This window comes from Phoenix dactylifera, chromosome 17, assembly GCF_009389715.1.
Source record: "Phoenix dactylifera cultivar Barhee BC4 chromosome 17, palm_55x_up_171113_PBpolish2nd_filt_p, whole genome shotgun sequence".
In the NCBI taxonomy this organism is placed as follows: domain Eukaryota; kingdom Viridiplantae; phylum Streptophyta; class Magnoliopsida; order Arecales; family Arecaceae; genus Phoenix; species Phoenix dactylifera.
In genome coordinates, this window is record NC_052408.1 from 860,885 (window position 1) to 913,927 (window position 53,043).

The 53,043-nt window shown below is 39.4% G+C and overlaps 2 protein-coding genes across 2 annotated transcripts; one reads left to right on the plus strand and one right to left on the minus strand.

Annotated features, from left to right (window-relative positions):
* Positions 1-23,350: 23,350 nt before the first annotated feature.
* LOC103717943 (dehydration-responsive element-binding protein 1C-like) lies at positions 23,351-24,568 on the plus strand. The gene has a single exon (XM_008806528.4). The coding sequence runs from the start codon at positions 23,492-23,494 to the stop codon at positions 24,194-24,196; it is 705 nt and encodes a 234-aa protein (XP_008804750.2). The 5' UTR covers positions 23,351-23,491; the 3' UTR covers positions 24,197-24,568.
* Positions 24,569-24,961: 393 nt separating this feature from the next.
* On the minus strand, positions 24,962-49,024 carry LOC103717955 (flap endonuclease GEN-like 1). Its single transcript, XM_039114693.1, is given in 9 exon segments — positions 24,962-25,522; positions 31,769-32,221; positions 32,224-32,241; positions 35,446-35,581; positions 35,870-36,119; positions 36,218-36,399; positions 38,478-38,648; positions 48,412-48,597; positions 48,687-49,024. Coding segments are annotated over 9 exon segments (1,659 nt in total). The 5' UTR covers positions 48,891-49,024; the 3' UTR covers positions 24,962-25,463.
* Positions 49,025-53,043: the final 4,019 nt, after the last annotated feature.

Below are 53,043 nucleotides of genomic sequence, written 5' to 3' on the forward strand. Positions count from 1 at the left end.
TTTTGGATTGTGAGCCCGGAAAACAATCCAACTGTAATCCGTGAGATTATAGTGAATTCCCAAGGGTACGCTTGGGGAGTGGACGTAGGTGCTAAGGAGAGCACCGAACCACTATATATTGGTGTGTTTGCATTGTGTTTGTGCTTTCATTTTCCCTTGCTTTATCTTCTATTCTTGTATTAGCTTAACTCACTCAAATAACCTAAGAAAGCATCCACCGCACTTAATTACGAAAGTTTTTAAAAGCACTAAAATTTAGAAGAAACCAATTCACCCCCCCCCCCCTCTTGGATTGTCACCTTGGGGCAACACCCGTCAAAATTAATAAACTACAAATAAGTACTCAGGTATTAAAACTAGCTCATGGAGCTTGCTTGAAACCATATAAATCTCCAAGATCATGCAACCACTATCAAGTGATGCAGGACTGGTTCCTTACACAGAACAGAGCCGTGGAACAGGGGAGTTGAGCGAGGACATTGCAGCTATGAAGCCTTGATTTCTCTTCTCCGTGGGGGTGTTTGGATCAATCTCACTCAAGGAGAGATCAATCCCACGCTCCAGGAGAGTCGAATCAGATTAGTTGCTTCTGAATTTTGGTTTAATCAAATCCGGTTTACAGTCTTTGTTTTAATTGCTGAAATTTAGTCATGTTTTGGTTCTGAATTTAGTTGGGATTAGGAGTCTTTATTGATTTAGGATTTGCTTTATGTTAGGTCCTATTGTTTAGGTTTAGGGTGAGTTTGTAATCCTATAAATGGATTGCTAGAAGAGTCATACTCTTCTTCTTGTTATTCTGATTTTTTTCAGCCGCCATAGATGAATGAAAACAAGATGGTGAAACTTCAGCATAAATCTCCTGTTTTCGTGCTCTGTTTTCTGGGACATTGAGGTGTTGTTTGGTTCAACAACAACAACCTCTTCCTCAACGTTAATTCCCCTATTTTGAGGCCATGAGTCAGATTCAGTACTGAAGATTCAAGACAAACTTCTCTCCACATCAATTGGTATGAGAGTAGGCTTTTCCTGTGGCAATGACAAACGATAGTGTTGGAAGTGTCCATCCCATAGATGGAGATCATGGGATGTCGGCCCTTTGGGCGATGGTTCACAACCTTAAAGACACTTTGCGGAACATCCAGCAGACGCTCAACGAGTTGCGGATTGACAACATAAGGAAACCTAACTGGAATCGGGTTCAGGCGGGCCAGAACTTCCCTCGTGGCCAACCGGTGCCGGTGCGAGACCCTCCCCATCGGCGTAGGCAGCATGTCTATCCAGAGTCGTCCAATGAAGAAGACGAAGAATTGGCCTTTGGTGAGTTCAACAGGCTGCAACAAAGGCATAATGCAAATCCAGTGGGTTACAGGCCCGAAAGGATGGATCGGAACCAAGTCACCCCCGATTACCATTTGAAGGTTGATCTCCCTGCTTTCAGCAAAAATCTCCACATTGAAGGATTCTTGGACTGGGCGGCCAAGGTAGAAAAATTCTTTGATTACATGGAGATCCCAGACTAGAAGAAGGTGAAGCTTGTTGCATACAAGCTAAGGGGTGGAGCATCTGCATGGTGGGAGCAATTGCAACACAATTGTTTATGACAAAGGAAGACAACGATTACCACTTGGCGCAAAATGAAACACCATCTGCGTTGTCGCTTCCTCCCTCCCGATTACGAACAAACGTTATATCATCAATATTAAAATTGCAGACAGGGCCCCAGGATGGTTGATAAGTGCTAAATAATGCATAAATTAATATCTTATTCATAGCACTTATCATTATTTTAATCCACATATTTTGTAAATTCTATTAAAAAATTGTGTTACCTTCATCATTGCATTTTAATAAATTATTAAAGGTAATTCAAGTTTGATTTAATTATTTATTGATTGAGTCTAATATATGCAGGTTGAGTCAAGTTCATTAGGGATTATTCCTGGACCTAAAAGACATGCACCCCGCAAATCAAGACCCTCTGATTCAGTCACCCAACTCTTTTCCCACATGATCCTATTTTAATAAAATTCCTTCGATCATTTGTCTCATAGATCTCAAAGCACACCATCTATCGTCGCACGAATCCCAAAGCTTAACCTACCTCCTCCATTCATTCCATCTTCCCGTGTCATAGCTTCCGATCCATATTCCTAGATTTCATGGAAACAAACAGAGCAAGGGAGCTTGATCTCTAGCATTCACGGATTAGAACTCCCCATTCTAGATCATCTCCCAGCGTTTGTTACCAGCAACCGCTAGTTCCCAAGCTGGATCCTCTTCTTTCTCCCGTTCGGAACCAAGACCCAACTGCATTGTTCTCTATTCCCAAACCGATTCCCCTGTTTCGAGATCCTCTCAGCCGTGAGTGCCAATCCGAGTCTTCTCTTCACTCCTTCCCAGCCGAAGCAACCACACGAGATCCCCACGTCCACGAACAAACTCCTCTGTTCACACTTCCAGCCGTTCGACCAACGCCTTCCCATATTTGCCTCTCAACCGAATCCAAACCCCCAGCCACGTTCTCCTCTTTAGAACCAAACCAGCACTCATCCATGATCTAAACTCCCAGCTCCCGAATCTAACCTTCCATTATCCACGGAACAGAGCAAAGTCCAGCTCATCTCCTCCACGTTGATTCTCCCATATCCAGCTTCTCTCCCGTCCGCGATTCAAGGACGATCTCCCAGCTCATTTTATCTTCATCCGAATCATCCCAACATCCCATGTTTCTCTGCGACCAGGCTTCTTCCACGTCCACCAGCGAGGGATTCTTCCCAGCCGAAGGAAATCAAATGTCGAACCGAGCCATATCTAAGCATCTTCATTCCGTTTTCCTCCCAGCGTCTGCATATCTATGGGATGAACTCAAATCCTAGCTTCAACCGTTTCATCCACGGATGAGCTCAAATCCCCTGTTCGCATTCATCCCGTTCCATCCCGTCTTCATCGCCAACCAAACTCAGGATCCGTTCGCCTCCCAACCTCCCAACATCCTGCAGCCGTCCGCGTTCGAAGATCCCGCAAGCGTCCGTGCCTCAACCCCCTCAGATCTCTTCCGTCTTCTCCGCTTGTGAAGCCATATTGCATCCACGAGCCCTTCTCCCAGCTTACGTGATCTCAGCGCCAGCGTCTCAGGTTCATCACCCGCGATCTCAAAGCCACGCGTCCCAGCTCCCGTCCGAGCTCATCCGTTCGCATCCCAGAGCCTCCAGCCGTCCGCGTGTTGATCTCCAAAGCCCAACCATCCCGTGATTTCAGCATCGGCGACCAAGCTTCCGCGCGAGCATCTCCGCATTCCAGCCGTCCGCTTCAATCACGTCCGTTTTCATCCTCCCAGCTGCTCGTCCACGCGATTTTCCAACCGTGAACAGCATCCTCAACGTCCCAGCTATCTTCCGTTCCCAACATCTTCATCTCCCCTGTTCCCAACTAAATCAAGTTCATCCTCCCGTATCCACCGTTCCAACGTCCCAACCGCGTCCAAGATATTCAGCCGTGTCGCCTCTGCGTTGAAGCCACATCATCTAAATCCCCTGCAACCTCGGATTACAAGCATATCCCCGGATGCTAACAGAGGAGGAGAGAGGGGGAGCTTGCAACTATAAAAGGGGAGGAGACGTACCCCATGAGGGATCTCTCCTCAGATTCCTCCTCTTCCCCACGAGGGGAGGGGGCTGATCCCATTCCTTCTTCCCCCACCGGGGGGGGGGGGGGGAGGCTATTCCCACTTCTCGGAGGCTGAAATCCAAGTGCATGAGGGAGGAAGAAAGGAAGCTGATCATGATGCAAATGGGAGCCTGCTGCTGTGCTGCTGCTGCCGCCCACAACTTCATGGAAGGCTGATTTCTTCTTTAGGGCTGGATGCAGCCCTAACAAAGGGCCAAGGGTTTTATATTTTTGATTTCTATTCTTGGAGTTGTATAAACCTTATTTTGCTTCTAATGAATATTTTATTTCATCTCATATTTAATTTCTGTGATTTTAAATGTGAAGCTTATACAACTGTTCTTCATGATCACTAGGTAAATATAAGATAGTCCATGCTTAGGGAAGATGCGATGTGCTGCCACCTTAGATTAGGGTAGACATTTCATGCCAACCGAAGATGGATTATGCCCAAATTACTTTTGTGAATTTTTATTTAAATGCTTATTAGGCTTGTAGCCAATTTGCATGTTAACCCAAGAACGAAATAAAATATAAATAATCCTTGTTCCGATGTTAGTGGTGAATTCCTTGCCCTAGGTTCTCCTAAACTGATATCCCTTTAATTGCATTTTTTTATTCAATTGCTTAGTTTAATAGTCTTCACAAATTCATCATTTTAAATATTTTTAAGAAAAATAACTATACCCCAATCCCTGTGGATCGATACCCGTAATCACTATCCTACTAGATACGTGCTATTGCGTGGTCTTTAAAGTTGACTATCAATGGTGACCGAGTGTACGGACAAGTTCAACCGTCTCGACGCCCATAACAATCTGTTGGAAACGAAAAATTAGCAAGTGCAAGGTACATCGGAGGATTGAAACCGGCGATCCGAGATCAGGTGGATCTACATCCGGTATGGAGCCTATCTGAAGCCATAAGTTTAGCTTTAAAACTCGAGGCGCGGGTGACATGGAAGGCATACCAGTTTTAGCCCACAAATCGAGCATCTTACTTGTGCTCTACCATAGCAGAGCAGAAAGCTGTTGATGAGGCGGCCACCTCAAGTCAACCACCACCGACGTTCATCTCAAGAGAAGCCGAAAATTTCAGCAAGCAGCAGACGACCCCAAGAGGTAGTGGCAACTCCTATGAGAAGCCAATGCCTATAAAATGTTATAGGTGTCAGGAGGTTGGGCATCGATCCAACGAATGTCCGAAGCGGCAATCAGTCAATGTGGTCGAGGCTGAGGATGAAGAAGGGGTGCCATATAAGGAGGAAGAGCATGAAGAGGAGCAGACCGACGATGAAGACATTGAGGTGACAGCGCCGGATCAGGAAGTTCTGGCTTCCTTTGTGGTTCAGCGAATTCTGTGCCCCGAAAAATGAAGAGGAATCGCAATGCCACAACATCTTTAAAACCCGCTGCACCATCAACAAAACCGCGTGTAATGTGATTATTGACAGTGGCAGCAACGAAAATATTGTTTCCTCCTCATTGGTTCGTGCGATGGGGTTGAAGACAGAAGGGCATCCATCTTCTTACAAGATTGGATGAATTAAGAAAGGGGCTAAAACAAGAGTAGACAAGGTGTGTCAAGTGCCATTATCCATTGGCCGGTACTACAAGGACGAGGTGGTGTGCGATGTGGTGGATATGGATGCATGCCATATTTTACTCGGATGTTCATGGCAGCATGACACAGATGTTACATTCAAGGGCTGAGACAACACATACTTGTTCCAATGGCATGGTAGAAAAATTCTGTTGGTGCCTATGAAAGAAAAGCCTACCCCCAAAATTTCTCAAGCGGAGGGGAGGTCCTTCCTTGTGGTTTCAGGAGAGCAGTTCATGGCGGACCTTAAGGAGGTTGAAGAGGTCATGGTGCTGGTTGTTAAGGAAGTGGACATGCCTATCATACAGCAGGTGCCCGAGGAGTTCAAGGAGTTGCTGATGGAGTTCAGAGACATCACACCTGCAGAGTTACCAGATGGACTACCTCCCATACGAGATATTCAGCACCATATTGATTTGGTGCCTGGTGCAAGTCTCCTTAATCTGCCTCATTACCGCATGAGTTCTAAGAAGAGCGAAATTCTGCAACAGCAAGTTAAAGATTTGATCAAAAAGGGGCTGATTCGAGAGAGCATGAGTCTGTGCCCAGTGCCTGCACTGTTGACGCCAAAGAAGGATGGAAGTTGGCGCATGTGTGTGGACAGCCGTGCGATCAACAAAATAATGGTAAAATATCGTTTTCTCATACCCCGTTTGAACGATATGCTCGACATGCTAGGGGATCAAAGGTCTTCTCCAAAATTGACCTACGGAGTGGCTACCATCAGATCCAGATTCATCCTGGTGATGAGTGGAAGACGGCGTTCAAGATGAAGGACGGGCTGTATGAGTGGATGATCATGCCTTGTGGCCTATCCAATGCACCGAGCACCTTCATGAGGATAATAAACTAGGTACTAAAATCATTTATTGAAAAGTTCATCGTCATCTACTTTGATGATATTTTGATCTATAGTCGCAATGAGATTGAGCATAAGGAACACTTAAGGGCGGTTTTGCTTGCTTTACAGGAGAATCAGTTGTTTGTTAATCTTAAAAAGTGTCATTTTGTTACAACATGCTTGGTGTTCCTAAGATTTGTCGTTGGGGCTGATGGTATACATGTTGATGAGGATAAAGTGAAGGCAATACGGAAGTGGTCGACTCCTACAAATATCAGCCAAGTCCGCAGCTTTCATGGGTTAGCGACATTTTATTGGCGTTTCATCCGGAACTTCAGCACCATCGTTGCTCCCATCACCGAATGCATGAAGAAGGGCCGATTTCAATGGGGGGAGCAGCAGAAAGCAAGTTTTGAGTTGATAAAAGAGAAGCTGACCTTTGCACTAGTACTAGTATTACCGAGTTTTGAGAAGCTGTTTGAAGTGGAATGTGACGCTTTTGTAATCAGCATGGGGCTGTTTTAACCCAAGAAGGATGGCTCGTGGAATACTTCTATGAGAAACTTAGTGAAGCACAGCAGAAGTGGACGACCTATGAGTTAGAGTTCTATGCCATCATTCGTGCGTTGAAGCATTGGGAACATTACCTTATTCAGAAAGAGTTTGTCCTCAACAGCGACCACCAAGCTTTAAAGTACATCAATAGTCAAAGCAATTTGAACCGAATGCATTTCCGGTGGGTGAGCTTCTTGCAGAAATTTTCTTTTGTGTTGAAACATGGATCCGGGTAACAGAACCGGATGGCTGATGCAATGAGCCGTCGTAGTGCCTTGCTGACTACCATGCGGACAGAGGTTGTAGGGTTTGAATGTTTGAAGGAACTGTATGCGGAGGATGAAGACTTCAAGAATGCATGGGTGAAGTATACAAGTCATCAAGCAATGGAAGATTTCCACATTCAGGATAACTACTTGTTCTGAAGAAATTCTTTATGTATTCCTAGATCATCATTGCGAGAGAAGCTGATTAGAAATCTTCATGGTAGCGGTTTTAGTGGGCATATAGGTTGGGACAAGACCCATATGCTAATCTTATGGAAAGGTATCATTGGCCGCAGCTGCGAAGAGATGTTACAAAGTTTGTTCAGAAGTGCTATACTTGTCAAGCAGCAAAAGGGCAGTCGCAAAATACTGGTCTCTATATGTCTCTACCTGTGCCGAATGCTATTTGGGAGGATTTGTCAATGGATTTTGTGTTGGGTCTTCCTCGAACACAAAGAGGTGTGGAATCAGTCTTTGTGGTTGTGGACAGGTTCTTCAAGATGGCGCATTTCATCCCTTGCAAGAAGATTTCAGATGCATCCCATATCGCGAGGTTGTTCTTCTGAAAAATTGTCCATTTGCATAGAGTACCACAATCCATAACATCAGATCGAGTTTCAAAATTTTTGAGTCATTTCTGGCTTACTCTATGGCGGATGTTTGACACTTCGTTAAAATTCAGCAGCACAGCACATCCTCAAACTGATGGGCAGACGGAAGTGATTAACAGGACACTTAGTAATTTGATTCGTAGTATTTGTGGAAGCAACCTGAAGCATTGGGATCATGCCTTGGCCCAAGCTGAGTTCGCTTACAACAATGTTGTTCATAGTGGAACCAGAAGATCGCCATTCTCCATTATCTATTCAAAGGCACCAAAGCATGCTTTGGATCTAGCGCGTCTACCAAAATTTTCTAGAAAAAGTGTGGTAGTAGAAAATCTGGTAGAGAAAATACAAGCTATATAGCTAGAAGTGAAGAAGCGCCTAGAGGATGTGAATGCTAAGTACAAGGCAAAGGCGGACAAACAACGGAGGCACAAGGAGTTTCGAGAAGGAGACATGGTGATGGTTTTTCTACGCAAGGAGAGGTTTCCGGTGGGAACTTACAACAAATGGAAGCCAAGGAAGTATGGTCCATATAAGATTTTGAAAAAGGTCAAAAACAATGCATATGTAATTGATCTACCATATGATATAACAATTTCGAAGACTTTCAATGTTGTTGATATTCATGAGTACCATAACCCTGAAGAGTAGCTATATCCAGACATGAACTCGAGGGCGAGTTGTTCCCAAGTGGAGGAGACTGATGCAGGACTCTGGTTCCTAACACGGAACAGAACCGTGGAACAAGAGAGTTGAGCGAGGACATTGTAGCCATGAAGCCTTGATTCCTCTTCTCCGTGGGGTTGTTTGGATCAATCTCACTCAAGAAGAGATCAATCCCACGCTCCAGGAGAGTCGAATCAGATTAGTTTGCTTCTGAATTTTGGTTTAATCAAGTCCAGTTTAGTCTTTGTTTTAATTACTAAATTTAGTCATGTTTTGGTTCCGAATTTAGTTGGGATTAGGAGTCCTTGTTGATTTAGGATTTGCTTTATATTGGGTCCCATTGTTTAGTTTTAGGGTGATATTGTAATCCTATAAATGGATTGCTAGAAGAGTCATGCTCTTCTTCTTGTTATTCTGATTTTTTCCGGCCGCCATGGATGAATGAAAACAAGACGGTGAAACTTCAACGTAAATCCCCTGTTTTTGTGCTCTATTTTTTGGGACATTGAGGTGTTGTTTGGTTGAGCAATAGCAACCTCTTCCTCAATGTTGATTCCCCTATTTTGAGTCCGAGTCAGGTTCAACGCAGGAGATTCAAGACACGCTTCCCTCCACATCATCAAGGATTACCAAAGCAAAGTTTTAGGATCGACTGTTGTATATTTCCATCAAGGGATCATCAAAGTATATTCTTAGGATCACTAAAGCATATTTGTAGGATCAATTAAATCCCCAAGAGCATGCAACCACTGATCAAAAAATTACCAAAGCATATTCTTAGAAAATATTATTGTATATTTCTATCTTTGTATCCATTGCTATTGTAAATAATTGTGCAAATATGCTATAAAAAAAAAAAGCATAGACCTCCTTACCAAAGTAGGCTGAGATTTTTTTTTTTAACTTCAGTGCCCTTTCTACATGGTATCAGAGTCACTCTTGCCATTTCTCTAGCTGCCTCTTGCAATTTATGTCATTTTTTAGCTCTGCTCTCATCAAAACTAGCATACTCAATGGGATTGTCTTCAAATTTTACCACCCCTCAATTGCCATCCAACTTAACAAAAAATATTTTATCACTTGGAAGGCTCGCATCCAAACTCTCCTCATGCTACGGGTGGCTTCTTCGAGGACAGCAGAGCGCATCCAAGGATGGTGGCGGATAGAGTTCTACTTCATGCTGCAGAGGTTATTCGATCCATTGTGCCATTGTCTCTCAGGATGGCCAAAAAATTTGGGGCTCCAACTCTGCTCTTGTAGCGTCCTGGACCGTGCCGGTCTCCTAGAAGCCTCCACCCTGTAGCTTTCTCAAGTTGAGCTTCAACGACAGTATTGGTGGAGGAGGGAGCACTGGAGGTGTGGGATTTGTCATCAGAAACCATGATGCCAGACTGATAGCGGCAGGAGGCGGCGGATATTTGACACGATTGTCGTCAGTGTCGAACTCAGAGCCGCATGGGAGGGCATCACCTATGCGAGGCGTGTGCTGAGGGCAGATTGCATCCTCCTCGAGGAAGACTCAGCTACGGTGATCGAGTGAATCCGGAGTCGGGGATGTAGGGATAGCGGTAGGCCGTTGCTCCACGACATCCGCAGACTCCTAGGTAAGTGTGGTTCCTATCAAGCTACACATCTACAGGGAGGCGAATAGTATTGCTGACTCGGTGGCCTCTTACATGGCTCACTACTCTGGAGGTTTCACTTAGAAAGACCACGTATCTGTACCCTATCCTTTGTACTATCTTTTCTTTTCTAATTTTATTGGTTGTACCCATATCCGTCGTGTGTGAGCCGCCGTTGTACCAAAATAAAAAAAACTCTCCTCACTACCAACCAATTGTGCGACCTTGTTGATGGATCAATTTTTCCTCCATCACCAATGATTATTGCTATCGCATCAGGCGATGGAAAGATTGAGAAGACTATATCAAACCATGTATACGAGTCCTGGCTACTTGGCGATCAAATTACTTTGGTATGGCTCTTAAATAACATCTTAGTTACGGTAACGACTCATGCTGTTGGATTGTCTCATGCACGTGATATTCGGGTTGCTTTTGAACAGCTCTATCCCACCCTAGTGAGGCACAATATAGCATGCTCATGGCCGACTTCCATACCCTTAATAAGGGCTCTCTCTCCAAGAAAGATTACAAGAGGATTTGGGTGGTGGTGAGGTCCTTCACAACAAAATTTTTCGCTATGAAATTCAAAAAAAGCATGAGTTATCATGAGCGAACTGAGAGATTGAAAAAAAAAATGGTCATTTGAGGCGCATGCAAAATATTATTAAGCTAAAAAGGAGGAGAAAAGATATGGAAAAGAGAGTGACCAACTGTGTTTATAGACAAATATGAACTGTCTGCTATGGTGACTTGCTTGGGGCCACCGTAATCCACATGAATTTGAAGTTTGGATGGATCTAGGGTCATGTTGTGAAATGCACGAGTTTGTGTACCAAGTGGGTGTAATGTCCGGGCCTAATAAAGACTGGGCCCAATACTGTAGGGCCCAGTTGAAGGGTATTGGGCCAGGGTGAGAGGTTAGTGGGCCACACTGGCCCATGAAGAGCAGGACTGTCATCTCCCGCATGGGGGCTGAAAGGACAGGACCACCAGATGGCCAACGGAGAGACCCCCACAGGCATGCACAACCAGAGCCCGCCACCTCCGCCTCCTCGGCAGCTGAGCCCTGAGCTGGCCTGAAGAGAAGGGACAGCTAGTGGCTCCCGAAACCCTGAGGAAGGAGAGGATGCCACCTCTCCTTGGGGTCAAATCCTAAGCCAAGCTTTTATAACCCTAAAACCTGCTAACTCCTGATCTTTGGTATACCCTCCTAAGCCTCTAACCCTCTGAAATTACTGTACCAGAGAGCTAAGCCCTGGAGCTGGAGGCAGAAGGGACCCTGCAACCTTAGGAGAGGAAGGAGGGAGTGTATCGAGGTGATACTGCATAGCTCCGACCGGCCACAACAAGGTACGGACCCTGGTAGGTAGGTCTTACGCAGGAAAGGGGTGGAGAAACCCCTCTGTGGGGTGTTCTCCTCCCTGTTTCATCAACGAAACAGAGAGGAGGAGACCGGCACAGTGAGGATCAACACTGACAGGGGAGACCGGAGGAGGACCCTCGGGCTGCGGGCCGGACCCACAGGCTGCGGGCCGGACCCACAGGCCGCGGGCTGGCCCGAGGACGGCCAAGCTCAGGCCCATGTCCACCCGGGCCGAGCCCAACCGGACTTGGCCTGCGGGTGACTGGCCCTGGCTGCGGCCGCCCTAGGGCTGAGGGGCAGCCAAGGGCTGCCGGGTCTGGCCGTGCTGGTGACAAACGCGGCCTCAAGGCCACCAGCCTCAGCCGAGCCCCGCCCCTCCGCCGGCCGAGAGGTGGTGGCGCGGCATCCACAAAAAAAAAAAAAAAGAAGAAGGGGAAAAAGGGACCGGCCTCCCGCCGCCGTTGCCCGAGGGAGGAGCACCCCTTCGGCCGGTGGATCGGGGGGCGCTGCATCTCCCCGGTCGCCTGCGGCAGGAGAGAAAAGGGGCGGAGGGCGGAAGGGAACCGAAAGAGAAGGCGGCCGGAGAGAGGCTTCGGCCGGAACGGGGGGGTTTCGGTGGAAAGCGAGGGAGACGAAGAGACCGGAGGAGAGAGAGAGCCACGGGCGGAAAGAGGCTGAAGCCTCTGGAACCTCCGAGAAGAGCCCTTAACGGGCTGCCTAATGGGTCGGATCTAAGTTCAGGTCCGAAACCCGTTAGGCCCAAATAGCCTGAATTGGTTTGGGTAAATCCAATTTTGGGGTTGATCCTAGCTTAATCGAATTAAATGGGTCAACTTAAGTCTAAATAGTGTTGGGTCCGAACCTGACCAAGCCTGAATAAACCCAAATTAAGCAAATTGGGCTAAACCTGAACCAATTAAACTCAATTCAGCTGGGTCCGAACCATGTTCATAACATGTTGACTCCAGCAAGCCCAATTAGCCCTAAATCAGGCCCAACCCTTTCATTAGAGGCCTAATTAGGCCTTGTAGACTCAAATTTACTTCAATTGAACTACAATTTATGACAAATAGAGGATAATGTGAGTCTTCTAATATGGTTTTAAGAATCAAAGACTCGTCGTCCGGACTCAAAGAATTGATAACAACTTATTGTAAGTAACCTGTCATAATCTTCTATGGATCACGCATGTAAGTAACCCGTCTTAATTTTATTGTAGATCATGTATTATAAGAATGAGTGTTATTATGCAATTTAAATTGCATATATGTTTTGTGAAAAATGGAAGCAATCTGTTCTAATCCTGTTATGAATCATGCCATGTTTACTAACATCTCCTAAGCATTTTTTTTAAGTATATATAATTCATGCATAATATGTTATGATGGATAAGTAACTTGCCTGATCTCATAAACTATGGCCATGTATGCACCATGATTATGCTGATATTTTAATCATGCATGTAAGTTAATATAGCGAAATTCTATCTAGCCGAGAGGCACTATAATGGGCTCAAAGATGCTACTGATCGAATGCAACTGAGCTAGTCTTGCCAGTGGCCGAGAATGACTAAGCTGGCCTTGCCAGTGGCCGAGAATGACTAAGCTGGCCTTGCCAGTGGCCGAGAATGACTAAGCTGGCCCCGCTAGTGGCCGAGAATGACTTCGCAGTAGCATCCGAGAGAATGGACCACGGCATGCCGGGGTACGATTTCATATGTATACTTTATGCAAATGTCTGTCTGACTTAAAATACTGCTCTGTTTACCTCGTATACATATTATGCCATGATAAATTGTTAGATAATATGCATGTCAGCTTCTCAAACCCTGATAAACATGTTTAGCCTATTGGTTGATTTGATAAAATTACGCAGGATTACTTACTGAGCCGTGTAGCTCATGCATGTTTGTTTTTCATTTTCTTCCAGATCCTCACCAGTGATCGCCATCAGATATATTTTTCTTTTGTTAAGAGCTTCGTTATTTTTGGAGAAGCCTACATACTTTTGTACATTTGAACAGTATAGAAGTTTTGTATTTTTGTATCAGCCTTCAAGGTTGTACTGCAAATATTCTAATATATGAAAGTTTGAAATCTATTGGCTACCTGCTACCCCTGTATGAGGCTGCGTGCTATTGTGGGCGATAGTCGGCAATGGCACGGCCGTGTGACGGATTCGGGTCCGGGGCGTGACAGTGGGTTCATTTACGGTAGCAAGATTGGCTCGTGGCGGATTGTACTTAGCCTGATATGACTGGTTAAAATGGTGGTAACAATTTAAAGTAGTATGGCCGTACTTTCAGCAGACTTGACTTTGAATTGAGCTTTGGAGTCGGCCACAATTGGTGGTTGAACCAAGTGAGTTAAAGCTCTTCTACCAATAAGAGTTGGTCGAATTATAAAAGCCATGTGAAAAAAAAAGCTGGAGTACCCTAGGTTGCTGCATAGAGGGCCGGCTCAACTCTTATACGACTGAGGCGAAATTCCACCCATAGCAGGAAAAGTTTGTGAATCTAGAGTCTCATTCGTGCATCATGTTGATGTAGTATGCTGTTTAACTCATCACAGCTTGCAACAATACCAATGGTGAGAAGAGTGGAGACAAGGTCATATACACAGGCCCAAGCCCAGAATAGTATCTAATAGCGAAGATCTGCAGGTGCCACTAGTAGATTAGTAGCAGCTAGATTGTCTAAGATTATCTTGGCTTTTTGTAGGTAATTTTCCATGGAGAGCAAGCCCATATTGATAGAATGAAAGTCCGTCATAAATATGCTATATGATGCCTCAATTTGGGTGGCATTGGACCATTCAAGAACAACCTAGATATCACATGCATGACGCAATCTGACAACGAGTCACCGTTGCATCTGAGATATTAATCAAGAGCCATGCCAAAGCAATTTGATCACGAAGTAGCCAGAACTTATATGCAGGGTTCGATGTAGTCTCTTCAGTCTTGCCATCATCCGAAGCAACACCAATCATTGGTGATGGAGGAAAATCTGATCCATCAATAAGATCCCATACTTACTTGGTGGTGAGGAAAGATTGGATGCGTATATTCTAGGTGATATAGTTATCTCGGTTAAGTTGGACAGCAATTGAAGTGTGTTTGACACATGGGTGGTAAAATTTGAAGACAATCTCGTTGAGAAAGCTAGTTTTGATAAGAACGGAGGAAAAAAGGGCTAGAAAAATTGCAAGAGAGGCTCAAATACAATGGAGAAAGGAAATTGGAGTTATGAAAAAAATTCTCCCTCAACCTACTTTAATGAGGAGGTCTATGTATTCTTTTATAGCATATCTATACGGTTATTTACAATAGTAATATATACAAGGATGGAAATATACAACAATAGATTCCAAGAATATATTTTGGTAATCCCTTGATGCAAATATACAACAATAGATCCCAAGAATATGCTTTGGTAGTCTCTTGATAAGTGGCTACATGATTTTGGAGATTTAATAGATCCCACGAATATACTTTAAGCCCTATTTGGCAAAGCATTTGATAGGCCAGAATGCACTTTCTGACCCTCCAAAAGTATTTTTAAATTAAAAAAAAGGGTATTTGATAAAGAAATTAGAAAGTTGTTTTAGCTTTGCTAGGAAGCTAAAAATATCTATTTGGAAAAGAAAAAGCTCCAAAATGGAGCTTTTTTGAAAAAATACTTTTAGCAAGCGTCAGAAAACTATTTTAGATTTATAAAAAAAAAATAGACCAAAATACCTATAATAAAATCATACAATTACAGAAAGTGTCCCTTTATATCATAATGCACGAAGAAAGAAAAATATTAATATATAATGATAATAATTATAATATTTTATACCAAAATATTGTATTATAATATAAATATAATATTATGTTACATTATATCATAATACATTGATATGTTATGTTATATAATATCAAATTATGTTATATTATTATGCTATAATATATAATATTATATTAACTATATCAGAATAACATTATATTATATTATAATAATGTTATACTATGTCATATATTTATGTATTAATACATATTATATTTTATTATACTCTGTTGTATAATAATATGTAATGTTCTTTATAGTTATTTTATCATACTAAAAGTACTTTTTCAATTTGTTTGTCAAATACATATTAAAGTTCTACAGCACTTTAGAAATATAGTTACCAAACAACAAATAACTTTTTTATAAAAGTTCTACTTCAACAAAGCTTTACTTCAAAATGCTTTACTTCTAAAAGTTTTACTGCCAACAGTTCTGCCAAATGGAGCCTCAGTAATCCTAAGAATATGCTTTGGTAATTCCTTAATAAAAATATAAAATAAGAGATTTCAATAATATGCTTTGATAATCTCTTGATAAGTGGTTGCATGACCTTGAAGATTTATATGGTCAACATTGTTAGACTTGAGGCTTATAACTTTAGTGGTGGGCCAATTTTCTTCGATTGATATGTATTGCCAATCCCCGACTACCACTACAAATTATTCATCTTTGGCTCACCTTCCAACAACTCCTTGAAGTCATGCCCTTCACCACCTGGTTGGCACTAGTAGTGTTAATAGGGCAAAGCACTTCTTTTTGTCGTTGATCTTAGTGCTCTGGTCATGGGGCCTAGGGCTGAGCACAATGTCACTACCAAAGCGAAGCAATGTTTGGATTAGGAGCCATAGCAAGCATGATCGATCTTCCTTCAAGGTTAGGGTTTTTTTTTTTTTGGCTTTAAAATAAGGGGAAGAGGGGAGGAAGAGACAAGCCCACCCCCGCGTAGCAGCTCCTACTGGGCCCCCACCCCGCCAGGAGAATATTCGATGCGAGTAGAAATGACCATGTGTTGGGCACCCCGGCCGGTTTTACTCATACCCTCCCCACCCGTGGGCCGGTTCGGTTACCCGACCCGACCCTCCGTGTAAGTACGTCACATCTGGCACCACCCAGGCTACCAGCCAACCAGTAGCGCTTCCAGACCCCGTGTCCAGACGTAGGGCATCCGGTCCCCAAATTTAATCGACGCCCGTGCGTTTCGAACCTGGAACCACTTGGTTGGAAGCAAACGCCCCGTTCCAACTGGGCTACCACCTTGGTGGCTGGTTAGGGTTTTCGGCCATCATTGGAAACCTCATCATGGGTGAGGGTGGGGATAGTGTTACAACCAGTATTCTGCTACTCGATAATGAGGCAACGTGTGAGGTTTTGAAGGAAAACCTTTAGAGCTAGACCAGCTCTATATTTTTCAATATCTATGAGTTTACAATTAGAAGGTTTACTTATCAAAGTCCAAACTTTATTTTTCTTCATTGAATTAATTTCTTCAACTAGCATCGATCTGGAACTTGGAATCTTTATTTTCTATAAGTTGATAAAATTACCAAACTCCATAACAAGTATTTAATGGTTTCTTTAAGACAAACAAATTGGTTTAAAGGATTAGAAAATTTCTTTAGCTCCTTAAGTTATATAAACCTTTAGTAAAAACTTTATATAATATTTATATGGATTAAGCACTAAAAAGTGTTTTCACACCTCCTCACTATAACTCTTAATAATATAGTGCTTAAAATGTTACTATCATGATGCAAAAATATCATTATACATGTAATGCTACTTTTTTATTGATAATATTTTTTAAAATATTAATACTATCAAATCATATATACCATAACACTCTACTATTATAATATATATTGTAAATATTATTCTTTGATATTAATAGTGTATGTGAACTATTATCACATAAACTATAATGTAACAACTGAAGAGTAGTTTTCTTATCTTTACTATATAAAAATATGAGTTTCAAAAACTAAAAATATTCATTCATTATTATATTTTCTATTTTTCTATATTACATATAATTCTGGCTATATGCAAATAAGAAAAACAAAATTAAAATACTGATTTTAACAAAAACAAAGAAATGTCACTTAATTACAATAATAGCAAAAAACAAATATCTAACAACATAAGAAAGATCAATAACAAATATTTAAGGAAATGGTTGTACCAAAAAATTATAATAGAAAATAAATAATAAAAATTTAAAATACCAACTATTTAATATATAATAAAATACTTTTATGAGATTGTACCAAACAATCTTTTCTCTTTGTTATCATCTCACTAGTATTTGTTAGAATAGATAAATAAATAAATTAAAATCATGTTGCAAATAAATAAAAAATATCATAACAGAAAAAATAAGTGAGTAAGAAAATTAAAAAAAAATTAGAAATACTAGTTATAGATGGATGTGGAAATAGTTAATTACAGTATTTGTAAGAATAGATACATATAGAAAAGTCCAGAAAAATGCAAACAAATAAAAAATATAATTATTTATAATATTATTTTTATAATATATATGCTATAATTAGAATTCTACAGTATTGTTTTCTTCAAGCATGCATTGTACATGCTCAGATACTAGTTTTAGAAAATAAATAAATAAATAAATTATTTTTAAAAATTTTGATAACCAAATATAATTTGGTATAAATTCCTAGTATAGCTATGCTGCCTAGTATATCTTTCTTATTCTCATTTTCGTTATCTCCTACCAAGCACCGTCTTGGATTCCAATGCCTAGATATCTAGAAAAACAGATAGGAAAAGTTATTTTAACTACCATTTTTGTAGGGCAAGCCCTTCTTTCCTTGGAGAGGAGATTTGTAAAAATATATTAAACTAATTTTACATGATCGTCATATTGCATGGGTGTAAATATAGGAGATAGGTGGTGACTATTCGTTCTAGGCCTCTAGCACATACTTCAATAATTGGGTATTCTAAAAGAGGAAGGCAAGAGGATAATTAGCCCAAAAAATACAGTTTTATTTTTTTTTCTTTATGCTGAAACAGATAATTCATACTATTTTAATATGAATACATCTAAAAAAACAAAAAATAATATATCTCTTAATGCCTCCGGGGCAAGCAAACTATCCATTCATGATATGTTGTCGGAATAATGAGCAACAAAGAAGGCCACTCGGTCTACGGCTTCAGGTGTTCTGCAGCAAAAGATGGGCATTAACCTTTTTTAGGTTGCCTTTGGATCTAAAAGATTACGGTTTAGGAGAGTCATCCTCCACTCCACGAGATGGAACCAGCCAATCACGAATTAGGTAAGGTAGTGCGACCAAGTAATACTTCGATCGTCACTCATGTCTTTGCCATTCCAGGAGGACCACACGGACTGGCGCCCAACTGTCAGTGAAACGGTGTGGGGCAGGGCATTTTGGATAAGAACGTAATGAGAAGCCAACCTCGTGATCAAATTATTTTATCTTCACAACGTGCATACCACGTGACGCGACGGGATTGGAGCCTCAGACAGCTCGACTTTGAGTGGCACCTCCTGAAAATTAAAAGAAAATTAAAAGAATCAGGTGGGCTTTAATCCCAAAGCTTGAACCTTAAAAACATGTTGCTATGATAAATAAATCACCGAATCTGTATCACCATGATAGTTTTAACTTTTACGGGCTATCTATGAAAGGTCTTATGAGCTCGTTGGATTGGACTACTAGACCAAACTCTATACAAAGGGCTCTCTGAGGCCTAGCCTCATTGGGTCGGAGCGTCGGGCAGGGCCGAAGGCCCTCTTCCAACCCTCCTATATACCTCCCATCTCTCAAAGATTAACCCACCTTTGAGCTCAGTCGAGCCCTCTCCTCTCTCTTTCTTCTACTTCTTCGGTGGCTTCCAATTGTTTTGTTGCTCTGTTCCGAGATCTTCTTCCTATTTCAAGCACCGCTTCCGCTAGTCCACAAGACCGAGCCTCCGTCGACTGAGATTCACCACCTTCGTTGTCCGCTGGTAAGCTTTCTTCCCCAGTTCTTTTGTTCCAACCCTCTATTTCGATCCAAGCCAAGCTGTTTCTTTTTTTCTGCCAGCCACTGTAGCTGCCGTCAGCCGCCACCTGCTGTCAACGACTGCCCATCGACCACCAAGGCTTGGCCATCGCCGAACCTTCTTTCCTCTCCTCTCTTCCTTCTTCTCTACCCTCTCTTCCTTCTCAACATTTCCTTCCTCTTAGTTTTTATTTCTTTCTGTTAAAATCATATGATTGATTAGGATCATAATTGATTTGTGATTGATTGTACCAAACTTAGTTCGCCTTACCAAATTTTACCTTAATTGATTTGTAATTAATTGTGCCAAACTTCGTCAGCCTCTTAATCTATGTAAAGACTGCTCATGTACATTGTAACAGACAGGCAGAAATACAATTCTCTTCTCTCTCGTTCTTAAAATATTTCAATATAGTATCAGAGCAGCCAATCTAATGCCTAACTAGGATATCTATACTGATGACCTCCTAGGGCTACGGGCCCACGACTTCTGCCATGCAGTGCATCACCTAGTGGAACCTCGATTTCACGGAGATGAGAGAGTTAATCTCCCTGTGCACACGCTTCCAATGCTCCTGTTCCTCCGTAGTAGTCCCGGAGCGTTAATTCTCTTCTCTCTTGCTCTTCAAATATTTCAATACTTTCCATACTCAATTTCCTATATTTATTTATTAATCCCTATAAAAACATGGATTCCATTGTTCCTCCCTAGTTACTAATCTATCCCTGGCCCATGGGCCAGATGCTGGATGATTTATGCCTCCATGACGAACCAAACCCAGACCTCTGACTGAACCCAAACTAAGAATCTCTCTCCTCTCCCTCATTCTCTCTATACAGATTTAGGGATCTTAGTGTAAGTTTTACTTTCCTTGTTGCTTGGATCCAAGTTGACCCAGTTTGGAGATTCTAAACCGCCCCGGTATCCAAGCAGGAGATCGGCCTATTACTACAATCCCAGCTAGATCTTTTAAAATTCCCCCGCTTTTGATCTTCATATGACTAGTTAAATTTTCCTTACTTAGACCGACCTAAGCAGTCAGACACAGTCGTCTGACAGACCTGATTTGGAGGCATGAGGTCGTTCTTGAGTAGCGTTTAATTTTAACTTCACTTGACTTCTAGAATGATGATGAAATGTATAATGTTTTAATTAGATTAAAACAACTAGACATGACCCGTCTAACTAGAGTGAGTTTTTGAAGTAATAAAAGGTAAGTAATATAATGCTTCAAAGTGTATTTTTCAAATTTTTGGTAAAATAATAAATATTTGATTTAATATTAATTATGATATATGTTTTATACTTAATTAAATAGGTCAGGAATGTTAATATTATGATTATTTTAAAATATGTTATGTGCTCTATTATGAAATTTAGAAAATGTGACCATATGAAAAATCTATTTTTATAAGTATGCATTCTCAGTACGGTTATGATCTGATATGGCCCCACCAATAGAGATTATTCGTTGGCCCTGTTGACTCATAATATGTAAGAAACTTGTTTCGACACCGCACTACCGGTAATAAAAATAATGGTATTTAGGACACCGTGCCATCAATAGTTAATAATATTGATTTTTGGTACTTTGTGTATTTGGACCCATGCCACTGGGTTACGTGACCATAGCCTGACTTCTGATTTCTGGTATCTCTTTGTGAAAGCAATAGTATATTTAAAAAAAATATGCATTATTCGAGAAATAATTTATTTTTAATCAATATTTTATGCTTTTGATTAGTTATTTAACATGCTTTGATCCTACTTTGGGGTATTATATTGCTTAGTAGGCTAGTATAGCTCATTATTATATTTTTTCTATTTTTCAGATCTGGATGTATAATTGCTCGGAACTTGAGTAGTGCTCTAGTTATTTTGAAGACGCTTTCAGTTATTGGAGTTTTAGTTAGTCTAGTTAGAATTTTTTATGTTAGTAGTTAGTATATGTTGGCTTATGTCACTTTGGAACTATTGTAAGAATAATTTGAATAAATTCTTATTTGAATAATTTTTTAAGAAAATATTATTGATTGATATGATCTATAGCCTTGCATACTTGCATGATCCGTTATAAAGATATGCGGCGTCTGTTCTGCTCTGAATTCGGGACACAACAGGCTTAGATTCAAGCCCTTGACACATACGGGCTATCAGTCTTTTGTTGTTAACCAGAGAAGTCCTACAGGAGAGATTTTTCCTCTCTATTTTTAATTTTTATTTTATTTTCTTTTACATTTTTTTCCAATGATCGAGCCCTTTGAGTCAGATCTCCATGCAACTGTGCCCGTGATAAAAGATTTTTGATTGTGCTAGATTCGTTATCGCCTAAAATCTACAAACCAACAAAATAAAGAGACAATATATCAAGCAAGAGTCTCGTGGCATGTAGATGGAAAAAAAAAATTAAAAAATAATAATAAAAGAAAAACAATGGCATCCATGGACCCACATTGATTCCAGCCTCCAAGCTTCTTTGTGGCCTTTCCTGGAGTGCCTCCAAGGAATCCCTGAGAGTCGAACTATAGAACAAATTTACCAAATTAACGCCAGGTCTCGTCGCCTTCCTCAGACCCCGGCGCGTGCGTGTGTGTGTGTATATATATATATCGCTGCATCTCCGGGTTTCCATGCTTTCCGGTCAAAGATACCACGCAACAACAGGTAGCAGTTCAAAGGTCTGCCACCGCCCACCCCTTTGTCCTTCCCTTGAAACAGGGACGCCTCACCGAAACCCTCAACAGCCATGGCGTCGGCTGCACCCTCCCAAACACCAGCCAGCCTTCTGCCCTAACATGTCGCCATCTCATCGGTCAACAAATGACGGGCCCCACAGTGGAAACAATCATATCCTGACACCTGGAAGAACAGGGCCAGCTGGTGCCCAGAAATGGAGAGCTAATCCATGGGCCCTGCCCTTTGGTTGCGGGAGAAGGGAAGAGGATGAGGTTGGCCGTTGGGAATCAGGGAAGGGGCGGGCTGAAATAGTGGGAGAAGGACGGTGTGGGGTGAGAAGTTGGAGATCCGTCCGGGATTCGGAGCGAAGTTTTCTCAAACCTGTCACCGCCCACGAAGACGCGTAAAGGACGGGGTGGAGGCCAGCTGACTCCAACCGTCAAAAACGCGGCCGAATCGGTCCGGAATTTAGTAAACAAGGAAAGAGCCAAGGCAAGATACGGGGACGGGTCGCTGTCGGGGGAAAGTCGGTTTTTGTCTCTTTGTGACAAGTGGTTCCCCTCGCGGCTTCCCGGCTGCTCCCACTGGAATGGCGATTGCGAGTTTCACGCAAACGTGGCAGTCAAATATGGGCCCCGGAAATGTGAAAAGATCGGCGATGTCAATGAGGCGCGCTTAGGCAAGCATAATTATTTTTTTCAATAGAATAATTTAAATTAATCAAATATAAATATATTTTTTAGAAATTAAAAAATAAAATATTAAAAAATTGAATGGCAAAATACATCAAAAAAAAAACTCATAATATAGATTCCATATGATTTTCACATGAGATGTCATCCGATGGGCCTTTACAAAAAAAAAACTAGCTCTTACATATAGATTCCATATGATTCCCACATGAGTTCAACAAACTAGTTCTTACAAAAAAAAAATAATTTTATAATTTCAATATTAACAGCCGCATATTTTCAGCACTTTCTTTGTGCCCAAGATAATTATCGGAATGACAAATTCAAAAAAAAAAATCAAAATCCTCCTGTAATTATTTCTGTTTTTTCTCTTTCATAAACTGTTGCATAATAGTGAAGCTACGGGCCGGGGTATTGCTTTTGGCTGTTACAGTGGCTTTATGCAATAATTGTTATGTTATTTTGCAGAAACCTAATAATAGAATAACTGAAATAGAGTAGCATCCAAATTAATAGCATCATATTTAAAGAATAAACAAGTATAATTTTATCTAAATTATCAATATTTGTAAAATTTCTACTCATGTCAGGGTGATGAAAAAGATTTGTTCATGTATATGGGTTGTCGCTCGCATACTGTTCTTTCCTCAGCCCCGAAGGCATCGGCTGAAAACACTCCACCCCTTTGTTCCAATTGACGTCAGTACGTGGTCAGAGCCTGACCGAAACCGTCAAACGAAAGCCATTGGCTGGACTCATCCCAGATTCTTTCTGTATCTCAACTGGAAAAATTCGCGACTCGCGACGCGCCACGTCCCAAGAAATTAAAATGAGGGAGGGGGGGTGGACTGCCCGCATCCAGCTGGCCCCGCCGCCCTTCCTCTCTCCACTCCGCGTGCCGCGTTCCACAGTGACCTCGCGCCGCCTTCCGTTACTTATAAATCCCAACCTCGTCCCCTGCAATTCGAACACGAGCTCGTTAGATTCTGCTCTCTCAAAACTCCAACAGTCTTATCTCACTCTCATTTAAGGAATCAATTAGTTCGGAATAATTTTGGAGGCTTCTACCGATGGAGTACTTGGGCAGCGATTCGAGATCGCCATCGACATCGGCGGAGTACGAGTACGCGACGGTGTCGTCGGCGCCGCCGAAGCGGCCGGCGGGGCGCACCAAGTTCCGGGAGACGCGGCATCCCGTGTACAAGGGAGTGCGGCGGCGGGGATCCGCCGGACGGTGGGTGTGCGAGGTCCGCGAGCCGAACAAGAAGTCGCGGATTTGGCTGGGGACGTTCCCCACCGCCGAGATGGCGGCGCGGGCACACGATGTCGCCGCTATCGCGCTTCGCGGCCGATCGGCCTGCCTCAATTTTGCGGACTCTGCCTCGCTGCTTCCGGCGCTTCCCCGGTTCTCCAGCACCAAGGATATCCAGCGGGCGGCCGTCGAAGCCGCCGAGGCGTTCCGGCCATCGCCGGAGCGGGGCAACGTTAGTACTTCCGGCACCGCTGCAGCACAGATGGAGAGCTCATCGGAGGGGGCGGCGACGCCCGTGCAACCGTCGGAGGGGACTATAGGCGGCGGCGACAGCGACCATGGAGTCGATGTCATGTTTTATGACGACATGGGATTGGGGATGCACGGTTTCTACTATACGAGTATGGGGGAGACGTTGCTGGAGGAGCCGCCTCCGGCGGTGGCGGCCGGAGGATGGGAGAATAGTAATTGGGCTGAGGCGGAGACTGGTGCTGACGTGTCGCTGTGGAGCTACTCCATTTAATGATATGATATGGCGCTTCATGTGCATTAGCTTCGTACTTGGGGTAGGAAGGATTGAAATGGTACCTAAATTTTTTTTCTCATGGTACAAGGAACGGGGATTTGGGATCGCTGGTTGTTTGCTTGAGGGAAATAAGTTGGTTAGCAGCATTCAGGCTATTCAGTCGTAAGGCTGCAACCTGATTATTTGATTGATTCATCATAATGGCGGTCATTCTTTATTGATAGATAATTGTTTGGGAAGACCCTTAAAGGTTTTTCTTTCTTTTTTTTATTTTTCTGAGATTTGTGGTTGTTTGATATGTCCCAAAAGCTGAGATGTGAAAATCTGAAAAGGGGGTTTGCCCTATGAAATGAACCTCTTTTCACCGAATCCTGTCAAGGAAAAAAGAAAGAGACTTTGGATCAGTGCAATGCACCTATCAACATAAAAAAGCCTAGCATATCCAATAATTCAAATTTCCGATCCGGGTATAGTAGTGAAAGCACCATCCACATAAATCTAGCTCAATGAATCTATCTCAATTCCACCAAGGCATTAGGGGCACACCCAGAACCAGCATGACCACCCACCTCCCTTCCCCCAATAAATAGTATCATACCAAAGTAGCGAACACAGGCTTTCTAGACCGGGCGAAACATTTCTTTCACTCATCAAAGGATACACCATTGTATCTTAAAATTCCCTTACCAGATTCAGGAATGTTATAAATAACAGCCACTGCGTAAGACGACATTACACCAACCAAACCTTCCAGTGCCCACATGATCACCCCCAAATGAACGAGCACTATTAAAGATGATGAAATAGTCAATTACAAAACCAGACATGGAAATTGAGCAGGTGTTCCAGAAATTTATGACCTGCTGATTCTTAAACTAAATCTCCTTTTCTTTACAAAAGAAGGCCAGAATAATTTACATGTTAGTCTAAGGCTTGGACTTTACATCATTTTTCAGTAAATTACACGCAAGAAAACTAGCCCTACATGATAAAAACCCAGAAGTCGCCGCCTCAAAAAGAAAGGAACAAAAGAAATATTGGTCAGTCAAATAGGAGACGCCGCCTCACAGACTTCGGCAAGTTCTGATCCAAATCAGCTGACTTCTTTCTGTTGTCTCTTGGTGGCTCTTCTCTGTTCAAGTTCTTCTCTGGGTCCTCACCTGTCTTTGCCTGACCCAGTGCTTTCGTTGAACGGTAAAACTCAGTGATGCTAAGCTGAACGCCACTCAATTTGGGAGATTCTGAATTGTCAGCAATTCCAGCTTTATTTTTGCCAGATCTTGAATTGGATTTTCTTTCTTTTGATTTGGATTCCTTTAATCTCTGCAAAAGATTCACAGGACAACCATTAATACATGTTCAGTGTTGTAAATCCTGTTCTCGAGATATTTACAGAACAATAAAACAGAGAGCAGGGAATTTGCATGCAAATGGGTTGTTTCAAAATTCTCATAAACTGACTTCATGCTTGTATAAAATGTAACCATACACCAAAGTAGCAAAATTAGGAAACACCATTAATACTGGGAGAACAGAATGCACAGATAAGACTGAATAGGCCAACCTTCTCATTACCCCTCACATATGCAGTATTAACTTGACAAGGTAATAATGCAAGCTGAGAACCAATACAATTTATAACCCAATTGATTCAAATTGGTGCGAAGACTTAGACTCTTTCTTTTTATGTTTTCCTTTGTGACTAAAGTCTTGAACACGGACAGTTAGACATGGTATATCATCTCCACATCTATTGCTATATTCTTTATAAGCTATAGTTGGTCTTCTCTCAGAGGGATAGCATTATCTTCTCAGCATCATATAATGCTTCAGCCTTCAATAAGGTCCAAATGATCCCTTCCAAAAACTATATCCCTCAGAGACTCCAATGCTTCTGCTATGATCTCGATTATTCACAGAAAATTTTACCAGCTAATAGGTCTCAAGTCTAACATTTTCTGGTTTAACTTTTAGCAGAAGTAAAGAAAGCACTTTAACTTGCATGAGGGTCTGCTTCCCAAAAGAACTAGAAAATGACATGACAGTCTTCTTGATACTCAGCAACATTTTTAAAGAACTGGATAAGTTGTCTGTCAACCCTATCTTTCCTTTCACTAAGGATTATTTTAACACAATCATACTGTATTTTAACCCTTGCAGAGTGCCTACAACAAAGTGTCACCTTCATTATTCTCATGATTTACATGCATACAGGATGATATTGGAAATACTTTAGATCCTGTGAATTACTCACATAAATTGGTAGGTAAGAAATTGAAACTTACACTAATGGTTATACAATTCAAGCTCATGGAACCAGGAGGCAACAATTCAAGTCTTCTCAAGACTTCAAGAGCATAAATGAAGCAGTCAAAGAAGAGTTTGATATGGGTAAAGTATAATTTATCTCCACTGCATAACCTATAGCCCAAGGAGCCTAACTGAAACACATACCTCATTTTAAATATGTTTGATTCTATTTTGGCTTGTAGTTGCATTTCCTGTAACAAGTATTTAGAGGTGGTCAAGTTACCATACAAGACCAAACTCTAGCCAATCTTTCCCATAGCATATTTCCTACCTAAAGAATCCATGATTATGTGCAGTCTGACAGTGCAAGTCGGTGGGAATCTCTTTGGACCGACTTTACTGCATTTCAACTAGTATAAGGATCTACTTATTTAACCTCAAACAGATATGGTTTACCTTTGGTGATACCCCAATGCATCATTCACCTATGTTTTGATTGTCTTAAGTTGTAGTTCTGACATGCTAGAATCCCGTCTGTTCCTCAGCAGCCCGACCGTTCGAGACATTTGGAAATCAAGCTAAATTCTCAATTGAAAAGGCTAAATTCCACAACGGGTATCCATTTGCACAAATATGAATCAGCAATATCTAAAGAAAATTTAAATAGATGTCACACGTACATATATCTTCAATGATACAACACAGCAGCTGTAAATAGGAAAATGATGATTATTGAGAGTACAAATCATGGGCCCCCAATAAAAGATTGCATCATATGTATGGTGTTACTTTAGGAATTGCTCTCGTGTAACTTTAGGTGTTTCTATGGCCAGCTTCTCATAATCCACTGGTTTCAGTTTCAAACATAAGGGTATCCTTCTTTTCCGTCTTCATCCTTGATTATTGCCTATGCACTCGCCAATCCAAAATATTTTATTTTTTTCCAGAAAAATTCACTGTGCCACACAGCCTACATAATGCCATAGTTGTGAGTTGTGACCTTCCTCAAAAGTTAGTACTAATGTTATTCATCCATACAAAGTAAGAAAAGGTAACAGCATGTATAACTTTTATTACTTTAAAGATGGGAGAAAAAGAAAATGCAACATATTTCCAACCACCAGATAGGCATAACTTCATGTTCTTACATAGGCAAAGCATAATGCCACATGTGTCCCATATGTCATAGTCCCACATTGACCAATAAAAAGGGTGCCACATGGGTTTATTAGTTTGGGCCGGTCCTCCTCCAAACAGCTTAAGTTTTTGGCTGAGTCCATGACAGGTGATACCAAAGCCATGGCTAGTGTGGGTCACCAACCTTATTAGTCATGTGGGCCTCTCATTGGAGGATACTAAGTCAAGGAGGACCTAATAGGGTCAAGTAGGTCCCTGACCATGGGTAGACCCCCCGCACGAGTAGGATCAGTCGTGATAGGGTGCCATAAGGTTGGGTGGGCAGATTATCATTAGTCCCACATCGACTAATAAAAGAGGTGGCATGCGATTTATTAGCTTGAGCTAGTCCTCCAATAGTTAAAACTTTTGGTGCCTAAGTCCATGACACAGTTACCCTTGCAATTGCAAAGTATGAGCTTCACTAATATGCAAATTAATCAAAAAAGGTTCAAGTTTTTGTTAGATCTTCACAAACTAAAATCTTTCTTATTATACATGTCGAACCCCATACGTATTCCTCTACAAGCTCCTTGACAATTTTTCTACTATAAATTTGTAGCATAAAGCGTAAATCTCCAAGAATAGGATCTCCCTTCCTCTCATTCAATTACAGCAATTATCCTAACCTCATTTTGCACTTCCTAACAAGCAAAAACATATCCACATCCATAGGATAATGTCCTGTCCTAATACCATGTCCTTGAGGTCAAACATCGAATTCCCTAAGGGATCTCATACCCCTAGTGATATAGGACAGCAAGGGGTAAAACAGTTTAAAGCTAATTGCAACACAGATCTGATTTAATATCCGGTGAAAAATCAATCTACAGTGCCAAAAATCCAATGAAGAAGAACAGCGGTAGACATAAAAGAAAATAATAGATAGTACAAATTAAGGAAGAAATAAAGTGAAGTAACAAGAAGAGAAGAAGAAGAAAGAAAGAGAGAAGAGAAGAGGGATAGAAAGAAAGAAAGCTGAAAAATAACCAACCTGATCTAAAGAAATCATTCCATTCATTCAAAACAAATCATGTACAATACTTTTCATTCAACCCTAAAAGACTTCTTCATGGACTTTCATGACTTGCTTTCTAACAAACTCGGACTCTTGATAAGCAAGTAACTAATCCCCTAAATATTTCCTAAAAGAATCTAGAATAGCACAAACCCTATATAGAAAGACCCATAAAACAACCAAAAACCAAAGCCTAATAATTTCATGACTTGTCCAACCCAACATATGCCACATACAAGACTCTTTATATCAATTTCACTTAAATAAGACTCTAAAACAATTCCAAAAAAAAATATCTAAATAAAATTTTGGAAAAAAATTTGAACTATATTTTTCTTATTTCACCATCATTCATTTCTGCTACACAGATTTCAACCTCAAGATCTTCATGATATCGCTCATAAGCTCAATCCACTATTGAATATCAAGACCTGATATGAGGTGTACATAAAATTTTTCTCGCAATCGAACTATTGATTATTTGGCCTAATGCCCATTGTTGACAATTAACAAGCTACAGTTCATACTTTTGATGGCGATCCTCATTGAATCCAAAGAATCAGTTCAAGAACGGATCTTTCATATTGCTCTATCTCCATTCATTGCCTTTAGGGTTCTCCTCTTGGAGTGCCCTTCGTACAAATCTTTCATCATTGTGATCTTCTACCTTCAAAAATACCTAATAAATCATCATCTGGAGCATCCCCAATCAACAAATCTTCAATTGTAGCATCTGTCTGATCGAACTTTGATCATGTCTTTCACATTGAAGTAAGCTTTGGATAGTCAAGCTACTTCCATGAAGTGTTTATTTAGCTTCTTCCGTTATTTTGACTCTTGATTTATGGTTCACTCTAGAGAGCTTTTCAATGCCTAAAGTCCCTGCAATTTTTTGCAATGTGCAGTCATTAACATCACATCATTGTCCACAGATATCAACCTATCATCCATCTGGCAAATGATCTTCTCATATTTGACATCCTCATGATCATAAATTCCGAAACTCAACTTCTCATTTGATAACATGATGAAAAGAGAAGGAAACAAGAGAATAGAAAGGGATCAAGAAAAAGACCTAAAAAAAAGCAGAACCCTTTAGCTCTAATACCAAATTGATGTAGAACAGCAAGGGATTAAAAAGTCTAATGCTAATTCCAGCACAGATCTGAAATAATATTTCGCAGAAAATCAATCTACAATACCAACAATACAATGAAGAAGAAGAATAGCAGCAGAAATTAGAAAGAATAGTACAAAGTAGGGAGAAATAAAGTGAGTATAAAAGAAGAAGAAGAAGAAAGAAAGAAATAGAGAATAAGGATAGAAAGAGAGAAAGACAAGAAAGTCCAAACGTGACCTAAAAAAATCTTTCATTCATACAAAACAAAATCACATATAATGCTTCATTCAATCCTATAGACCCTTTATAGACTTTACATGACTTACTTTCCAAGAAAACTAGGACTCTTAATAGGAAAAAAACCAATCTCCAAGATATCTCCAAAAGAAATTCGGAATAGCACATGGTCCTATATAGAAAGATGTCTAAAACAATCAAAGATCAAATCCTCAGTGACTTCTTCTTTCGACTGTCCAACCCTGAAAATATATCTAATTTAAGGACTGTTTTGTATACTCAATGTCACTTAAAACAAAACTCTAAAAACAATTTAAAAATTACTTAAATAAAAGTTTCTAAAAATACAAAAAAATAAACTCCAATTTTTACTCCCCATCACATAGTTATTTGGATTTCTCTATCGTAAGGATTGATGTGTCGTAACTGGGGCCCAAACTGGTTGCCGATGGCATGGGTTGGTACAACCCCCGTGTCGGGCCCCGTACTGACACAGTAGAGGGGGGCGGGGAAGAGAGAGAACGGGGAGAGAGGAAAAGAGAGAGAGAACGGGAGAGAGGGAGGGAAAGAGGAGGAGAGTGGCAGACATCTGACGGAGGCTGGCGGAGGGTCGCACGGAGGGGAAACATATGATTATTTTTCAGCAAAAAATATGACCATTTAGCTATAAAAAATAACCAAGAAAATAAAAAGAATTGAGAGGAAATGTCATCTCATCCTCTAACAACACTAGGCTAGTCATGGAAGGGAGTAAAATGCAATAGATGATGCACCTAGCAATTACATCATGGTCAATAAGATCCTTTCTTGTGATGCCCCTTACCATGCAGGGTACAATATGTGATAAAAAGGTTGCCTACACCAGAATAGAGGAAACTGCTTGGTTTAAAACTAAAATTGATAGCCTATTCTTCTTAAAAGAGTAAAAGGTAAACTTTCTTGTAAAATCATAAAATAAAACATCAAAGTAAAGTGACTTCTAGCCATTTTAGATGTTACATATACGTGCCAGGTAGTACAAAAGATGGCCATATTGAAATTTGATCGTGGACAGAAGTTTAAGAGTCAGAAATGAGAAGGTGACTCATGAAGACCAATAGATTAGAGACATTCTGTCTCGAAAGAATTTTCATTGGAGAGGAACTAATGGCCAAATGGAACAAATGGAGCTGATACAAAATAAGTTACACACACCACGCATAACAGGCAGTAGAGCTAACTAGTAATTTTAAATCAAATACGCATAGTCCAAAAGAATAGAAATTTTAAGCCTCCCAGAGACATTCTGTCTCGAAAGATTTTTCATTGGAGAGGAACTAAGGGTCAAGTGGAACAATTGAAGCTGAATATAAAATAAGTTCCACACACCTGCACAATAGACAGTAAAGTCAACTAGTAATTTTAAACCAAAGAATAATCATAAGAATAGAAACTTTAAGCTTCTTATTTTTCCTATGCTTGTGAAGAATAGTGACAGGACTCTAATCTCTCAATCTGTCTAAGCTCTTTCTTCCTATTGAGAATCCGGTATCACAATTTGTCAAACTTCACTATTCTAGCATCACCTACATGCTTAAATTTAGTGTCACATCATGTTAAGGATGGTTATCTCACGAGCATTACATCAACATCTGAAACATATGCTTTTTCATATCAAACGGATTATATGCAAATGAATGATACACAATGCAGTACAAGGAATAAATGTTTCACCTACAATCTTTGAGATTCACCAATCATAGTACTAAAAGAGAAATGTAATGCATACCTTTTCCTCCCAAATATCGGTCAACTTCCTTGGGAAATGCAGCTTGTACAAGCTCCATATTTTCATCAGTCAAGAGAAAGCAACACCCATTGTCAGTGAGAATCAATGGAACATCTGGTTCATCTAGCATATCATTGGAGCCATTAGCTCCCATGGACTCCATTTCCTCAGACTCAGATTGCTCACCAGAGACATCATACATAACTGTACTCTGGATAGCTTTCTTCCATTTGATCAAGTAATAAGGATGGCCATATCTTACTTTTAGTCGCTGAATAGAGTGGAACTCATACTGGCTATGTAGAAGTAAGCCTTCATTTGGATTTGAGGCCACTTCCCTTAAGTAAATAGTTGTTAACATTGGAAACATCCGTTGCCGTATATAAGATGGCTCCCAATGCTGATGATAATTTAAAAATTCAACCAGAGTTTCAACTTTGGGTTTATCCCACATCAGAGATGGGCATCTTTTTCTGCATAATAGAATATCAAACATTAAGCAGAAATTTCAAAAATATATACATGCAGGACCCGAGGAAGGTGATAAAACCATCAGCAAATCAAAAAAGACAGGAAAATAATGCATCTTTAAGACCAGTCACAAACAAAATTCAACTTTCAGATATATAGAACTAGCAAACTTATAGTAAATTTATTCAATGGAAAAAGTTCGAAAGCAACAGAAAAGTCAATGCAATAATTGTAACTTGCAGCAATGTCAGTTCACAACAAAGTGATTATCTGATTTGCACATCAAAATTTTTGCAAATAACCCAGCAACAATTACCTTAATAACTGATGCTTTACATTTAGAAAACCATGCCCTAATCAATAGGCTAACTTGGTTTAGTAGATTTGAGAATTAGATGCCACCTTACATTATTTGCAGTGAATCAGAAAAAGAAAAGAAGATTATACATGGATAAAATGATTACTTTCCATATAGAGAAATGCAAGTTTCTATAAAGAACATATTTCTATTTTGTTTATGCGATAGTTTCCATCCCAAACAACTTGTGAGAATACTCATTTCTCATTTTCTAATACTTAAAACATATAAGGGGTATGCATAATCTAGTGCATCATGCTTTGCACATAAAGACTCACCAGAAAACAAACCAAAAGTATTGCTGAATCCAATGACATCATACAACTCATTCAATAAAAACACACCAATCACCATTATTTGCTATGGAGGGATACCAAGGTTTAAGCACAAATATGGATTGTATTATAGGTACTATAAGATATCTACCATGCTAATAACTCATTGCCGTTATATGCACCCAACATATTTTGAAGGATATGTTTCACAACTATGGTCCACAATCTCGATACCGGCTACTATACCGGTACATTACTGGTCAGTACAGTATAGTACACATCCAATACAGAAACATCTTTCTCACTTTTTATCACAATACCACTCAAAACCAGTCAATATGAATCGGTTCGTAAGGTACACACCCCGATTTGGGACGGTACAATACAGCTCGAGATGGTATGGGCCAATTCAGGGCCTGTATCGACTCGATTGATGTTTTCGTACCAGTTCTGAGTAGGTACGATACAATATGCCCAGAACATCTTGTATGGCGAACATTGGTTTCAACCTTTTATCAACTGAGGTCATTCCACATTATCACTTTTCAACTGGTAGACCATGATAGTTAACAATGCATTAACCATATTTTTCTTCAATGCCCAATATCATGCAACATTTGGAGAAGACTCCATGCTGTTCTTGACATTAAAGGGAGACCCTCCTCTCTGTCATCCCTTTGGACCAAATAGAAGGAAAAGTAATTTCCACCTCTCTTAGAAAGGTTGGAACTTGGAAGAGTCAGTTATTGTCATTTGCTGGTCGTTCTAGAAGGAGAGGAGAGTCACCATCATGTGAGAGTCAAGGGTTCGAAGCACTTAACCCTATTTTTTATATCAAATTCTTTTAATAGAAAACGAGTGAACCAGGTCATTAAAATCCACGCGAAGTTGGGCAACATCAAGTGATACCGGGACAGATCTTGCAGGTTTCACCAGGTTGGAAGCAAACACACGTCTAATGAAAAACCCAAACCAGACCTAGGCTTGGTTCACCAAGTTTCGAGTCTGACTGGCTAGTCTAGAGCAGGTTAGATAACTACGAAGTCAGGTTAAGCCTGGATCAAGCACTTTGGTCCTTGCTAATAATAGAGCTCGACCCAAATTGTTGCCACCTCTAGGTACATGATTCATTTGCTTAAGGTCCATGCACTACAAGCAATTGTTTAGTCAAGCTATCAATTTAATTTCAATCAAAATGCCTTGTGTTTCTTTTGATTGGTCACATATATCATGAATTCACATGAGATCAGTTGTTATAAATAGCACCCGTATTACAAGACTAAGCATGGGATTACATATTTTTGACACCTTGTTATAGTTCAAATCCCAAGACAACCAGATTTCCCGATGAAGCTTGAAGTATGACATCAAACTTCCTTATGATTTATCAATTGTCATCTTCTCACATTAACATACCGCCCACTCCGTACAACCCTCCACCTACTTTGCCAAACCTTAAATCTCAACCCCAACAAAGTCCTCCCTCACCTTCTGTACAAGTCTTGTGTCTCCCTCTTATACTACCTTACACCAAAAATGAAATAATCCAAACAAATTCAACTTGACTTGTCTTTGTAAAAAGCAAGCAGCACTCAAGTCAAGGCTTGAGTATTTGCTCCAAAATCAGATTGTCTTCTGATTACCTACAACTGTTATTTACCTTAAGTTTCAGCCAAACCCAACCAAACCAGCCCAAGTTGCAACCCTATTGTAATATCCACGGTCACATGGAATTTTTTAGACCAAGTAGGCAATTACAAATGGAAAGATGACTGAATATGACTAATATCGTAATGTTTATAAAAACTAAAGCCAAAAACTGGGCCTGATAAATAGGGTAACTAGTTTCTTAGATTTTTGGTACAAATTTCCTTTCTAATAAGAACTAAAACAATTCACAACAATGAAAATCCAATAATTATTATCTAAGATTTCTTTCATCTCAAAAGACTAACATATATCAGTCTTTAAAATAGGCACCACCATTCAAACCAACGCCTAACGAACCAGCCCGTACCGGACCGTACCGGCCAGTCCAAACCGGTCCGACCTGTAACCGGTACGCCGGAGCAGTGAAAACCGGTACGGGGCAGTTATGTGCCGGAAACGAAGAAGACGAAGAGAAGGAGAGAGAGCGCGGGGAAGAGAGGAAGGGAGGAGACCCGTCGCCGCCATCGAAGAGCTAGGGGGGGTGGGGGGGGGGAGCCCGCAGGGGCGCGGCCACGGCAAATCGATTGCCGCGCCCCCGCGGGCTCCCCCGCCCCCTCCAGCCTCCGCTGCCCCTCCGCGGCTCTCCGATGGCGGCGACGGATCTTCTCCCTCCCTCTCTTCCCCGCGCTCTCTCTCCTTCTCTTCTTCTTTTCCGGCTCCAGCGGGGAAGAGTTGGCCGGTTCGTACCAGCCGGTTCCGAAACGAACCAGAACCGTACCAGTCCAGTAGGCAACCAGTAGCCTACTAGACCCGGTACGGCGAACCTTGATTCAAACCATTTGTTAACTTCCATTTCATTCCTAATTCCTCATAGGTAAAAGAAATCATCTCTTCATAGATTCTGTTACCTATAAAAAACTTACCGTCATAATTTCCATGGTTGCTACTTAAATACAATTCAATGATCGCATTGTTTGGAAAATTTTGTTCTGCAGCAATCATTTTGCACATTTTGATTTGCCAATTCTCGTATTTCTTTTGCTCCTTAGTTTTGCGATCCTGCAAGTAAAAACCAAAGAAAAGAAAAGACAGTTAGGAAAAACAACAAAGTGATACAAGAAAAAAGACATACTATGAGAAGTTTGGGGGAAAACTAAAATAAAACAGGACATGTCACAATTTTTCTATTATGTATAATAACCTTAAATATAGAAAAAAAAATATTTAAAGGACTGCTCCGAAGTCTAAATTCTAACAGTAAAAGCTTCCACATCTAACTGAAGATATTGTTATCTAGATCTACACAACACAAAAAAAAGTCTTGCTAGCATCCATAGATAGATGCACCTTATCGCAGGTGGAGCACAAGCATTTGAACCCTGTTGGCTTTTCCATGCAATTTTCAGAACCATTAAGAATACAGTATTCGCAAGCAGTCTTCTGATGAGCTTTCTTACTGCCTGGGTGACCACAATGCGAGCAGTGTTGAGATCTTGCACTTGGTGAAACCTCATTTGAAATGGGCACATGGGAATCCATGGCCAAACTGATGCTTCCCTCTGAAAAAGCGAAAACCCCTTTACCAACCTCACATAACCTGTATGAATTACGAAGTATTAGACACTTAGGTACATATAGATTATGCAGGAACTGTGATTTTCTGAAAATGTTTACATACATAACAAATAAAATTACCTAGTCAAGATCTCATCCTCACTAAACAACTTTACAAATCGGACAGCCGTATCAACCCCAAACCCAGATACCCCATGCAAATCATAGTCATTACCAACCAGAAGAGCAACGGCTACCATTTGTTTTCTCTTCAAACCAAGACCAGCTTCAACATCTGATATGTAGTAGCACTCAAAAGGCTCCTGCATAAAATGTGATCCTCAAGTATTACATACTTAAAACGAAAATGGATAAAAGAAATATTATACTAATTAATATTATTTCTACCCGTTACAAGTTGAGCATAGATTGTACTACAAAAATTGTGTTAAAAAGTGTTTCTAGTTGCTAATGAATATCCATATAATATCTAGCAATGTTTCCTCTCTTGCAGGATCATGAAGCAACATTGATGAATAGAAGAAGCCTTCTTTCCCCTTGAGTTCTGCTTCGTGTAATGTGAGGGCTAGGCCCTCCAGAGCAAGTCTGCATTATCATATCTTTCTTTCTCATTCTTTCTCTCAATTATGAGGCTCAATCATAGTTGAAGATCACAATGGAATGCATCCAGACTTATCCCTTTTCCACATTTGCCTACATCTACCCTCCATAAGTTTCTGTACCTTTGTCAATATGTTCATATATTAACCCTAGATCCAGAAACTATAAGCTAACCCAAATCATCCCTTGCATATTTTCCACTACAAAACTTCCCATGTAGTTCACCTTATTGAAAACTCAGATATGAAAAGAATGTCCAATCAACTATAGGTTTATACCTAGCATCATTAAACCGCCCCAAATCAACCCTAAATTCTTCCTCCTCCCAATGTAAGTTCTAGTTTATTAAATTACAACCTAAATTAGAAAAATGAGTAGTTGAATGAAAATTTGAATGGCTTCCATTGAAGTCAGTCACCTATGCAATTGCTTAGGCACCTAGGTGACAACCTACAAAGGCCAAGTCTATTGCCTAGACTAACCAAGGACTTCATGGTGACAAGCAAGCAAAACCAGTGCTAGCTCTTTACTACTGGTAACTTGATTTCATTTACTTTCATTTGATAATTTCTTCTGCAATCAGCAGCAGATTATACAAAGTCTCAGAGTTATAAAAGAAAGGTAATCAGCAATCTGTTGCAATCAGCAGCAGATCAAGTTAATGGCTGTTGCACACAGGGAAAAAAATGAAAACAAAAGGAAAAAAATTTTTTGGTAATTTTATGTGCACCTCTCTTTAGCGCCCTAAGAGAATAAAGCTGACCTTTATGCACGAAATATGGGCGACTTAAACGTAGAGCTACTTTTAGGATCAATTTTTTTCCTTTTTCAAACTCAAGACCATTCAAAACAAGGTTCGCCATACCGTACCGTATCGGACGGTACGAAATATACTAAACCAAACTATACAGAGCATGCTACACCGTACCATACCAGTTCGGTACCGGTACATGGTACAGGGACGTATTGATACTCGGTATGTCGAACCAGCTCCGTACCGTATAATACTGACACAGTAATAGTGCGACAACGGTACGGGCCTGGTACCGAGACGGCATACCTTGAAGTAGTTTTTTCTAATGAACCTCAGAGGAGGACCCAATGCAATACGCATGACAGGAACCATAGTGCTAGTTTCAATTTTTATTTATTTTAAACTGCTTCTGCTGTATCAAACATGAACAATAATTATATAATAACGAGCACATTTAATTCATCTTAGATGCAAGGGTTTTCCTTTTAAATTAAGTAGATGAAAATCATTGTCTAGATGTTCATTCTCTATTTTCTTTTTTTTCTCTCTATTCTTTCTAATTGTAGTTGTACACATGGTATGTCGTACCGGCCCGAACAGACGGTATGGAACGTACCATACCGTACTGGTTCGGTACCAGTACTTGGTATGCCAAAAAAATTTCGTACCGTACTGTACGATACTGTGCTAGTGTGACACCGATACAAGGTCCGATATCGAGACAGCTAACCTTGGTTGTACCTATTAATCATTTAAAATCAAACCTTGAAGAGATTGCTAAATTTCTCTGTTGTTTCTGCATTTTTTTATATTTAATATTTTTATATTCTTTACATTTTTAATTAATATTATCTGTCAGATAGTGGACCTGATGATCCAGAATAAATTGTAAGATCAATTTTAGTTTACACATAATGGCACATTAAGACAGATCATGGAAAAAACAAGAAAGTTTCCGGTATATCATGTAGGAGCATTGATGGAAAACTATTGTGACTTACTAAATTGTAAACCACCATTGCTTACCTTACAATTGGAGCGGAGGCACTTTATGACACATTTCGCCCCAAACAGGAAAGCATCACTGTCAGCAGTGATACAAGCATCAACATGACCTTCACTATTTAACTGCGCACACAGGGCTTCAGCCTCACCACATGCTCTTAGAACTGGCATCCCTAGGAGTTCGAGGAGCTCCTGTTGATGTAAAAGATCCAGATATCCAATTGATGTAAAAAAATGAATAAAGTTGTATGATTGTAAAAGATCCACATATCCAACTGAAGTAAAGAAAATGACCAAAAGTTTTATCATCCAAATTTTAACCAACATAAGGAACATGTGACCAGATGAAATTCCATCCATACTGCAAATGAGATATTAGTCTGACCTAGCATTTTTAGAGAGAGCGAGAGAGATAAAAAGCACATAATGCCTTAAGCAGGAAATGCTAGTGAAATAAGGGCATAAATAAATAAACAAAAAAAAATATAAAGGACCCAAAAAATTACTTATAGCAGTGTAAACATGAATAATGCAATCAATCAAAGCTCACAGCATAATCAAGATGGTAAAGGAGCCCCTACTGGATATTTTCTTGACTAAGTGAACGTTTTCTCTATATATGCCACTATCTGCCACATGTAAGCTCTTTGTGAAAAGTACCAGACTTGGTTTTCCTTGTGAGGCTTGGGTGCCCTTATTTTTTTTAACCTTATGTAATCGGTGTTTTGTTTGGCCAATCGGCTTTACCAAGGTTTAGCCCCACCCAGATTCAACCCCTCCCCCACCCCAACACCCCCGCAAACCCACCGAAAAAAGTTACTTTTGTTATATTTGTATATTTAAGGATTAAATCAATGCTATCTACTTAGAGTTGATCAAACACTGTACTGGGCCAAGCTCGAGCTAGACTCTAAAGTAGAAGTTAGGCCCCAAGCCGATGCACAGGCTCGGCCCGAACATTGGACTTACATTTCTACCCTGGACCAACCCAACCTTGAAGAGCCAATCCCAAGCCCGCCCACCAAGCCCAATTTCCTCTCCCCCCCCCCCAACTATTATTGGCTAAGTGCAATATAATTTTGTACTGCAAAATAATATCCAAATAGTATGATTTAGCCGATAATCGGTATAGGTAACTGAGAGCATGGTATGCTGAACCGGCCAGATGGTATGCTGAACTGGCCAGATGGTATGCTGAAATGGCCCGTACCAGCCAGTTCAGCCCATACCGGACCGGTCCGGTGGCTTACCAATACAATTCCGCCATGGAAACCGGTTCGCGCCGAAACCGGAGAAGAAAAAAGAAACAGCGAGCGAGCAGAGGAGGGAGGGAGAAGCAACCGCCGCGGACACCTGCAGAGGGCTACAGGGGGCCAGTGGAGGCCGCGGGGGCGCGGCGAAGGCCGTGGGGGCGCAGTCGCATCCCCTGTTTCGAAAAAAACAGGAGACGCGGCCGCAAAAAAAATTTAGAGATTTTTAAGTGAAGTCGAAAGAAACAGGAGACACGGCCGCGGCCGCTCCTTCTCCCTCCCTCCTCCGCTTGTTCGATGTTTCTCTTCTCCTTCTCCAACTCCGACTGGGCTTTCCCAATACGGGCCTGGTACCGAAACAGTACCGAACACGCTGAACCGATCCGGTCGCCGACCTGTACAGCTTCCGGTCCGGTTCAGCATACCTTGACTGAGAGTTTGTAAAGTTAGAGAGTTAGGACTACTTCTATTTATCTATGTGAGATTAATTAGTTTATTGACTATATAATACATTATTATTTCATTATAATATATAATTAGTTAATATAATTAACATATAATATATATATATACGCAATCTCAGGCCAGGCCGGACCATTTTTTTTAATTTTTCCAGGTCTGGCCCAATTTTTAGATCGGGCCTCCTTTTTTGCCCAAGCTTGTTCCACAAGCCAATTTTTACAGCCCAAGCCACTAGATTTCGAGCTGGGTTGAGCAGGCCGCCTGGACCGTGATTAGCTCTATATCTACCATATGTATCCTAAAGGACATACCTTATTGATACTATCTACCATGTATGTTATCTACCAATGTTATCTACTATGTATGTTATTGGCATGATCATAATTGTTGTATTCGTCGTTATCGATGCGTACCGACTGCATCGGTACCGAACTGGTATGTGGTACGGAGGGCATATCGAGTGTCAATATGCCGAACCGGCCCCATTACCGAGAATACCGATATAGTAATAGGGTGGTACCAGGTCTGGATCCGAGATAGCAAACCCTAGGCATGGTACATAGTTGAAAAACAATACAATATCCATAATGACTCAAATTCGACATACATTGCTGCAAGATAGCTTGTACATGTACATATCATTTTATGTGCAGTGTACAAGCATGTAACTTGCATTCCCCTTTAAACCCATGCTCAACCAAACAACACAACTAACACTTTGTGTCTAAAAATATACAAAGACAAACCAATCTTTTCAATCATTTTAGTTTAAATAATTTAATCATGTTTTCTTGTTTTCAATCTGAATCATGAAGTAGAAGAACCTACACCATATGAAGCATCAAAGTCCAATAAATCTTGAGGCATGAAAACTACTAACGAAGGCCTCTGCATAAACCAAATAAATGGGATGATCTACTGGTGATGATAAGTCATAAGCTAAAGAAGTTTTATGCATCTGGTGTCATAATAGCATACTTTTAACTCAGTTTTTTCTGAAATAGTATTTCTCAAATGGTTTGTTTATCATTTTACTTGCACCATCAGAATCATAGTTGAAAACATTAGACTCATGCAATCTTTGGCCCTACAAACAGTAGACACCCAGCATATATTTTGCAGTGCTAAGCCCACTATGGCCACTCAAATTCATACCAGCCTTGTGCAGTTAAGTGTCAAAGTACTACTTAGTATCATGGTGGTCAATGCCCATCTCATTGTTACGCACTACATACAATGCATGGGATAGATCATGAGTAATGCCGACAGCATTTGAGCTTCTTACACTACCAGATATAAGCATGCAACACTTACAATAATCTGTCGATACATTTATCTATGAAATTTGAGAAAACTTTTGTTGTTGACAGCCCATACTTTAAACATCGATCATCAAAGAAATTTTGGATACATTATAGCACTAATGAACTAGATTTGTATATATTGATTAAAGTGATGTTATTTGTCCTTCATATATTTGTAACAGTCTGAACTGGTTTACATTAGGGGAAATTAAACTAAGTATTAAAGCTTAGCATGGTTGTGAATTAATGCATATCTAGTCTCAACACTGTATGGATATGGCATGCTTACAATGCCAGGCCCCAGGTAGGAGGGGCTTATACGTGATATTTTATTAATCAATCTCCTTAGAGATCAAGATAACAATATTTCCATCCTCTTACATGGTGTGCTTAAGTGATGTAATATTTTCGGAAGTTGTGAAGGTTAGCTATGAATGCAACTTGGGCATTTTCATTCCCTCCAATGTCATTTCTCTGGCACATCCTCATCATATGTACATATCTCTTTGGTATCCTTTATCAAATCAGTCTTTCCAACCTCAATTTCACCATCATGCATGGAAGAAGCATTGCAAGGAAAGGTGGCACTCCAGTATTATTAGATCCAATAACATGAAGACAATACATACATGCAAGTGATTCATTACAAATGCTGTATCAGAATTATCATTCAGATTTTCATGCGGTATTCTTAATCATCACATCCTCCAAGATTAAAAATGCTACCTCCATGGGCTTATAAGTTCAAAGTTGAGGATTGTCTTGTATGATGGGTGTATATATAGAGAAGTTCCAAGCAATATTTTATGAAGACATACTATGTATTGCAAGATTCGTCATATCGGTACAGAACCGGTATGCAGTCTCGTACCATACTGACACTCAGTATCCCTCGTCATCTCGTATCGTACCACATACTGACACTGTAATAGGATGCTACCGGTACAGAGTCCGATACTAAGACGGCGAACCTATTGTATTATCATATCATTTTTGGATTTTGGAATCCATCTAACATATGTTATTTCAAAAAGAATCACCAAGTTCACTTACAAAGAAAACCAATAAATCCCAAATCACTAACATCTGATCATTTTGCTATACTCAATTTTACTTCACAAAGAGATGCTTCAACACTCAACTTCCTATACTATTTAAAAAACCTTGTTTCCCAGCTCTCAAATTTGCTCCTACCTCAAGTTACTCACCCCCCCCCCATTAAGTTGAAGAAAACATTTGATGCACGCATTTTTAATTCAAGCTGGTTACTCAAAACAACTAAAAAATATATATGCACACGCATACGCACATATACTAGTTACAATGCACGTGCAGGTGCACATGATTTCTAATTTTTTTTTAGATTTGAGATTATTTAATTAAAACCTAAATTCTAAAAGTATCTAAAAATAATTAATCAATGATTATTTTCTTCTAATGAATTAAAAATCTTACCTTCATCTCTTGGTTTAGGATGATCATTATTCCTCCTCCCTTAAAAGATTTTAGAGTCTCAATATTTTAGAAATTTCTGAATTTCTTCTTTCTTGTTAAGTCTAATTTTCTGTCTCATGTTGATTCTCTACTCTTCCATTTCTTATTCTCAAAGTCCAATAATTTTAGAATTCCTTCTTCTACAAAAGTCTTGGACGTTTTATTAAGGCTTCTAAGAAAGAAATTTAACTAGAGTTGCTATAGAAATATTTTAAATTTAACAGAATATTTTGATTAGGGTTATTTTTATAATTGAACAATCGAAAAATTAAGACATTTTTGTACGGTTGAAGGATTTATATATTTAAGAATTAAGGATTTAAGAGAAATAATAATTTTTTGATATCTTTTGATACATGGTTCCTTTCTCGAGTTCTAGAGTTTTTAAGTTCTTAACTTTCCTTCTTTAATTAGAATTTTTATATATCCATTCTTTTCTTGAAGCGTGAAGCTAATGCCTTTATCTCATGTAGATTACATGTACTCCCTTTAATTTCTTTTCCTAGAACACACATCTCAATTGGGCCCCACCGCAGTAGACAAGAAAAAAGCAAAAATTTTGTTTTAGTTTACTCAACTTAGATATCTTTCATTTCTTTCGAATCTTTCTTTTAAATTAGTATCTCTTTTCTAATCCTTCTAATATGAATTTCAATTGAAATGAAAAAAAAATATATCTTTCTTCTTATTTCTCAACAGGAATTCTAATTGCCATTAATCACCTTGGCCATTAAATATTATATATTTTTAAAAAGCACACTATCCCTATAATTACACTTCCTTCTCAGGCCACACTATAATGCCCACCCAACTAAGAACTTTCTTTGAGTGATTTCTCCTGTTCTCTATCTCGATTATAATGCGAGGAATCCTCCCATGAAAGCAAACCAGTTTTTTCTTTCCTTTTCTTTTCTTTGTTTCTCACTGGACTGCCACAGCAACCCAGCCAGCTAAAAGTTCTCTCAGAATAACAAGAGGTTTCTTTTTTCTCCCTACCTTGTCAACTATAATATTAGGAATCTAAGCAAAAAGGAAACCATATTTTTTCATTGGACAGATTCATCAAATGGGTTGAAGATTTTTGAGAGCATCTGCAATCACGTGCGTAACTCTAGTTGTAGGAGGGGTATTCTGAGAATATCAACAGGATAGTTAAAATATCAAATACTATAAGAGTATTATGGGATTGGGGTATTTTGAGAATAATAAAAGTTTTCACATGGTTATTCCCAAACATATATTTTTAGAGAGGGGACTGCTTCCAAAATCCTTCTTCTCCCACAACCCAGTAGTGAAGATCACAATTCTTCTTTCTCTCATACATATGAAAGTTCAAAGTATCGAATGCCTCTCGTGACATGAAGAGGAAGTCCCAAACTGGGATCAGAGCTTTTTTCGTCAAAATATGTATACAGATAGATAGATAGATAGATAGATAGATAGGCATTTAAGAGCATTTGGCTCCACATGCTTCCCAATGAAAAACATTCAAAATAAAAATCAGCATGATTGATCATATCTATGATATATAAAATGACTAGAAGCAAAAAAAAAAAATCATGAATTTTGAGTTTTTTAATTGTGCATCCAATGGAAACAAAACTGACAACTTCAATGGTATAATATATTTTGATCTTCAGCATAGAAACATTCAAATCAAGGTTCGTCGTCTCGGTACCGGACTCTGTACTGGTATCACACTAGCACAATGTCGGTACGGTACAGTATAGAATTTTTTTGGCATACCGAGTGTCAGTATGCCCCCCGTACTGGGTACCAATACCGAACTGACATGGTACGGTACGCTCCGTACCGTCCAGTTCGGGCCGGTATGGCATACTATGATCCAAATTAGATGAAATTTAATTAAGATGTGTTTTAAAATATTTAAATCAAGATCAATGGTTTGACTTGCAAATTAAATAGTTTGTCCTATATTTTTGTTCATTAGTTATATTGTTACTGTCTATTTTTTGCTAGCTAGATGCACAGACAAGAAAGCTAAAAAATAAATGGTTTTTAGTTTTGAAGTATTTTACGCATCTCAAATCATGAACAATGGTATTGAATTTTATTCTGAGAGGCCCTTCACTGATTTCCTCTAGGAAACATTTGGCGCCAAATGCTCTCTCTCTCTCTCTCTCTCTCTCTCTCTCTCTCTCTATATATATATATATATATATATATATGCATACATAGATTTATGTATGTATAGGTGTAGTTATAATACACACGGGCTGTAAAGAAAGTACCCTACACCTAGCACCAAATTCAATATTTGTTATTGAAAATGAAATTTTAAACCATCGAATGTGATTTAGAAGGCAAATGTCTATCTATAAAAGATCATCTATTTTAGAGACATCTAGCCTATGCATCAAGTCATAATGGTGCAATGATATAGTGTGTTGATTTCGGGACGACCTAATGGTTGGGCTAGGGGTCTCCAAAATAGATGATCTTTAGAGATACACATTCTAGCCTTCTAGATCACATTCAATAGTTTAAATTTCCATTTTCAACAACAATCATTGAATTTGGTGGTAGGTGTGTATCAAGTCCTTATATCAAGTCCTTTCTTTACACCCTGTGTGTGTATGTGTGTGTGTGTGTGTATTATACCTACGGAACTAATCAGTTAGATTTTCCCTGTGTAAAATAACAACTTATGCCCTTATATCTATTGCAATCCACAGGTCCTTCTGGTAATTTGGAACTACCATATCTCATGATTTTGAATGAGTATTTTCTTTTGATTCCTGCCTCTTCCTCTTTCCTCTACTCTTCCTCACACTCCAACACAATTGATCCTTTCCATCCACCTCTGACCGCTGCCCTCGACCACCTCTCTCCTTGTTCCTCCAATCCATTGCCACTCATTCTTCACCCACCTTCCACCACGTCCCACCATGCCACCCCCGTTTAACCTCTCAACTGACTTCCATAATTATGGGCCTCTTCATTCATGGTGGGTCTCTTGGAGATATTAGACTTGGATTCTTCAGATTTCTATCATCCGCTGTCTAATTTCTCTCTTGCCCATGTAGTCTTAGATGGCCCAATCATTCTTTTTTCTTTTCTGTTTTCTTCCAAACTAATTGATATCAGTGTGTTGAGTATGGTGGACTTCCATAAAGTATTCATTTCTCTTGGGTTTACCAAAAATTGGATTTCCAAGGAGTATAAATTTCATGGAGGTGTGTTTTCTGAGACAACGATATTAAGAAATATTGTTACGTGAAAGGACCTAATCTGTAAGCACAAGGATGACTCCATGAAAGGATATGTATGTAAATATTAGAAATCAAGAGTTCTTTCTATTTTTCTTTTAGTCAACAATTTTTTCTACTTTTTGGTTGTTTTCATGAGAAAGATGGGTATGCTATGTTATTCGTCTGCTAACATCACCATTGTGAGTCCCAAGCCTGGATGAGAAAGGTTTGATGTCAGGTTGACAGCCAATCATAAAAACAGGTCAAAAACTAAGAACATGGATCCAAATTATGATGAGTATTATGTTATTAGTATGTTAACATCTAAGTCGCTTGGAATGTACTCATCTCAAGTTCATTATATTGGTAAATCCAATTGGACTCCGTCCAATCTTTTCTCTAAAAAAAGTATGATAACATCTAAAATTAAAACTCCTTATTTATAGCAAATGCAAAAATTGCTGCAAGAGTTGCACAAACACCTGGATGCTTGTTTGCTTCAATTTCCTTGAAACAAAATGATGGAGAGGACCACATAAGGAACTCATTCCATATACAAGTGACACTTTTAAAACTACAAATTATCAATTGCTAGTTTCCTTGAAGCTCAGACAAAAGGATGTTACTAACTGGATATTCAAGATTATCCCAAAAAAATCAAAGGTAATATTCAAGATTATCCCAAAAAAATCAAAGGTAATATTCAAGATTATCCCAAAAAAATCAAAGGTAATATAAATGACAACGGACTTCTAGGTCTCTAACCAAGAGCAGAGTTCTATATATATCACAAGGCCTATATTCTGAGAATAACATATTTGAATCAATAATCAGTGCATTATAAACCACTAGATGATTCAACTTGCTTTGAAGAATGTTGAGCATACAACATCCAACAATCAATCAAGAATGATGAGATTAACAATCATGAGGAAACATATCTTTGATCCAATGGTCTTGTCTCAAGATATCATGGAATTAGTCTCTATCAAGACATGATACTGAGACAGTGGAACAACATGAAGAAGCGCAACAAGAAGTTCTTGAGACAGGATGAGCACAAGAGGAAGCCAATTGATGCTGTTAGGATTTAGATGCATTGTAGATAGTAATTTTATTATTGAAGGTGAGTCTTGTTGCAATGGTAAGGTTGCTTCAGTGTGATCTACATGGTACGGGTTCAAAACACAAAAACAACCTCTCTACGCACAAGCATAAGACTATACATCTAACCCTCCCCAGACCCCATAATAGTAGGAGCCTCATGAACTAGGCCGCTCTTTTTTTGTAGATAACAATTTTATTAACTTTTTGAGTTATATTGAAAAGAAATTTCATTCTTCAGCTTCATGCTCATCTTCTTTACTTTGCAAGTCAATACTATGAGCAATTTTCAATTAGTGGCAGAAAAAAACATTAGATTACCACTAAATTGATTAGTTTAGACAATAGAGGGTGCAAAAAATACTACCGATTTGGTTGGTCCAGTTATCCATTTACTATACCCCTCTCTGCATCAAGCTCCAACTAATGGCCCTAGGGTTGCAACTTGCAAGAATTGCTTCATTGTCTTGCTCTTTCCACAAATTAGAATATATATAATTATTAGAAACATTGGTCAAGAAAAACATCAAAGTGTCCCCCCTTAGAAGAGAATATATTAGGTCCAAATGATAATGTAGCCTGCAACAAATAATGATAATGCAAGTATATCGAATTTGGACCTTAATTCTCAGTCAAATACTGATGGGGTCAAATCTGGTTCTAGCAACTCTGAAATCCATGATGTTTATGCATACTCAAATTTAAATGAGATCGAATCAATAAATTTTATATCCATTTTGGGTTTATGACTGTCAGATTTCTTTTAATCAAATACTCTAGTTAAGCACATTGTCTGTAGACATCATGCAGCAACTCTCAACCTACCATTACTAAACCTTCTGCCCAAACCCCTTCCAACCGACCTGATACTATCAAGCCAACTCTTTACTCTCCAAGTCCTCGACAAATTTAATGAATATACCTTTCCTCCACCTCATAAAGGCATCCAATAAACATCTAAAAAGAAAATGTATCTACCTGATAACAAAAAGAACAACCAATAAAACTTTATCTCCCACTTTATAATATCCTCACGAGCAACATTGCATTATCCCCTAATTCCAAATACATCCCCCATAACAACATCATAATAAATAGCCACAAAAAAGATGTATCATTTTCCACTCACCACGCACTCCTGAACGCATCTGGTGAATGCCTGATTCCTCTGTTTCACGGGAGCCTCCTCCCCTTCCGCCGCCTTCGGCAGCGCCGAGGGATCGACACCGGAGTTGCAGAAGAAGCGCTCTATCCTTGCCTGCGCCTTCAACGGCGACGACTCCCCGTCGACGACGAACACCGGGAACGCCCCCATCTGCAGCAAGAACACCGCACAGTGCTCGATCCATCAATCAAACTTGAATCTGTCCTCGGGTTGGATTCAAGAAAGAGATTGAATCGAACCTTCGAGAAGAGGGAGACGGTGCGGAAGAAGGTGGTGCGGAGGTGGGGGCTGCGGATGCGAGGGGTTTTGTGGCGGATGGCAGCCTCGTGCTGGACGATCCAGAAGGAGAGGTCGACGGCCACGCGCTTGTTCCGGAGGAAGTCCACGCCCTTGTTCCGGGCGTAGGGCTTGAGGAGGTCCCAGAAATTCCCGGCGACTCCCATCGCCGGCGAGGGCGGAGGCGACGAGGAGAAGAAGAGGGAAAGGGGGAGGGTTTTAGGCCTGGTTTGACCCCTCGATGGGATGGGACGGGGTTTGCTATGCGCTTATAGAAGAGAAACGCAACCGGGGAAACGGGGCGAAAGGTGCGGGGCAGTGGCGGTTTGTGGTCGCCTTATAGGTGTCAAGAGGGTTGGGCTTGCACAGAATATATGAACCAGACCCAATTAACGCTCTGTACCTATATTAGGCCCGGTTTGGGGAAGGCTGTTAGAAGTAGAGTTGTTGAAAATAGAACTTTCTGAAGTAGAGCTTTTATAAAAAGCTATTTACTATTTGGTAACTATATTTGTAAAGTGCTGTGGCACTTTAACATGTGTTTGATAAACAAACTGAGAAATTACTTTTGTATAACAAAATTACAATAAAGGACATTACATAGTATTATACAACAGAGCATAGTAAAACATAACATATATTAATACATAAATATATGATATAGTATAATATTATTGTAATGTAAAATAATATTATTATAATATAGTAATATGACATTGTATAGCATAGCATAATAGTAATATAATTATTAGAGTAAATTAATTTTCCATAATATAACATAATATTAAATTATTTAACATAACATATTAATGTATTATGATATAATGTAATATATATTATATTTATAGTATAATACAATAATAAAGATATAAAATATCATAATTATTAGTATAAATTAATTTTTATAATATAATATGCTATTAAATTATTTAACATAACATATTAATATATTATGATAAAATGTAATATAATTTTATATTTATAGTATAATACAATGATAAAGGTATAAAATATTATAATTATTAGTATAAATTAATTTTTCATAATATAACATAATATTAAATTATTTAACATAACATATTAATATATTATGATATAATGTATTATAATATTATATTTATAGTATAATACAATAATAAAGGTATAAAATATTATAATGATTAGTGTAAACTAATTTTTCATCCTTCGTATGACCATTTATCTCTCTAACAATTTTTCTAGCTAGGTGATAAAATTGATTAAATGATTACTAGATGTTTAGATGAGAATCACATAGATGAGAAACTATTTGGCATATTCTATGTACGCAGTTTAAATAAGGCTTGGAATACACTTCATATAGCCTGGCACACAGTTAAGTCTTCGTGGCACACAGTTTAACCTTTCTAGCACACAGTTAAGTCTTCCTGGCACATAGTTAAGTAAGCTTCGTATACAGTTAAATAAGGATTGAACACAGTTAATATAGCCTGGTACACACATAATATATCTTAGTACATAGTTAATCAAGGCTTGCATATAGTTAATATCCATCTTCTCTAACTTTACCTTGTTCATACTTTTTTACATTGTTGATGTAGTAGCAACAAAAATACAAGCAACATTCATGTTTGGTCAAATACAAAATAAAACAGCATTTGCTTTGCTCTGCACTTAGAAGTCAACGAGCTATAAGTTGAGAAGCAATATGATCACGCAGAATATCCATCTCATGATTACCCAATATTTGGCTTTGCTCTGCACTCAATTCTTCATGTGGTTCATTAATCTCTAAACAATCAGAAAGGAGTAGATCCTCATTATCATCATAAGACTGAAACTCCAAATCTTTGATTGCATGATTTCTAATAAAATTATGAATAGCCATGGAAGCCACCACAATTTGGACTTGTTTATGATAAGAAAAGTTGGGCATGGTACTCAATATTCTCCGTCTACTTTTTCAGCATCCAAATGTCCTCTCAATAGTGCATCTCAAGGAGGAATATGCATGATTAAAGATTTCATGCATACCCCTTGGTTGACTTCTATGTCGAAAATCTGGTAAATGATACATCTCCCCTTTGTAAGGCTCCATATATCCCAACATGTGAAGATATCCTACATCCACCAAATAATATTTACCTGCGCGCGCGCGCGCGCACACACACACACATATATATATATGAGTTAGTATTTTACACTTATGCATGAAAGTTAAAAAAGTATCCCTGCATATTATAATATATTAAAATAATATATTTAATTAATATGCATATGTCTATATTATAATATATTTAATTAAAATGCATACCTCTAGTGGGTGTGGAAATTGGAGCTCTTTTCTGCGTAGAGCATCTAAAAAAAATATGAGTATCATGAGCAGTACCTTTCCATCCAACACAAACAAAAGTGAAACGCATGTCAAAATCATAATAAGCCATAACATTTTGTGTAGGAATCCCTTTTCGGCCAATATATGGTACTTATTTGGATGGAAAAAATTTCACTGGTATATGGGTGCCATCAATTGCTCCAATGCAGTCCTTAAAATAAGGCCACCAACGGCTATCATCACAGATTTTACTTGGAATATTTTTGAACTCTTTATCCAGTGGGTAATAATATCCTTGGGCATTCTTAAAACAACATTTAAAACATGGGTGAAGTATCTACTAACTGTTTCTTCGGAATGTTAAAATATTTTTTGAACCATCCTATTTCCAAACCCATGTCCTAGAATCGTCAAAAACATAGACACCAGCTCCTCAACAAGAATATATCTAGAAGCCTTTAAACCATATTTGACTTTCAACTCTATGCACAGATCAATAAATACATGTTTTTCCATTGGAAATTGTTGTTGGCATCTATATGGATTGCCATGTAAATTTTTGATACAAACTTGTATCCGGTTTGATAAGAGGTCCTACAAGGCTCCTTTTCAATATATTTTGTGTAATATTTAGTAACCATACCAACAGTTATAGTTAGTAGAACATAAAAATTATCATCATCAATTATCTCATCTTCACTGGAATAATTCTCCTCGGAACTATTGTCAATGCTGCCCATACCTGTAGAAAACATATTATGAAAAAAATAAAACATCCATAACAAATAAAACAAATGATATATAAATATATAATGCAAATAACACAAACAATATAAGAAAACACCAACACATAACATCTATAATATCCATAAAATCAATAGCATCCACGATACATTATCCAAGAGATACTGCAAATACATATAGTCCTCCATCATTCTGTAATAGAAGTTCATAATTAAAACTACAAAACATATTGCCATAATAGTACGTCAACAACTACTTATGTAAGTTTGATATTCGCTTGAGCCATTCAATCTGAAGATTGGTATCTTGGAGAGTCACTAACATCTCTCGATATTCTGTTTTAAGGAATACCTCAGTAGCAATCAAAAATAATTCAGGTTGTGCTACCATCTCAGGCATCACATGCACTATGCCTATCACCTCATCGATACTATGTCCAGGTTTATCAATCATCTTAGATGACACTGTACTTCTCTTCTCCATTACATCAATAAGACAACTCAATTGCTGAGATAGTTGTGCAGCACCCCCTACCTTCTTGCATTTCTTATCATGCAAAGTAGGGCTAACTCTCTTCTTTCCTCTCTCTTGGATAGCATCAGATGCAAGGATAGGGTTAACATTAAAATTATCAGTGGGAACATCATCAATTTTATATGCAATCATATAATGGTCCTCATCTGAGTCACCTAAGCCCTCAAACATATCATTATTAACCCCATCCAACATCTCATGCACTCCAATTGTGTCCTTAACATCCTCCTGCACCAATAAAGCTGGTGCCCGACCCCCTCCCCAGTGGCACTAGTATCTCTAAATAACCTATCTAATTTTATGGCATGTTGTAGACCACGTTCTTGAAACTTAACTGCATCAAAAATCTCCTGCAAGTTAACAATATATAGTTGTCAATAGTAGTTTATAAGTTAGTATAAAAAATCTTACAAATATTAAACTAGTGGCACATGTATCTACATTTTTTTTTCCCACCATGCATTTGGTGCATTTATTGTATTTCTAATAGGATCCCATCCAAGCCCTGTTTCCTTTCCCACCAATTTCATCCTAATACTCCAATTTGCTTTCAGGTTATCCCACTTATTTTTAAATTTTTTGTAGTCATATTGATTTCCAGTCTTCTCATTGAATTTTTTAATTATATTGGCACACCCTACCCTATTGAAATGTGTTTCTGGGCGATTACCAGCTTCAACTTCACCAATACATATATCGATAAACTCCTCCATCAATTTGTCATTCCA

What these genes read in the sequence shown, in the direction of transcription:
- LOC103717943 (XM_008806528.4), top strand. Translation starts at nt 23,492, where the DNA reads ATGGAGTACTTGGGCAGCGATTCGAGATCGCCATCGACATCGGCGGAG.